This window comes from Nansenia antarctica (assembly GCF_963989245.1).
Source record: "Nansenia antarctica genome assembly, chromosome: 7".
Classification (NCBI taxonomy): domain Eukaryota; kingdom Metazoa; phylum Chordata; class Actinopteri; order Argentiniformes; family Microstomatidae; genus Nansenia; species Nansenia antarctica.
The window spans coordinates 52,978,564-53,039,511 of record NC_137677.1 but is presented as its reverse complement, the minus strand read 5'-3'; the positions used below and the strand labels follow the sequence as shown (position 1 = coordinate 53,039,511).

The window sequence follows — 60,948 nt, the reverse complement described above, 5'->3', positions numbered from 1 at the left end:
AAGAAAACGATAAGAAAGGAGCCTTTCTTTTTTTGGGGTTATGAAATAAGGAAATGATGACCATCCAATCCATCTGCAATGGATTATAAATACTAACATTTCATACTGGGAGTTAAAAGTTGCTTACCACTTCACTGTCCCAGATATCCCCAGTCTTGACTCCACGATTCTCGGAAAGGTTATTAGAGATGGATACTTCATTAAGCTACATTTACAGTTTTATGTGAATTTCCTCAGTGCCCTCTCTCTGGGTTATTATGACAAAATATAGTGGACCGCACAAAGCCGAGAGAAGGCAATCAATATATCACTTTAGCTAAATGTATCACCCCCCACAGGACCCATGCTTCTGTGTCTCCAAGCATCCGTTTCTCTCTCTACACTTTCGTTTGTCTTGATTATCCTGATTCATGGGAGACCCTGGGGTGGCTTCTTTGTAAAAGTCTTGATTGAACTCTGATTTGAAGGAGAATCACATAGCCATAATGTAATTGTGCTGTAACATATTTATTCAGATGAGAAAATATGTTTTCTTGTCAGTTATGGCACTGTTGTCATCGCACTGATGGCAGTGCCTCTCTGATGTATGTGTGGTGGACAGATGGATAAATGTGTGTATGTACACATGAATAGATCTCCTATGTACATACAGTACACACATTTATCCATCATTATATGTATTATTATTATCTTTTGTATTAATTATTTAACAACAATCATGCTGTACATCCATATATTCATATTTAACAATGTTTCAACCAATATTCCAGTTTTTAATTTATTTCTATTTTTATTTTTGTTATTTTTAAAATAACTGAAATGCAGTGCACTGTCAATTCTGCACTCCTTATTAAATAATACAGCCCCTGCTGTGTCTTGTGTCTTTTTCATCATAACATTCAAGATTTCCTCATGTCTTTATATATACACAAATGGATAAATCTACAGTTCTCACACTCCAGTTTTACCAATTAATGATCAATTATCATTGCATAAATAATCCCATGTAAATGTTCACTACTGAGTTTGTTTCTCCCCACATATGATGCGAGTGTGCCACCTAGTGGAAAGACCGCTAGACAGCATGAATTGGGGATGTCTACATTTATAGATGTCGCTCATTTTTCAGACTGGTACAAAAGATATAGTTTCAGCTCTGTGGGTATTTGAAGACCATTGATTGCACTAAACCTTGCCTTCCCCAAAACTTTCCTGATGGATAGTCTGGACAACTGCTTCAGACAGGACGCTCCTGGTCAGACATCAAAGGAAAACAGGCATCATTTAAATTACAAAGACATAGTCAGTGTTACATGGTCAGTGTTACATCATATATATAATATGTCTATATAAATAGCATGCATATCATATAAAAATGTCACTGATAACTGAAACATACACACCTTAACAATTATTTCAGCAATATAATCACACAACAGTACATACAATAACCATTAGAACAGAACACCAGGTCCAGAACATACTATTCAGGCTTTAGTAGGGTTTGGAGGACTACCTCCTCTCTGGTCCAGTAGCTTCTCCACCAGACTATTGGGAGGGGCGAGGTCCAGTGCCCGTTGGCCCTGGGTGTTCCTCCTAGAGCGGTCAGCCCCATGCTCCAGGAGAACAGACACCAGCTCTGGGCTGGACAGACGCGCTGCAGTGTGCAAGGGGGACTCTCCGTCCCTACTGCTGTTCACACTGGCACCTGGCCGAACACACAACCCATAAACACCTCATTAACTCACCCAATTAACTCTGTCCACCTCATTATATCAGATACTGTACTCATTATACCCTTCATCCTCTAAATTGAGTATTCATTACTATCAATGGTCAAATGTCATACAAAAAAGAATATTGGTTGAATTAGCTCTGAACAAGTTAATGTTATGTGCAGCGGTGCATCCTCTGGTAAAAGGTATTGTAGGCCTACAGTCAATTATATGGAATCCATAAAGAACATACTGCATCTATTAACGTGTGATACATGCAATACTGGTGTTTGTCAAATCCATTGTTGATTCTACCACACATTATATCCTTACAGTGTCATAATAGCAGACTAAGGAAAATTCACACATACCGAGCTGAAGTAATTTCTTCACAGTGCTCAGTTGTTGATTGGTGCAAGCAGTGTAGAGTGGGGAGCCTGATTGGTCCGTGTGCTGATCTACATCTGCACCATGATGAACCAGAGACTCAATGCACTCTATGTGACCTAGACAAAGATACCGCATCATCAGATTAAACAACTGCTTTGAAACACTGTCCCTCTTCCCTGCTTAGGAACAATTTACAGATACATGGCATACTGTATCTAGTGGCTCCAGTAGTGGCTCCACAGAGCAGATGACCTGAGGCTGTCCTAGAGAATGTGACCTCTGACCTTTGGCTGCAGCTCTGTGGATGGGGGAGGCTGTGTGGCTGGACCCTTGAGGTGTGGCTCCGTGTTGGAGGAGCAGGTTCACACAGGCCACGTGGCCCTGGGCACTGGCCTCAGACAGGGGGGTGGAGCAGTCCAGCGTGGGGGTGTTCACCTGAACACACACACACACACAGCATGCACATATCAGCTCTAATGAGAAGATTCCATCCATCAGACACATCCTGTTCAGCCTGTTCAGCTGAAGTAATGAATAACAACAGTAGATCTGAACCATCCGACCAAGCCCTGCAGAGGTAGAGGTAGCAAGGTATACGTTACTGTTTCACATAGGGTTTCCAGAACACTCGTGTGCCATTGTCTCTACATTGTCTCTACATCCAAGATGGCGCGGCATATGGCGCCTGTGCTTTGGGCGCCTGAACTAATGCCTTATTTGTCTTAATGCTGCAATGTCAAGGAACCGAAGCCTAAGAATTTGACTTTCTTACACTTGTGTAATGTGACGTAACAATAAAACTTGAAACTTGAAACTTGAAACTCTATGGATGGCAGTTGGATGGCAGTTGCACACATGTGAGGAGAGGAAAGTGTGATTTGTTGTTGTTACTTATCGCATATATTATTCAACACAGTTGAAGAACGTGCCAGGCAATAACATTACTCAGACTCAGCTGCTATTAAACCGTGTGATTTCATTCTGTCTCAGTGTACACTTGTGGTAAAACAGTAGGGCTTTTGCGATTTATGATGTACAGTACAGTAAATTGCCTTGTGTCTATAGTTGATTTCGTGCGCACACATAAATCCCAGTGGTGGGGTGATCTGACTGTGAATAGCCTGTGTTTGAGCTGTTCTTTTGGTCTGTTTTCAAACATGCATCAACACAAACGTACTGTACTTTCAACATGCAGTTTTGTTGTTAGTTGTTATGAGTGTACAGTATGTAGAAGTGCAGATAGACACTATAATGTCCCACTTACATTTGCCCCGTTTTCAATCAGCAGCTTGGCACAGGCAGTGTGGCCCTGCAGACAAGCTCCATGAAGGGGAACCACTCTGTCCAGAGTGGCCAAGTTTACACACGTTCCCTATAAGGAAGACGGGAACATGTTAAATTATATTACATTACATCATTAAACGATCATCATTAAACGATTCATTAAACGATTCATCATCAGATTCAACTTTATGGTCATTACAGAGTACAGTACCCAGACAATGAAATGCAGTGTTGCAATGTCAATAAATTATCAACCATTAAACACGTAAGCTCAGCAGTATAAGCTGTTTATGAATAACTCCAATATGTCAGCCATTACCACCAGCCCACCATAGCTTTCTCCCAAATCTCCCCTTTCTATGATGTTTTTCTTTGAAACGTTGAAACTATTATTCTGTCCCTTGAATAATATTGTGTTTGAATGAGGAAGCATTCCATCTTCTGTTCCACAGCACAATCGATGGCGAGGCTTCAGTTACTTACTAAACTGAATAAACAAACATTAGTTCCACTGAAGCCTGAAGACATGGGTGTGCATAACAACAGTATCCTAACCGGTCAGGGTTATCATAAGCAACAGGTCTGGATGTGCCTTACCCGACTTATTAGCTTCTGCAGAGTGACGACACGTCCATTATAGGCTGCATCATGAATGGGAGACCAGTCAGATTCTACATCTTCAGGAGAATAACAACAATCATGAGATCATTCATTCATAGATAGACCACGTGGAATCAGATGCACTAAAAAACATCTTCAATGGAGATTTGACATTGAAAGTGTGATTCAGTCCAGGACTAGGCTTAACTGGCCCTAAGATTATTATTACTCAACCCACTGTAGATATTACTCACCACTCATCAGAGTGTTGGAGAAAAAAACAACAGATCCAGTTTGGCTTGCATTGTCCCTCGGGTTCTCTTGGCGGCCTGTAGGCTGTGTCATTGTTTACCAATGAAGAGTTCCAAAAATCACACAGCATTCAATGTGTCTTGCACCATTGGTTTTGTAACATCAGACACTGGACTGTGACCTCCTATTGGTGTAGAACCCACCGGAGGACGCCTAGTACTGAGCTGTTTTGGGAGTTGTTGGCATCAGGTCATGGCCCGCAGCTCTCTGATGTCATTTCCCCTCAAACTCAAGAACTGCCATGCAGGAAGCGGATTTGAATTCTCTGCTGGTCTGGTCTAGTTTTTACAAGGCACAGGGAGCTCATAGGAGCCAATGGTGGTGCAGAGAGCCTGGGAGCCTGTTGAGCAGGTCTGTAATTTGACACTGTCATCAAAGAGATCCACACCCATCCCCTCCAACTAAAGAAAGAGAGGGAGGAGGCTGGGGAACAGAGATATGGGATTGTAGGACTGAGAGGATTTGTGAGATTTCAAGTACGGTAGTATGGGGAATGGGGGGAAACAGAGTGAGGAGTTAAAGTGAGGAGAAAAAGTGTGAGACAGAAAGAGCCTGAGGGAGAGAGAGAGAGAGGGGAGGTTGCAGGTAAAGTACAGAGGAGACAGATATGTAGGGAGATTGCTCTAGTACTTCGGATATTCGTGTCAACACACATACTTTGCCTTTTACAAGGGAAAAAAGGGATATGGAAACGATAACGTTGTGGTTCAAATAGAAAAGTAGAACCTCTTTCATGCTAGGCTATCCATTGGATGTAGCCAGTGGTTCCAAAAATCCTGACATCAAGGATAGGTAAGCATTTTGCTAAGAAAAAACACCAGGGCAAGGCATACCTTATCATGCAGAAAATGTTTCTGTGGAGTTGTTTTATCCACCACCAGATGGCAGTAGCATAGAGGGCAGATAACTGCAGTCTAGTGGAGAGCAGCAAAATCATAATTCTATTCCCAATAGTGTTTATAATCCCTGGCAACGGACTGCCACTGTAAGCCTTCAATACAATTGATGTTGTCCCTTGTTGGGGAAGGTGCCAGGATTAGAGTTCCATTGTGCCAACCCTCTGTAGAGAATATTGATCGCTCCCTTGATGATTTTGTTTCACAAATCCCCTCACTGTTCACCTGCTCTCCTGACACTCACTAACATGAGTTTACACCTCCTGTGACCCCTGAGGGCAATGGCAGTGTATTTCTGTCTGGCAGGGGTTAGGCGTGCCATGGAAAACACAGTCTATGTGACAGTTATTTCAACTTTATAATAGCCGAACTACTACACCATACCATTTAACTCCAAATATGTAGGGTTAGGAACACATCCAGTGTGGCCCTATGTTAGTTTGAATACTTTCAGTTTGAGATTCTCCATTGGAAGTGTGATTTAGTCTAGGTTAGGTAGTCTAGGTCATTTATGTTCAAGAAACACACGTTTTATTCACACTCTCCAGCAAGTAGCAATGCTATCAGGGCATGGGTAATTTGTTGGGGGGGGGAAATAACTAAAGAAAGAGTGAGTTTTACACTAAATGCCACAGAAACATTCTTTTGTCAGCTCCCTACCAATGTGTTTCAGTTGAACCCTGACTGGGAGGATTAAATAGAAGCACATGATGATTCAACCCGTGATTTCACTGGGAGCTCAGGCCATGGGGACTAAATGAATGAATTTCCCCTTTCTTTCTTTTCTTCCCTGACAGCACCGTAGCCTGCTTCTCCATACATGGCATCCCCAAGGCTGGAGACGTTCTGCTGCCCAAACCGAGACGCATCGACCGATTTTGTCATAACTTTTCAACCGATCTTCTTTGGTGGCATATGCATTGGTAGCGCTGGTTTGAGTCTAATATTTTCTATATTACAAATTTTGCCCAAAAAAAGGGGTTACAGACGTCTTGGACAATACCCTCTTCCGAAGCCAGCGTCCTCGTCGAGAATATTATTCATCATAAGCATCTGTGACATATTGGGATGTGCAGGTAAGGCTTAATTCCATCCATACCATAAATTGTCCCACTTGACTTCTACGTCATGTTATATGTGTAGGCGGTACCGTCTCAAGTATTTAATTGAGTCTCTGAGTCTACAGTAGCCTAAAGTACAGTAGCCTAAAGTACGCTTCACTCTAGTATGCAAATTAAAAAGGCAAGCTACTTTCACTGGTCAGAACAAAACAATGGAATTCTGATTTCCCCAATATTCAATAATCAATTTGGTTATTAATGTCATGAACATCCCTCTACTCTACTCAATAGGATACCATGTGGCCTAGTTATGATGATTGTTGATTGAAGCATTATTGTGAATGGATGGTTGTATTCATTACACATTTCAGTATAATTAAGGGATTTTAACTACCAATTGACTAGTGGTATTGAGTAAAGATATAACATTCTGAATTTAAGAATGCCACTTAAAGGAGAATGACTTTCAGATGGTTGATAGGGTGAATTTGGGTAATATGGGACATTGTATAATGTGGGACACTTAAGCTCCAGTCCTTTTCTGTGTCATCACCCCCATGAAGTGATGTGATTTCAATCACAAGACATCCATGCTAAACCGATAGTAAGTCCTGTTGACTAGGTTTTGTTAGAACAGAAAATAAACACATTACCCGAATTCACCCTACAACCTACTACTGCTTGGTAGGTAAGGAGATTGACATGCTTGAATGGTTCAGTTGGGAAGTTATTTGGACTCAAAAGTGTGAAGCACTGTCTCATCATGCCATTGTAACCCCTCACAATCCGGACAGACCAGGCAGGCACACAGGTTCACTTTCAAGCTGTTTTATTTATAACATACCTGAATGTGCAAACAAAATGATGGTTATTATTGATGGTAGGCTCCAGCACAAAACAGCTCTCACCCCTGCATGTCAGCAAAACAAAACATTCAGAACACGCCACATTGCCGCCATATGAGCGGTGAGCTGGATGCAATCCTACTTAGAGGGGAGGGAACAGGTGGTTAGTGTGAACGGAACACTGTCCCCCCCCCTCCCAGTGACCTGCGGCGTTCCACAAGGAAGCATATTGGGACCTTTACTGTTCCTAATATATGTGAATGACATGTCATCAGCATGTGATTGCAATTTGTTCCTGTTCGCGGATGACTCAGCTCTGCTGGTCTCTGACAGGGACATATTGCAGGTGGAAAAAGCGCTAAGCACTGAACTGAGTAGAATCTGCATCTGGCTAGCTGACAATAAACTATCAATACACCTAGGTAAAACTGAAACCATCCTATACGGATCCCCATCTAAACTCAGAAAGGCTGAACACTTTAAAATAAAAGTGGGTAACATTAATATCACAAGAAAAGAGGATATTACATACCTGGGCTCCATCTTAGAGGCAAATCTTTCCGGAGATAAAATGGCAGCAAAAGTAATCAAAAAAGTGAACCATAGAACTAGATTCTTGTACAGGATATCCTCACTTGTCAGTAAAAACACACTGAGGACCCTATCAGGAGCTCTCATTCAATGTCACTTCGACTATGCCGTAACATCATGGTACTATAGAACCACAAAGGCCCATAAAACAAGACTCCAGACAGCCCAAAATAAACTGGTTAGGCTTCTGCTAGGCCTCAACCCTAGGACACATCTAACCGCTGCTCATTTTTTGAGCCTTGATTGGCTACGAGTAGTTGACAGAGTGCAGCAGCTTGCACTGGGCCTGGTCTTCAAGATACGCTACACCACAAAGACACCCAAGTACCTGTCAACATACTTCCAAAAAGTGAACAACGTCCACACATACAACACCAGAGGAAGCTCCACGAACCACGTTCAACCGCGTTGCACCACAAACAAGGGGTTAAACTCGTTTGCAAACTATGCAGTAAAAATGTGGAACGCCCTTCCTATAATCTTAAAGGAGTGCAAAACACTGCCCACCTTCAAAACCACTCTCAAAAAACATTTACAGGAGGCTGCAATCCGTAACTGGACCCTCTAAATCAAAAATCTGATTAAAAGACCCGAACTACCCACTGTACATACTTTGTGTTTTGTCCCCCGCCCCCACCTGTGGTGTATGTCCCCACCTGTCCTACCCGCTGTACATACCTAATGTTTTGATGTATTGTTCTTCCCATGATGGATGTGTGTTTATCTTGTAGATAGTAATAGTTATTTGTCTGTATTATCTTGTAGATAGTACTAGTTTTTTTGTCTGTCTTACATGTAACGATGAATTGAGAATCAAGGACCCCAATTGAAATAAGCCAGTGGCTTTCTTGTTTTTTTTATCCTTTTAGTTGACCTTGTATGTAATATGTACTTTCATGTACCTACTTCTGCAAATCTTCTAATAAAGTTTTCAATCAATCAATCAATCAATATTAGCTCACGTTAACTGGCTGGCAAAGTTAGCTCACAACTTTATCCATCCATAAAATACAAATAAACAAAACATAACTCAAAAGTAATGGCATAAAAACCAATGGTAAACATTAATCTCAAATAATACATTCGGTTTATATTAGTGACAACTCTTTATCAAAGGAACTATAAAACGGGGACCGGAGCATAAACGTTAACCTACCATCTCAGCCGCTCACACAGACGAAAGGGGCGATCTACGGTGGCCTTCGTCATCACATTAAATGCGGCCAGTCCAACCACCACTAGGGGCACTACACACCGTATGCAGCCATGGGTAAATCAATTCGAAACACTTAACCAAATGATAAAAAGCAAACGATTTTGATGAACTTCAACCTATAACTTAAATATACTTTATAACCCTATTACACTATACTGTTCACGATAATGGAATTAAATGTAAGCACATGCTTATCTGTTCTCTCTATCTTGTGATACAACTAGTTGCCTATCGGAAGTGTGGTGATGAGATACCATGAGTGCTGCTGAGCTTTCCTGTACACAATAACATTGTTGAAATTAAAGCATGATTCATTCAATGAAGTCCTATGGTCAGGGTGATGCCAAATCAACAAGTTGAATCATTTTGTCAATGATCAGAGGAGAAATGCTACACTTGTTCTTTTTTTATTTGTTTATTCTTTAACCACAAAATAATAGGTTTCCTCATTATCTTGTTGTTCTCATGCAATTAAGCTTCCTTATATGTGGCTCCTATTTCTCTCACAGCAAGGCTCTTTTTCCACTGCAAGTGAAAGTGCTCTAAAACAAGTTAAGCACACCTCTACACATTTCAGACCAAAACACACTACAGCATTAAGTACGTCACATTAAGTTCCTGAAGGTATTCAAGCTCATCCAATCCTCATTGCAGTGCAGCGGGGCAACTCTAATAATGGATGTATGAAATGGAAAGACCCTCATAAAACACTACCTGAGGCATCTAGTATTTCCATTACATGTACAAATGCAATTAAAGTGATTCCATGACAGAATCAAATTAACAAAGCGTATAATAGCATAACGTGAGCAAGAGCTTTGTTATTTTGTTTCCAGTGTTAATGGTACCCAGTAATGATTTGAATCCCACTTATCGCCTACCCCCAGATGTGTTTGATATTATGAGGTTTCCTTGCTGTTTCCTGGTAGTTGTATTCGGTGTGTATTCTTAGAGGTTGGTCTTTTCCAGGTATCGTAGTGAGGTCGTCCATCTGGCTGGGCCTGCCCAACCTCATCACGCAGATCTCTGTAGCCAACAACAGCGACGTGTGGCCTGAGGTGTTCTGCGTCGGCAGTGCAGTATGTATTTGATGTTCGCCTACCTCTCCACTGCAAAGGGCAACAAAACAAACATGAGTGCATCAGTTTGTACAGCACTGGAAATAGCAGCTCCTATGATTCTACATTAGATGTGGTCACTCGCATGACAAAAGGATGGTTAAAGGAGTTGTTGTCGTCTAGGACCATACCAAATACAATCCTCTCAATCTCACACCAATCAATGTTTTGAGGATAGTCAGGCATGTTGAAACACCTAAAGTATATTTAGAACATGTGCAATTCCGTGAATAAGTAAATTAACTCAGTAGGGAGCATTTTATGGCAGAGATTCAGTTATTAGTCTTGAACACACTGACTGAAACATGTGTAGCATGTCTCCCGTCTACACTCTGATTGTAAGTGTATAGAGTATTTCTGATACAATTTCTTATTAATTCAACTAAAAAGGTAATCTAGATGCTGTACTTATCAAGGAGATCATCTAAACTCATTATGATATCTGTCTGTATTATCCATGTTGGAGTATGGTCTATAATACAATTTGATGTTTAAACCCTTGGAGGTTGAGCCTGTTTTGTATTCCACAGATGTGGATCCAGCTCTTCTTCAGTGCTTCCTTCTGGTGGACCTTCTGTTACGCTGTGGACGTCTTCCTGGTGGTCAAAAGATCTGCCGGAATAAGGTACACCCCCATACATCTGCTACCACTAGTTACATATTCATAATCACAACTATCTCTCCAGTATGCCAAAAGCATATTAAGCACTGCACCCTCTGATGTGACCAAAACCAAATATTGTGATGAATTATTGATACTTGGTTAATGAAATTCCACTTAGTATGTGAAAGTATGTTTGTCAGTCTGTATACTACTGTACTCCCCTTTGGCATTACTGTGGATCTCACATATAATCCTTGAGCTAGTTAGAGTATGTGTGCTGAAAGCTCAGTCTCATGACCATGTGACTTGTGGCTCCCTCCATCAGCACCATCATCCTCTATCACATGATCACATGGGGTCTGGCTTTGTTGCTGTGTGTTGAAGGTGTGGCCATGCTCTACTACCCATCTATCTCAAGGTAAGGTAACACCTCTCAACTGGGGTGTTGAGATGCAGTGAAAACGAGACATTATTTGTCACCATACTGCAGTGATGTGTGAAATCATTCTCTTATACAGTCCAAGTCGAGCAATAAGAGGGTCAGGGCCATGACATTACAGTAATGTTCTCTTGTTCTTGCTTGTCCGGTCCTGTTAATGTGTGGAATGTGTGTCCAGATCTGTTCTTTGTTGCTAGTCAATAGCCATCTTGTGGACTAATGGGGATTGTGGTGTGGTGTGAACCCTTAGTAGCCTCACTGGCCCTTCTGTACTCCTTCCACTATGCCCAGCGGGTAAAGACATGGCCGTGTGACCTGAAGGGCTGTTTCAAGTGTTCTGTCTCTCCTGCTGTTACAGTTGTGAGAATGGCCTGCAGCATGCTATCCCTCACTATATCACCACCTACGCCCCAATGCTGCTGGTCCTCGTGGTCAACCCTGTGCTGTTCTCCCGGACTGTGACTGCAGGTCAGTGTACACACTCCTCCTGCCACAATGACATACTCTCATTTGGACAGGCAGCATTGTAATGCTTATATTGCAACAAACCTCTACAGAGGCAAATGCCAACAGATGTACTGCCACGGTATAGGGTTAGTGGTACATCATGTTTGACGAACATTCACTCAGTACTAAACCTTTCACTTCTTTGCTAGCTGTTCCATTTCAAAAGAAAATGCCTATGTAAGGGATGGTGCAAAAAGTGAATATTTCTCTTTTTCTATTCAGTTACATCATTACTGAAGGGACGGCAAGGGATCTACACAGAGAACGAGAGACGCCTGGGTACCGAGATAAAAATACGCTTCTTCAAAATCATGCTGGTCTTCTTTATTTGGTATGTAACTTATCTTCATCTAAGAGAGAAACCAGACTATTGCATTTTCATTGTTCCATATAGAGTTTGCAGTCTATTATTAGCTGAGCAGCATACAAATCGGTATGTAGGGTATGCGCTCATGGTCAGCGGAAATGGTAATGGATGCTATTACAGTCCCTGGCCTAAATGTGATTACAGATCAACCCGTTTTTGTTGTACAGTATTAGGTTAAAGGTAGACACAGGGATATGACATCAAATCAAAATGAGCAGGGCGATGCTGCCAGAGAGAAACAACAGAGATAGAGAATAGAGAGTGTTGTGACAGAGGCGAACAAATCCAAATCCAAACCAAAGACATTTCAGAGAAGGAAGGAAAATATGACACTGTAGAGTTGAATGTGATTGGCATGGCGGAGGACAGTGAAACTAGTGGACACTTGTTCGCTCTTGTTCACTACAATATCTTTGATGAAAGTTATAATATAGCGTCATATGCTGTCATATCCCAGAGTCTACCTTTAAGCCAGCTTTCCTTTCTGGCAGTGCTTGTGAGTGGTTGTGTGTCCTTTCATAAAGTCCAAGGCCACTGAGAGGTCATTCTAATAAATCATCAACTACTATTTTTCAAAAGCACTGTTACTACATTAAAGGCTCTTTTAGTCTAAGATCCAAATTTCCCAAAAGGAATATCTGGCTCTTCAACTGAAACTTTTACTACATGTTTTATCAATTAGTCCAAGAGACTGGATTTGGCATACTGACAGATCTATGATGCTGGAGTCCCTTGGTGAATTTGTCATGTCAGCAAAGGAAAAAAAAAACATTTGCATAATGAAAAACAAGGCTCACTGAACTAAAAATATATGGTTCTCCAATGTTATACTTCTCATGAGGTATCAAGCCCATACCGATCCTTCGACCTGCAGTTCTGTTTACAAATCCCATTGAAAAGTAATTGAGATATTTGATCTTGATGTTATTGTAACACCTTGTGTTATTATTCCCAATGTTTAGCTGGATGCCTAACATCATCAATGAGTGTCTACTGTTTTACCTGGAGATGCAGGCAGACATCAAGGAAAGCAGTCTGAAGAATATTAGAAACGCTGCCCTCATCACCTGGTTTATCATGGTGGGTTACATTTACATTAACATTGTTGGCATTGAGCAGACGCCTTTATCCAAACAAATACATTTGACTAAGTAAGTGAATCATCTATCCATCAGTCATAGCAGGAAAAAGTAATCTATGCTTGGCATTGGCAAGTCATAATGCTTTTTTTTTTTTTTTTTTTTGAGAACAGTAAAGAAACTATACAAGGGGGTAGAGGCATAGTAGTTGTCTCAAGAGGAACAGTTAAGGTGTAGCCTGAAGAGATTCTCTTATTCTCTTAGGGTTCAAACACACTGCATAGTATATGATATTCACCAGACACTTTTGCTAGTGCCAGCTGTTGGTGCAACACTAAATGGAGATAGACATGATATTATACTGAAAGCTGAGGTTTGTTTATATCTATGGTTCTCTGTATATTTTTCCTTCCAGGGGATCCTAAACCCCATGCAGGCTTTCCTCAACACGTTGGCCTTCCATGGCTGGACGGGCTTCGATGTGGACGTCAGCCTACAGCAAAGGAGGGAGCTGGCCTGGGACTCTGCCTCCATGTCTGTGCCCAACACACCAGGCTACAATCCCATCGTGGGCACCACCCTGCACTACCAAGGCCACGTCCAGGAGGCCAAGAAGAACATGACAGGGAACGGGCAGCCGCCCTCTGACGGCATCAGCGTCCTCTCAGAAGGTAATGGGGCTTGGCTGGGTAGTACCAATGAACATGCCCCAGTGTATCAGGGCTGGTGAGGGCCAACCCTCACATACTGCTCATCAACATCTATGGTAGCATGTTGCTTCCAAAGCTGCTATTGGACTCCCTCATTATAGTGTGTGTGGTCTTGCACCCTATATTTAAGGTTGATTGAACTTTGTACCATTAAGTGTGTGTTTTATTTTTAATGTGCCCTACATAAATGTGACTCCAGTTCAACCCCCAAAGTAATATGTTTCACTCATAAGGCCAAGGTTTTCTTGGTAAAGTGAGATTTGATAATACAATTGGCTACTGAACTTTTGTTTCAATATCTTTTAAAGAACACCAGGTGTCATGATTTTTTTGAGGATATGGTCTAAGCCAGGAGAAGAGACCAGGGATTGGAAGGGTTTAGCATGTGCTTCTGTATTACCATGTCAAAATGTCAAATATGTATGCTCTTACTTGGCTTGTACAATGCAATCGATGGCAAAAATATGAAATGTATTTTGGGTGAATGTATGTTTTTGTCAGTAGGTTTTCGACAATTTCTAGTATTTGAAGGGATAGTTAACTTTTCTTACACCTTATAGTTAGATGGTTCCTTACCCTGAAAGTAAACCATGGGTCAGGAGAAACTGTAATCCAAAGTTGCAAGTTGTTTAAATAGCCACTGCTAACTTAAAGATAACTTTAGCAACGGCTAACAAAAAGCTATGGGACTGATGGGGGCTCTACTGTTCCATGGACAATTCAGGGTAAGAAACAAGGTGTACAAAAAATAACTATCCCAGTAAGCAGATTTAGTGCCATGGTCATGTGCACCATTTGAAGATAATGTACTAAAATATTCAATGTTTTGGTTGATATTCAGGATCCCTGACAATGACCTTGCCTTTTTTAATGCAAAACCCTCATTAAATAAAGTACAACTTTGAAGGATTTAATGTTTCTGGTTTATGAATATGGCCCTGAATCTGACTTTCACAGAGTGAGTCTGCTACAGTATCTGTAGTCCTCAATGATAATGATATCCTATCGTACAGAAGTTTCAACATAAATCAGTGGTCCCATAACAATACTACAAATACAATTGTCCACACTTGTAAGCATACATTGCCTATAAGACATCGACACCCTTTTTCAAAATGTTCACCTTTTGCTGCTGCAGAGCCTAGAATCGTAGTCCACTAAATAAAATTTCAAAGTGAATGAACATTTCTAAACATTTTCAATAATAATAATTATAATAATTATTAAATATAATAATAATAATTACATTTTAAAAATGTAAAATGGAGAAGACCTGTTTGCAAATCCAGCAAATGCATCATCTTGTCTGCACCATCCCTTGTGTGAAGAATAATGATAACTGCATCATGATATAGGTATACGCTGTCAGGGACTGTGGAGATTGTCAGGAACAAGAGTAAATTGGTGTAAAACAGCCTAATAATGTGTGTAATTGATTTAATTTCAAATAAGGGGCTGACAAAATCAACTACATTAATACACTTATAACAATTTTTCTTGCACCTTAAGACATTTTAGCTCATTTTAGGAGAGCCACAGCAATGTTTATGTTTCTTTCACTTTGAAATGGTCCAGTATGCTGTGTAGATCAATGGGAAATAACATTATAAAAATATATATATATAAAAAAAAAATAAAAAAAAGCAGGCTGGAGCAACAAAAGGTGACATTTTTAAAGGCGATGTATACTTTATACTTTACGATGCAATACAAGCATTTTGAGATGGTAAGATGAGAAGATAAATGAAGTCAGTGTCGTGGATTTAGAGAGGAGCAACAGAGAATGTTGGGAGTTTTGATTTGAAGTGTAAGAAAAGGGAATCAAATATCCGCCTTAACTCAAACATCTCCCCTATTTTGTCTTGCTAGGTTCAGAGTCTAGTACAATTGAAATCCACATTTCCAGTGAGCTGCGAGACTATGAGGATATAGATGCAGATGGAGAATCGTTGGAGAACACTGCAAGGCACTAGCTGGGGCCAAACGCTGCATCAACTACACGTCTCCACTCTCTTCACTCTGTCTGTGACTATGCTTATCCCCGTTAAGTTAACTCCACCCAATTTGTGTCCCTGCCCTCTTGTCTATTACTGGCAATCATACAAACATAAAAATAGAATTGTCTCTCTAGTAACATCAGTAGACTTCAAATGATCTTTAGTTGTTCAGTTACTTCTCTGTTTAGGGTTTGCCATTTGTATCACTAGCATAGTCAAAAGTATGATCTAATGACAGAGAAACAGGATATATTTAGGTGCCTCTTATCTCATGTGACAATACGTGATAGAGTGAAGAGTTTGTGTAAATGGATTGCTAATTAATTTGTCACAGCACCAAGATACACAGCCCTCTTAATCAGTAAAAAAGACAGCATGGAATTACATTATCAAACTATATCAATGTTAGTCATTGGATAGTCCCAAGGCTATCTCACTGCATCTCATGTTCAAGTCAGATAGTCAATAGTACAAACCTGACATTTCTTATTGATGAAGAACCAGGAGGTTGACCTTTAAATGGGCCATAATTACTTGAAAACATGTAATCAATTCAACATATCACCAGACCAACAGTATGCCTTAATTTCTGTCTCATTACATCTCAATGCATCTGAGAATAAGAATACCATATCTCTTCAAACGAGGTTGTTTAGAAGAAAAACAATTGTAATTTAGGTTTTTGAATATGCTATGTCTTCTATCTTTTTATTTTTACTTTTCAGTTCTATTTTATACATTATTAAACATTAAGAGCAATTATTGAGGTTTTGTGATGGGTGTCTTGGATCTTGAGGGCTTGAGTGGATGTCAAGATACCTTTGAAGTTCAGCTATACACAATAAAATGATTGTGCTATTTATTCAACTGGCAATAAGGGAAACAACAATACACAAATACAGGACACAGACACAGTGTTTTCTAATATCAAAATAGAGTGATTTATTTGAGACATTGAGAGTGACTTCATTGTTTTGTCTTGGAAACAGGTGACATACCATAGACTAGGGTGAGAGAGATGGTTGTCACAGCACGTTTTCCACACTGGGCTCCTCAGCATGTCAAGATGGCCACCAACCGCAGCCCGATTCTCAGTCTGACACAGACAATAATGGCTCTTAGCAAAAAAGGAAGTCAGACAACAGTGAACCATCCATCAACGCCCGATTATGACGTAAAAAAAAAAAAGACAACAAAATAAAATGCTGGCCTTCCTCATTCCACAAAATCCAAACAAAAGCTGACCCTACCTTCTGAAAAAGTGCACTTCACATTGCTCTAAAAATTAGCTTTACTGAAAGAGGAAGATGGACCAGAAAAAGGCATATCAAAGTCGTGGCTTGTTAGTTTGAAGATACTGTTCTCACATTAGACCCCAGTAAGCAGATGCAGACATACTGTACACAATTAAAGCTAAGCCCATAATACAGGCATTTCAAATGTTGAAGTCAAATCTGACCTATTAGATCAGGCGGTGGTAACATCGGGACCACAACTCAACTCAACCAATCACAGCTTTGAAGCGACAGCAGGACTTTCACTTGACCAATCAGTCAAAGTGTAAGCTGGATTTCCGCCAGACCGATCGTGGCGAGCAGGGGAAGATGTCAAAGAGAGGAATATTGTTAGAAAAAAGCTCAGTAGATGAACAGTCATGACACATTGCTACTAAAGCAGCATTGAGACAGAATAAAACTCTCCTTTTCCTGGTTTATCCACGTGTTCTGGTTCTGTTCAGCCTCTTGTGTGTTCCGCATCAAGTTCATTAGTAGTCACAAAGACTGGATACAGATGAACTTGACTGGCATATATGGTGTGATAGGAGTCATGATGTCCTGTTACGCATCCAAAAGCGACATCTAAGACCTGAGCAAGGGGACCAACACAACGCAGGGACTATCCCATATTTTGCTTGTTCACCTATGCTTCACTGATTCACGGTAAAGTTGAGGCACAGATCTCCATGGCTTTAAGTGTTTTAGCTGTCAGTGAAATTACCTCAGCTCTTGCTCGATGCCACCTATGACCAGATACACCAACCTGATATAGACATCATTGGCTGAATAAAAGAACATACACTGTGAGAAAAGAAATCGGTCTGACATGCAATGAAGTTCTTGAAAGTGAGCATCAGCAAAGATGCGACAGCTCTAGCCAGTATTGAGCCTCTAGAGGTTGACATTAAAGTGTACTGTATATAAACATATATACACAGTATATAAGTCTGTGTATTCATCTAATTTACATACATACATCTTTACATTCATTAAATTTACATCCAGAAGGGGGAATATATATTTATAAACCACGCTTTTCACATCTTGTAGAGATGTCCACAAAAAAAATAACTTTTTTTTTTCCTCAAATGAATTAAACGTTATTACAAGTTTATCTTGGCAGTTTAGATTTTTTGTTGACCTTGATGTTATTAAATGTGAGCAAAGAACTACCTCATTGCGGCATATTTTTGGGGACTTTCAGTCCGTTTGTGAAAAATCAACAAGAAGTACTCTTGAAACAAACTATTCTCCGCTGAGGAGCAATTGAACATCACATCATTTGAGGATGCCAGTGCAGCACTAATCATGTTACACTCAATGCCCCTATAGCGTTTCTCAGGACGCACGAGTTAACATGTGCTTAGAGAAGTTCTAAAAACACAACCTTTCTCTTACCACTTTTCGCCAAACATACCCAAACACTGGTCTGTCTCTTCTCACAACTCTCCCCTAAAGGAAACCCTCAAGTTCAGCGTGATTCAGACCTCAGCCAGATAGCAGCAGTACCGCTGGCCAGGAGGCAGCTCAGTATGTCATTTCCTCTTTAGGCACCTTTTAAAACATGGCTGAACCAAGTGGGTTGGATTAAGTCCAGTCCTGTGGATGATTCTCCCAACAGATATTCCTTGTTGTCTCAAACAGGAGAATGTGTTCAAACACACATCCACAAACTCGGAAGCTGCTGTTCAGTAGGTTGTTGTTTCAAAGTTTTTTTTTGCTGTCCTCCAGTATCCACTCTCTAAGGGTTTCCTCCACGATGTCTGTCAGGCGTGTTTGAGCAATGAAAGTGTGTTTGCTGATGTCAGAAGAAGGCATTTTGCTGCACATTCCACGGTCCGTCTTCAAAGTCACTGCCAGGAGGATGCTATTTTCGGAGATCGAGAACGCATACCTGCAGGGCAAATATAACACGGTAAATAATACATATGCGTTTTAAGATTTTTGTTCCTCTCCTTGCATTCCTGAATGTTTTCGTGACTTGAGACTACAGCAATATGTGTTAGGAGGTAATGGTAAAATTCATCACAGATTTTCTATGTGACTGAAATATGACTCACCGATCCATCTGAAGCACTAGCTCCAACTTTGTCTCCGGTGCTGTTCCAGCACACCTCGAAAATGCCTCCCGTCCCCCTGTAGCTGTGCACCAAGGCTCCACTCTGCAACCACAACATAACCAGTTCACATCCAACCTCTGATGAAGACTGCTAGAGTACCTTGAAGTTACCTTGCAACATCCTCTACACGTCTGGCTGTGTCCTGCTAAGCAGAGCACTTACCATGGTGTTCCAGATGTGGACACACTTGTCGAAGGAGCCGCTGGCCAGGTGTTGGCCATCCGGGCTGAAGGCCACGCTGTAGACAGGCTCCTGGTGCTTGGTCAGTGTGTGGATACACACACCTCGCTCCACATCCCACAGCCGCACCGTTGAGTCAAAGGAGGCACTGTGGGGAGAACAAAGCATAATGGTTATTTTTTTCTATTATGAATCCCAAACCCTTGTTCCACAACATTTAGTTTTAACATGCCATCATCATAGTAACATAACCGTTTTTTCAAGCCTCAAGTTGTTGTTGCCAATAGTACACTGAAAGATGGATATGAAACCACCATGAGACATTTAAGTAAGTTGGTTTGATAGGAGTTGGGCTGAACTCAAACTTGTCATGTGAAATGCTGATCTACCATCAGCCAAACTGAGGAGTGTGATGTTGTTGGCTAGGTTGTGATGCTGTGAACATCTGTCACCACAAAGCAAGAGACACTGTTGAAAGCAAGTGTTAATGAAAAGAAGGGCTGACATTCATTAACACTTCTTCATCAAAATGGTATTATTAGGTAAGCCACATCTTCTGGTTTGACTCTACAATGACTTGTAGAGATGTTGTAAAATATGTTGATATTATAAACCAAATTTAAAAAGAGAGGTTCAGATAGGACCATAGGATCATGCGAGTGCCATGCTTTGCCTACAATAGAGGCATTCTAGGTATTTAGATCATTATCAAGTTCCACATGACGATAGTGGCAGTTTTACATGGAAAGTGAAATATATGCACATCCCCTGGGAAATGAGTAGAGGTCGTAAATGCCTGTGGTATTTGAACTATAACATTTACACACACATGTCTGGGTCAGGACTTTATGTCTCTGGGCCACTGACAGTTACTAGCCCTTGGAGTCTGTCTGGGGCACGGTCTCCTCTCAATGTCAGGCCTTGACAAGGGACTCCTTCACTGGCGCACACACATGCACACACAAGAATTAAGAACAGGCCTAGGTGCTGTGTAGGGTGCTGTGTGGTGCCCCAATCCTACCTAGCGAGCATGATGTTTGAGTTGGGGTTGCCTGTGCCTGGGCCGGTGGGACTCCATTTGATGGTGTATATCTCTTTACTGTGGGCCTGGAGATCATGGACACACAAGTCCTGCTTCATACTCCAGATCTGGGGAGAAGACATCAGACATAATTAAAACACACTTTGACTAATCATTATGTTCTTATGACATTAAATCCAGTATATAGTTGTATTCTATGGTTTCAATCAAGAAATTAAACAAAAATATCAAGCACAATAAGACTGCACTCTCTGCCTGAGAATCTGTCAAAAGCACTGGCTTGTTAATTATAAAATTCACCTTGAGTCCAGGAGAGAAAACAGGCTAGAAGGTGGAATTCACTCGGAGCCTAGAATGTTTCCTAGTGTTGATATTTCAATTAAAGTATGTATCTTACCTTCAAGGTCATGTCATCAGAGCAGGAGGCTAGAAGCATCCCTGATGGGTCCCACTTTATAGCATTGACTTCATTCTGAAACACACAGCAGACATTAGTCAAAGGACTCTCCGGATAGCATTCAAACACCAGATAGAAGACATCCGGAATGTCTTTTCACGGTACAAATTCATTACTTTCCTATTCATTTACCCCATTATAACCAGCTCACCCCAACTTTGAGACTCATAACACATGATAGAAATGCTGTTTACCGTGTGTCCCTGAAAGGTCTTGAGGGGTCGGTCACTCCCTAGCCGACACACATGGATGCACATGTCTGTGCTGCACGAAGCAAAGGTAGTATTGTTCTGCCAGTCTACATCAAGCGCTGGGGCTGGGGAAGACACACACAGGCGGGGGTTATCAAAAGGTTAACTCATAGACCTTCCAAGTGTAATCGAGTTAGAGTGGCACAATTCCACCCACGCTATCGAATTTCTAGCTTTTGTGGTGGCGTGGCTGGGTAACATTGGGGTGTTTCAGAGGGCGGTCACATGTGTTGGCACCACAGAGGAAGCAAGCTCCAGTCTCATGTGAGCTTGTGAGCAAAGGAAGCAGGACAGTTTCACGTAACGCCTGTTACAATGGTGCCGTGACCTGGATCTGCAGTTGCAGCTCAACAGCTGTGGAGTGAGTTAAGAGGGGTGAGTGTAACCAAGTTGAGATACCACCACCCGTGCCGTTGAATTTCTAGCTTCTCAGTGGCGTAGCTGGTTAACATCTGGTGTTTCAGAGGGCGGTCACGTGTGTTGGCAATACAGAGGACGCAAGAGCGAGACTCTTGAGAGCTTGTTAGCGAGAAAGCAAAACCGTTTCACGGCAGCTCCAACTCCACTTCTGAGAGTTCATGGCTATGATTGCAGCCTGTGTGTCACATATTGAAATACCTCTTACTTACATCATTGCCTTCATATTCTAGTATTGTGATGGCCCACAGTACACAGGTGGTCTTAACACTATGGCTTACCTGAGTGGAAGGGGAACTGCTGCTTGGCCTCTCCAGTGTGTGCATCCCAAATGATTGTCGTCTAGAAAATTACATTGATTACATATTCTATATCAGTTATAATATAACAAGACAATACCCTATATTCTTAAAAGATGGGTTTAATAATAAAGACTATACAAATAAAAAGAAAACAGCAGAGATTGATTTGATGCACTGTATGTATAAATACCTTATCTACACCAGCACTGAGAATAGAGTTCCCCTTCTTGTTCCACTTCAATGCAAATATGGGCCCTTTGTGCTGCCCCAAAGTGCTCGCCAGATTACCTGTGTAGGATAACAGACAATACACTCATCAGAAAAAGATAGATGTATCCAATAGCAAAGGAAACATGATTCTGAATTACAAAAATACAAAAACAGTGAGACATGCCAATAGTGCAAGACTACAGGACACATACCGTCTTTAGTCCATATCCTTGCAAATCCATCATACGATCCTGTTGCTAAGAGTGTTCCATCACTCTGTTGGAAAAAAATAAAGAGTTACTTCACTCAAGTCAAGTCAAACGTATTATCCCACATGGGGAAATGTTGTTGCAACCAGGTATTAAAAACACATTCAACCCATCATAAATACAACATACCAGCCAGGACACAGAGACAACAATACAATACAGTACAGTACAATATCAGTCATTGAAGATGCTTTTTAGTCTAGGATTAGGCTTAAGCCGTGTCTGTGAAACCAGCCCATTCTACCTGAAGGTAGAAGCTCAAACTCCCTCTGCAGGGGGTGGTCAGTACGGTCCAATACAGCATGTGCCTTCCTTACGACCTGCTGATCGTTAAGGTCAGAGAGCTGTGCGTGGTTCACCCCAATACATTTAGTGGCCACTCTGACAAGCCGACCAAGCCTATTGTTATTGGCCAGATTCAGGTTCCCAAACCACACTACAATACAAAAAGACAGCACAGACTCAATAAAAGTGCTGTAGAGAGTCATCATTTTGGTTCACACATTAAAATAAATATTTTTTCTCAAGACGCATTTATCTATTATCAAACACAGTATCCAAATATGTGTAGTTCTCCACCAAATCAACCTCAGTTCTCTCAATAACTGTACGTTCGGGGAAGGGTGCTGACTTCCTACTTCATGCTAAAATCTAAATCATGTCCTTGGTTTTAGACACATTCAGTTCAAGGAAACACTCCTTACACCATGACGCAAAGTCATAAACGACCAGTCCCCCCCACCCTTCCGCAGGCTAACTATAAAGTTTGCAGATGAGTTAGTCATAATGTGTCTATTTTCAAACCTGCTCCGACAGCTATTCAAGAAGGGGAGAGAGTACACATCCTTGGGGTGAACCAGTGGATGAGTGGATCTTGTATGAGAGGACACCATTAACTCTCACACTGTGATCTGTCTTGTCAGAAAGTCTAAAATCCAATGATATTAATATCAAGATTAAAATCATAGAGGAGTTTCTCTACAAGCAAATGTGTCTGCATGGTGTTAAAAGCAGAAGAAAAGTTTATGAACAGAAGTCTAGCATCAGTCAGGGGCCCTTCAAGGTGACGATACTGGCAGTTGAGCATCACCAGGGCAGCGTCCTCTCCACCTCTGCCACCTCTATAAGCAAACTGCAGAGGATCTAAAGGACCCTGCACAGCCTGCTTTATCACATTCTCAAAAACCTTAATCAATAAAGATGTACATGGCTACAGGTGTAAAATCATTCATGGTCTTTGGGTTTAAACACTTGGCGACAGGGACAATAGTTGAGTGTTTCCAGATTACTGGTATCTTTTGTAGCTCAAGAGATTCTATAAAAAAAAAATCATATAAATAATATTGCAGAGCTGCTCAGTACAGGGCTTCAGCACCTTGCCACAGATCTCATCAGGGCCCGGGCTCTTTCTGCTATGAGTGTGCTTTAACAACTTTGCAACAGTGTCAACATATCATCTCAACATGGTAATTTTTCAACTTAGTCCTGCTCCTCAACTCATCTGTCTGCTCTGTAAAATATTGTTCATCAAGCCTCATGCAGAACTCAAACAGAATTAAAACTGTCAGCTAGTTGTGTATCAGAGTAAAAAACCATCAAGGCTAACTGTACACTGGGTACAGAGGCTGAGGCTGTGAGGTTCCCCCCCCGCCCCCCTCATCATATCAGAGGTAACAGACAGATCTGGGAGGATGGTTGAGAACCTACATTCCAGTCCAGTGAGGTGACGTCTTTGTTGCTGGGGACGTCCTGGCCTCCTTCCCTGATGCAGTGACGCAGCACCAGCTGGGTGGAGCTGGAGTTACTGTTCTCAATCAGATTCCAGATTCTGGCAGTCGAATCCCCCGAGCTGAAAACAGGAGGAATATAGGAGCACAAGTCAGTAGACCGCTAGTAAGAGTAATGAGGAGTCTGTTCATGTACAGTATGTGGGTGTGTGTTCAAGTAAGCCTGAAAGTACAGAAGTCTGAGCAATTTAAGTGATCAATCAAAAGATCTAAGGCAGCACACTTCCACACTCTCGTCTCCCACCTTCAGAGAAGCCAACCCCCCCCCCCCCCGACAGCCCTCAAGGAGACTCACCCTGAGGCCAGCAGGTCACTGACGGGGTTCCAGGCACAGATGAACACCTCAGACTCATGTCCTCTGAGGACCGTGGCCTTATTGGCTGGGATCTCCACGTCCACATCCATCTCCATGGGTTCAATGTGGTTATCTGTTCACACATACATACACACACAATCAATACTGCTCGGGATTTCAAATACGGCAAATACGTTTCTGTTTCCTTCTCAGCCCAAATCTATATGCAGCTTCTTACCTGCAGTAAATGTACTTTTCTTTTTACTTTTTATCATCAGGTAACTGTTTAACCTTTCCCCCTTTTTAATCATTGCTGTCTATGACCATGGAGAATTCCAATTACCTTCAAAATATTACAGGCAAAAGCAAAGACCATTTCTTAGTTTTAAATAACAGCGTTATCTAAAGGGCTCTGCACACAGCGTGCGATTTCTGTTGCGCGTCAACGTTCCATTTTGAAGTTTGAATGGAAGTCTATGAGAACATCGCATTTACCCACACACGGCCCCGATTTTAATCGCACGGCGAACATTCGATTCCATTCATTTTGAATGGGACAAAGCACACGGCGTGCGAGTTTTGTCGCACTGTCAAATGAATGGAATCGAATGTTCGCCGTGCGATTAAAATCGGGGCCGTGTGTTGGTAAATGCGATGTTCTCATAGACTTCCATTCAAACTTCAAAATGGAACGTTGACGCGCAACAGAAATCGCACTCTGTGTGCAGAGCCCTTAAGATTCACAATTATAGCCTCAAAAGTATGTGATCTTGGCCCAATTGAAGCTGACGGAGCAATCTCTGTCTGTCAGATCAAAGTAACTACTGAGAGAAGGGCTAGTTTAGCCATTTTAGATAAAAACATTTTCAAAAAAAAAAAATTCTTTGTAAGGAGATGCATCCCTGCCTCCTCAGATACTCAATCATTACTTACACTGAGCAAGCTCTTCCTCATGCCACACACACACTTTACACTTTAAGTCCGCAGGGATCTTCTGACACAAACATCCGCTATCGGTTTCCCTCCAGTCTAGAGCTTCACCTGATACACACCTCTCCTCTTTCACTGACTGAACTTTAGAACCAGCCAAACAGTTAGGCAGGAACAATGAAGGTGAATGCAGGAGGGTTCAAATTCACCCACACTGAATGTAATGTTACTAATGACCTCACATTGGGTGAAAACCACACCACTTTAGAGTATCACGCCCTTCCCTCGCTCTCTTAAAGCTGTACAGACAGAGAGAGAGAGAGAGAGAGAGAGAGAGAGAGAGAGAGAGTTTGGTTGTTTTAGAAGAGGAGTGTGTTCTTACTCATGTTGTACGTGCCGTTCTCCTCCCCATTCACCGGCGTCTCCCCGTTCTTTGGTGCGTTCGGTTGGTTGCTAGCGGCGACGGCTGCCATGGCGCAGGCAGCCTGTTGCTGGGCTAGCTTGTCGCGGAAGGCCTGCTGCCGCGTCTGCACCACGTCCGGCATCACCGCATCGATGAGTGACAGGGACTCGATTGGCCGCCCGTCAAACACTGTGCCATCCTGTTAGAACAACATAAGACATGGCAGCTGAACAGTGACACATTCAGTGCAATAACGGACTATTCATTCCAAACATTTTTGCATACATAATAATGTATTGATTTAATATCAACACCACCATTGCTGTCATAAAGGATTTATCATTTCCATAAATCTGGCTTTACATAGAGAGTCCTGAGCTATAAATTGATCACAGCAACTGTGTAAGTGGGGGCAGCAATTCCTGTGTGTAGATAACACCATTGATTTCAATGTAGTAGATCTGTGTGGTGTGTCTTTTGACAGCAGCAACCTTTTTATAGCATAAAGCTCCACTAGACAGCTCTACTGCCAGAGGGCCTGGAGACCCTAGGCTCACCTCATTAATGCTGATCTCTGCCTCCACATACTGGAGGCCTTTCTGCAGGATGGATATAAGGGCAGCAGGGGGCACTAGTGTTCCATTGATGTTGGACTGGCTGATGTGACTCTCAATGCCAAAGGTGAACGCTGAGTGGGAGAAACCTGGACACAGACACACAATAATACATGAGCTATAAACACTGTTCCCCAGCAACACCTCTTGCATAAACATATTATCGAACGTCTGCCACGTCTTACGTAGCATCTCTTAAATATTCTATTTCAATGTGAGCAAAAATCTAAACAATTAAAAAAGATGTGATATCAATCAACCGTGCCAAGTCTACTTTTTTAAAAGGAGAGAAATGTTGAAATGCCAGAGCGATCATTGTTTTCTCAAAACGACTGGCTTCAAAAGAAGGCTCCAACAAAGGAGTAATAAAATACTAGCAGCTAGGATCTCAATAATTCATTCACACCCTGAAAAATAGGTTAGCGTGAATGGCATGTTGACACCTATACATATGAAGGGAAAGCGATATTCTGAATGTCCACCAGACAGGCATAATGGGAGAACCTGATGGCCTGATTTCCACAAGCCACATAATTCTAGAACCGCTAGCACCTGCATTCTCCCCTTGGAAAATGTTTGCTTTTACAATCAACGTTAACGTTGATTACAAAACCATTTTATTCAAATTGTCGATTCTCATATACAAATAAATAAATACAGCAATTGGTTAGGTAAAATAGCAATTTGAGCAGACAGAAGAGAGGGGACAGCCATACCTGATTCCTGGAGATATCTGTAGACCAAGAAGTTCACTTCGTCACTGGTTATACTCATTTTAGACCACCTCAATGGATGAGGTATGTAGGAAGGATGGGGGCCCACTCTGGAAAATAAAACAGAGAGAGATATTTAGAGATATAGATTCATTAAACACTATATCATTTCACAAGATGACAATCTTCCCCTGAAGGTGGAAGAACTATGTCTAGGTACGTTTCCAATCATCCTGAGCAGATGACATATACCATGTCCCTGTGTTAAAAGATAAAGCTGCACCATAAATCTGTCTCTATTTCTGTGGTTAGCAGTGCAGTCGTGCATTCACACAGGCACCTGGGATGTCCCAACTTCCTGATTCCATTAGTATGGGGCTGGGCTCCCCCTTGCCCATCGCTGCACCCTTCCACCCGCTGAGAGTGTCAATGACTAGGTCACTTAACCAGCCAATCCATCTGCACGGCTCAGGCTAAGTATTCCCCATCACTTTACTCTGACCTGACAACAGTGTCCATGTCCATTTGGCTTCCAGGGTAAAGTGCTTGGCATTCACCATTAGTGACCTGGCCAGTGATCTAGATGGAGGGAGGCCTAAAAGAGCAGTGAGGGCATTCGATTCTGGACTCCTATTGCTATCTAGTAAAATACAAAAGGCAGCATAAGGCTAATTTCCTTACCAAGTTAGGAGCCTGACTTCCACATCATTATCGTTTTCTCCAAGAAAAAAAAAACGGTTTACCGGCGCCCACGTTAACATTTCAACTGGGAATCTTACAACACTAAAGGGAGCTGAAAAGAAACATCATAAAAAAGAAGCCCTTTTGATTCATAGCATTGCATTTTTATTGTTCCCACTGATAAGACCTTGCCTACAGGCTAATGAGCACTTTACAAAAATTTATGATTCATCATTCTCCAACAATATGAACTAATAGCAGTACAGTAGCAGTACACCGTGTATAATGGAATAAGAAAGAAGCAGGTGCAAATTTAATACTACTTTTAATAGGGCAATTTACCTCAAAACCACTGAATTTAAACCTGAAGACTCAACTAGGTACTGAAGGCTCAATCATGTGAAATGCAAAGCAAATTAATGATGCATATATTCACTTATCAAAGTGCCATGTCTGAAGCTGAACCCTAACAGACAAACCAAACTACTAACAACATGAATTTGTACTAGTTGTGACCTGCTGTAAAATAGTTCCATAGCTCTTAGCATCTCCAATCATAAATCCAAACCAGCCATTAAAAGAACATAAAATAGAGTCAAAACATAAAAATAAATATATACCTGTAAAAAAACACAGGCAGCGTGGAACCTTGAACACTCCCACGGGAGGTCAAAATAACCTTAGAGATAGAAAACATATTGAACTAGACCTACTACTAGCCTACACTTCAACAGGGGCATCGTGGACAGCTGTGTGATATGCTTTCAGCCTTATCTGTAGGAGATAAATGAACAAGCAAGACAATCCTAGTGAGAGACAGTCAGGGATCAGGAATGCACGTCTCTCTAACCTCCATACCACACACTTCTAGGACTCAAGTTCCCCTCGGGTAGCATAGCAACAAGCAGGAACCAGCACAAAATAGACAGAGAATTGTGCTGTCCCAATTACCACTGGGCATTCTGCCAGCTGGGTTGAACATATTACTCAACATGAATAATTCACCCCTTCACCTTGGGATATATTCTTTCAGTTGGACTCCAGCTTTACTGCACCACAGCAGACATGGGCCTTGAATGAAATAACCCTGGTATCGGCTGAGAGTGTGACGCCTGGTCTTATGAATTTTCCAACAGCTAGAGCTTGCACTATGATTTTGAAGCAGGTATGACAATCTGTCTCCCACTGAGACAGATTTTCCTTGTATTGGCATGAATATATCAAATCACCAGGGAAACACGACCAAGTGAATGAAATCAGATAATCACATACAAAGCTTAATGCAGTAATTTCAGTAACCAAAAATCATGTATTTATGAAAGAAATATGATACAGTAAAGAAACACCATTTACTAAAAGGCAATCCTCCCCTGGCTAGCTAAGACTTTCTGCCTTAGCACGGGTGGCCTCCAGAGCTCAGTGCCACACTACTGCTCTCTATGGTTAATTAGATAACAAGAGGGGCCTGGAAGGGTGATCTGCATCAAGGCTGGGGGGCCATTGCTCCCATGCCCGCCATCACTCCACACCAAACAACTGGAAACATAATTAGCAGGCAGCCTGGAGGGGGCATGTGTCCCAGTGGGGGGAGGCAGCAGCACTAATCCATGTATCAGATGGGCATATGACGCCATCATCCATTACACTGCTCCCTGGGCATTCAGGCTTCCCTTGACAAAACACTGCCTCTTCCAGGGAAGCTGACAGAAATGCTTACCTATGCATTAGCTTTGTGTTGCGGAGGGCTTAGCCACTCTGGAGTGATAAGTGCAGTCCAAGTTTGAAGTTGTGATCCGTTCAAATGGAAAACATACAGCAAACAAATTGACATGGGGGCGGAGAACACTGGCATTGACACCGGATTACCACATCAAACACATACTCTGCTATGAATATTATCAATGTGGTATCATAATGCCATGTCATCTAACTTGGATCGGAACATCACTTGAAATAATTGTTGTTCCACTGTAATCTTACAGTAAACATATTTCTACATATAATTTGGCGCATTACTGAAAATACCACATAGAAGTGTACAATTCTTATACACATCACATAATATAGACCTCCACCTTCAACCCAAAAGCCAAGATGTCTCTCCTGTGTCTCTCTCCCGGGTAATTAGGTAAGGGATGGGATGAGACATTATTCCCTGGCGGTGAATCTCTGGACAGAGGGCAATCAACAGGGAGGTAGAAAACTGTATGTGGATTTGAGTGTCCAGTTATAGACAGATGAATCACTCACATAATAATGGTTAATGAGGGTAGATCAAAATGTAGTGCCCTCACCACACATTACAGATCAATTCCTGCACATTGATTTAGTGTTCAGCAACAAGAAACGATTAACAGCCTACCTGACACTCTTCATCAAATAGGACTTTTTACACACCTTCATTTAGCTAATGAAATAAATTGGGTGTGTAATAGGCTACTGATACAGTAAAGTAATCTCATGATAAATACAATTGTATTATAGTAAACTGTTTAAGTGCAAGGCCAGGGCAGTTTACCAATCCCATTTCAAATACTACTACTTTCACTAGCTCCAAATATTTTGGTTTGGTGCATGCATTCCTGACAGCCAGCATTAAGCCAGCATTAAGCAGTTGACTGTACTTGAGTGACATTAGACTGGAGGGACAAATGGACATCCCACTGGGCAATGATGAGCTCCCCAGCAGTGGCCTCAGACTCATTAGGGTCATCACTAGCATGTTTACTACACAGTGATTACTTTACAGTGTAAAACCACACCAACAACCTCCAAGCCATTCACTAGGGCTAAGGCACTTAGGATGCAATTGAGTGCCATGCTTGAGGCTGTGGTGGATATACGACACAATTTTACTGAAAACTGACTTATAGTAGTTGTAGTTACCAGTAGTTGCTATGAACAAAATGGTACCAAAACTACTACTTGAGCCATTACAACCTCATTAGACAATACAGTCACATAATGCTAACAGCATGTTTGTTGTTCAAAACAGCAACAGCAACAACAACAACAACAACAACAACAACATAGAGTATGTTGTTGTTGTTGTTGTTGTTGCTGTTGTTGCTGTTTTGAACAACACAGGAGAGTCTAGGCTATTCGTAAATCTAACACGACCAGCCTGGCCAATATTTACCAAAATATGGAAAAGCACCTTCGTACAACAAAACAATTATCAATTGGAATAAAGGGTTAAAACTAATGATGCCATGTGAGGAAGAAAGCATGCATACAGTAGGAGATAAGATATCAAGGCAGTATTTCCTATGCTACAGCCAGGCATTTATGTGTAGATTTTGAAAGTGATTTATGTAGCAAAACATAAAAAAATAAATAAATAAGTTTAAAAAAAGAAAGGAAGGCAAAGACACATTCTACCCTAACATGCTGAGGACCCCATTTTCTCCTGGAGAGTCACCTCCTGACAGATGTGCAAACAAGACCTGGAAACCAGCAGCCATTTTCTCTTGAACTGCTCTGCGGAGTAAAACCCGCCTTTGAAGCTTTTGGTTGGGTTGCAGTCTTTAGTGTTGGGGGAAGGGAGAGTGCGATGGAGTGGGGGGAGGAGGAGAGTGGTGGTGGTGGTGGAGGGGAGGATAGATAATGATACCACTAACAGGTAGCCACAGCAACTATTTGAGCATTATTCTTTGCCATACTCAATGACTCACTTAACAGCCAATGTAGGTCGGGAAAACTGTGGGGGATGTGATCACTGTGGGGGAACCACTGCTCCCACGCCTCGCTAGAGGTGGAAACACTTTTAAGATTACTATTTCTTTCAATGGTTTTCGATATTGCAGAGCTAAGGGTCATATGGGTTAGAAATGTAAGACCTACAAAACACTGGTGCTGAGTGTTCACCTAAATTATACTTATACATGTAAGTAATTAGGTTAGTAGTAAGTTAAGCCTTTTGCAATAGATATAATATCAATATATTATAATATATGAAATATCAAAGCATCATTGCAGTTGGCAGCCTTTCATTCACTGATACTTTAACTAACTTTGGGCCAGATCCTCTGAAAGGTGATTACAAATGACCAGGTCTTAAAGGCCCACACCAGACAGTATTGCTTCCTGGCTTTTCTTGAGAAAAAAAATACACGGAAGCACTGACTAGTGACGTTAGTCATTCACAGAGATATTTGTGAAAGTAGCACCATATATAGCTAGAAGACCTTTTTTTTTTAATACGTTGAAAAGGTTGTTTGACTGTCGCCAAAAAGCCGGCGAAGGGAGTTCATCAGTGAAGGAGGGTCATATTTGACTCTGGGTACTAACTTTACAAACAGACTAGCCACATCACACATTGGAGCCTTCTGACCTAAATGGCAATTTTCGGACTTGAATCATTGTGCAATAACGTTGTGCAGGACCAGTGTACAGGACCGTATCAGGACATCACACATTGTATTGTGTGTGAAAGTTCAAATGATAAAACATTTTGGCTTTACCCTGGCCAGTACAAATATTTTACAAATGATAACACTGAGGCCACGTGTCTCTTGTCTATAACCTCGTCTCTCCAGGCGTTGATCTGCAAGCTCCTCAAAGCATGGTCAGACCCAAGTCTGTGATGTTTAGCAAAGCGGATTGGGCGAAAAGAGTCCCAACAGAAGAAATGGGTGGGTTATCATGAAGAGAAGAAATGGTCACAATCACATTTCAATGATCAAATGCACCCAAATCACAGCTCCCACAGTGACATTCACGTCTGTGGACAGTTGGCATTTCGAAGACCAAGGACGGCTGGGTGCAGAATGCTTCTCAAGTCCTGACAAGAGCACTACCACGGCAATTACAGCATCTGGTAATCCTTGTAATTTTAATCCATCATTTTATGTATGGGTTGTGTAAATACCCTGTCCCTGCGGAAGGGACTGTGGGGCCGAGAAATGAGAAGAGACGTATTTCTCAATCAGAGAGCAGTGATGCTCATTGCAACACAGTAATTACCCAACTCTTTTCTTTTTTTTAATATATAATAATATATATACTGTATATATATTGGAACCCCATATTTCTATGTCTTTGAAAAAACACAGCCTATGGGATGCATCTCTTACTTTAACTTGTTCCACCATGCAAAATAGCTTTGAATACACAGCCATGGAGGACAGTCAATAACTAAATCTAGCTACATTGTTTCCCCCAAACGTCACTGTTAAATTGTACAGTTTTGCCATACCCTTCAGCTCTACATATTTCACATTGAGTAAATCCATGCATGCAGATATGAACAAACTAGACATTCCTGACTGCAGAGTTTATGATTAGCCTTTCACTTCAACATGAGCTGACATGTGTCAATATTCTAACGATACTACTCAATCAATTATTATGAGAACCTAGATCCATCTGTATTGATTGGCTATGTGGAGCCAGCAGCCTTGCTTTGATGAACTTTCTCTACAAAACAAAAAGCAACACCTTCAAAGCTATGAAATTCATGTGGCCTGGAGTGGTCCAGTGGACTAGCACTTTGGATTATAGTGCACATGTATGCCCATGTCGGCATGCGTTCGAATCCAGCCCATGCCCTGCTGATATGCCCTCTCCTTTTTACTTTACTGTCTCAATCAAAAAAACTAAACAAACAAAATATCACGGTAGTCACGCAAGTACCTCCATTTGTGCATTTTATCCAGTATTCATTTTATTTCAACCATGAGACAATCTACAATTCCATTGAGTCCTATAAGTGCCAAAACATACAATTCCATGCCTCATTAACAGCAGCAACTGCTATCCTTATGACCTTATTTGTCAAGGTAAGAGGCAGTCATTTTCATCAGAAGGTTCACTGCGTATTTCATAAATAATCAGTAAACACAGTGATCAACCAGTGTAGGCAATAAAAGTGTTGCTATGGTGACTTGAGAATCCTGCTTCTTTGTCAACAGACGCTCGTGCCATGCAACCCCCCACCCTCACCCCCTCCCACCTTCCTTCCATCTAACATAAGGGTCAGGCATGCAAGAAGGACGAGTCCATTGAAATCTCCATTCTAACCCCATCGCTGACTCCTGTTTTGTAAGGCACGGGCACAGTAACATAAAGTGAGTGGCATTGCTACTGCTCATACTTCTAAACCCCTCGATAACGAGATTATTAAAAAGATATGCTTTAGAGACACTTCTCAATAGCACCTATGAGGCTAAATGAAATTGAGCAACATACTCTTTACTTACTTCACCCTCCCAACTTGGACTTACCTATATAATCTCAATTGTGGGGAGAATGTCTTGGGGTGTTACTCTTAAATCACTCCCTTAAACCCAAGCTTTTGAGGTAAAACCTATGGATACCAAAACAGCCATGCCTTATGAATGCGATGTAATAGTCAATTTCTGAGGCCACACACACAATGGCTAAGATGTACTATTCCCTACAGATATCTTCTTCTTAAATGACTTTCTTTGATGACAATGAAGGTTGCTGTCTGTCTGGTGAGATTGGCAGCCGATTAATGAAGAAGCTGGAAGAAAATAAACAGGGACTTTGGATGGATGCACCTAAGTGTGACTACTATCCTTTTGTCTCACTTAATCATTAACCAACTCTTCCTGTAATGATTTACAACTATCTATGCAAACGCAGAGCTATTTATACAGACCTCCACTGTCAGCTTATGGTGTGGGTGCATGCACTACTAAGGTAGAGGAACCATTGGCGTTTGCTTATAATTACTTTACAGCTCACTTTATCAGAAGCCCTGGGACTGGTCTGAAACATTTCAAGACGTGAATGCTATATCAGACATCTGTTGTACAGATATTGGTGTTTCTTATGATGTTATAATTGCGTGAAAATCCCAGTCTTTGTTGCTTGTCACAGAGTACAGTGCAGGTGCGTAGGTATAGTACCGTAGTCAACCTAACAGAAACACCAAGCCTGTGGTACTACTATGAGTGTTTGTGTTCCAGACTACAAACAGCAGGAAACTACTATCTTAAAAGCTAATCAATGCAGACTTGAAACTTTCTCTGCCATCTACAGGCAGTTCTTTGGTATGTGGAGCAGCGTTCTCAGAGTTAGTATCCAGGGTTATCCTCAAAACAAGATAACCACAATAGAGGCTGCCCATGGCCAAGGTTGCAGATAGCTGACCTACATGGACATACTGAGGAAAGCAAAAAGGTTTAAAGCTCCACCATTAATAATTCACAGGAGAATTATTTTTATTTAACTACATGTCCCATTTCTAGCATAGAAACAAGATCCTACTTTAGCTAATTATAATGCAATCAAATCTCTGATGAACCAATTCATAGTACACAACAAGAAATTACTGAACTTTTATGTTAGAGTTGCAGTACCTAATTATTTACCCTCAGTAGACATGATATGACGGCATAAGAGAGATTATTCACAACAAGCCAAATGTTACGAGAAAAAATACAGGAATGTCACACCAAAAAAGAAGGGCCATAATCACACAACATTGGAAATTCCTCACTTGGGGTTCATACAGTTAATGTATCCAGCAATCTATATACCGGTAATAGTTTTCTCAATTTCAAGTCAGACAACCATACCCAGTTGGCATGTATGAGAGCACATGTATTCCCCTGCCCTTTCCTTCAATAGTCACTTTCCTTTTCATAACGGCATATAATGTATATTACACCACTATCTCCAGAGTTACACAATTTGAATCGCTGATTAGATATGCCTGGATGGCTTTTGTGCTTTATCAGGAGGAGAATGGGAATAGTCTGGTTGCTACACTCCTCAAAAAAGGGCACTGAGTCATAATCATCGCAGTTTAGGTCCGAGAATAGAAATTGATTCTCTGATGCTGCAGCAAGAGAGCAGTTGCCGTAACAACATGTATACTCAGGTTTCTCACAGTTCCAATGTGTCTCAATATATGGCCTAAAGACAATGATACAGTTAGGGTACAGCCAGACACAACAACCATGTAACCAACCCAGATCCTAAATAAGTCAAAATAAACAGATTTCTGAGTGTCGGTCTTGCCTTGTAGCCCATGTGAACTGCAATCCTCCTTGCATAGAGGGGCATTCCTCCATCTATATAAACAAATATTGCTTTGGAATTATTTAAGGTGCAGAGGTTGTTGTCACATGGGCTTACGCTCCCTATCTGGGGATCAGGTACTTTCGGTAAAGCTGGTCTAAAGAGGAATGAATGTTCTCCTTTGAATGCATGGAGCTTGAAATGAAGGTCTTCCTTCATTTCTAACATTGGTTATCCATCTCCTAAGGCAATTGCACAAGGGTTACCTTGAACAGCTAGGATATCAAAATGCATTGATTTAGACAAAAAATTCAACAACAGACTACAACTTGACTGAGGGCAAAATAGTCCATATGAAACACAGCATTGTCCTCAATCTCATTCCTAACCTGAACACACTCACCACTGAAACCAAAGGCGGGAAGTGTCGTCTCAAATCAGATCACTGAACCATAGATAGACATGTAAAACCCCACACAGCCAACAATATTATGCATCTATGCCCGCGAGGAAACTGAGAAATGCAACCGTCTCCCATCTTTTGAAACTCATCTAATCAGAAAAAAACAATATAATCTCTCAGAACAGAATGTTGAAGAGTTAAACCAATTCATAGTTACCACTCACTGGCATCATTCTCAAACATTGGGGCAGCGTACACAGGTCACAGTAAAAGGCACACTAATGGCTTTTAACATTGATACTAACAGCTTTTAGAACTCCATACATGGAAAAGGGTAGAATCATCCAGGACAAGCAATTGAACTATAATAAAAACCCATTGTTCCTTTAACAGATGCCACTAAACCAGTTATTTGCTTTGGCTACAACCAAACCATTGAAATCAGTCAAGAGGTCAAACTTTCTTGTTATTATTTTTCTCTTTATTTATTTAAAATGTTGTAGAAATGGATAATCAACATACATACTAGTGTACAATTCAATTATCTGTGTACTGTTGTATAAAAACCATACTTTCAAAAGGCCTGTTAGTGTGTGTTATCAAACGATATGACTGCCCATTAGCCCATAAACCTAAGTGGGGGCTGGGTAAAAAGAGCAAATGATAATAATGATAATAGCTTAAACGTTCCTCGTTTTTAAAGTCTCCCACTGTCTACTACAACACAGATTCATATGAATGACCTCCATTGACTCAAGCAAAGGCCATGATGGGTAAATAAAGATCCATAACAGCCACCAGATCAACAGGTGACAGAGCTGATGCCTTTGTGGCCCACATCCCATGTCATGCCAAGAAAATGTCATGCTTTTTTAGTGTTCTTGCAACAGGTAGGCTAAACTATACCATTGACTCACTATGTGGACAGTGCAGGCTGAATCATACTTGTCTATTCAATGTTCCATGTCAAAATTGACACATACAATGTGATTTAACGCCTCATGGTGTCCTTTCATTCGTTCAGTAAGCAGAGGTGTAACTACTGCTTATGGTAAAAACAATACATTCATAACAATAACTAAGGACATAGGAAGCTACTGATGAGACCCATGTCTGGTGGTGCAGTTGAATGTATTTCCCCCTCCCCCACTCATGCGTTTCCGAACTATCTGCATGGGCAATACCCTTTAAATGCACATCATTCCGGGCTAATACATGAATATAGAAGACAACACATACATTAAACTACAAAGGTTATTCAAACTTTAAAAAAATACATTAATTGGTGGGGAGAACTGGGGAGAAAAACGCAACAACGTGACACAAAGTTGCTGTGTTATATAGTATACTACTAGTTCAAACCCCATGATATGTGTCCAAATGTTGAATATAAAAGAAATGACTTCATAAGCCAAGGGAAACATTTAGGGTACTGATAATGAATAAATAATAATAAATAATGTTCCTTTAAGAAGGGATTTCAACACACATTTAATTAAGTGACTGTAATGTTACCCGGAATACCACAATAAAACACAATATTTACTCACATATTTACTGACTTGTGAGTATAATGATTACATTTAACAATAATAAAAAATAAATAAAAAATGTAATTCATAAAACTTGGGCGAAAGTTCTGACTCACCTTTCTCAGAGAGTGAGCTCGTGGTGTTGCCGCCACCTCTTCCACTTCCACAAGGAGCTCGAGCCTCCAACTTCAGTGAGCGAGCGACGACTTTCCTCCCATTTTGCTGATCATAATTCAAGTTCTGACCACCGGTATTATTATCTCTGACTACGTTCCGTGGTTAACTCAAATATATTTTCTCCACGAATGCATGTGTTAGACGTAACGTTTATGGAAGCAAAAGGTCTGAACCTTGGAGATGTATGGATATGGAGTTTTCAGCGTTTCTGAGAATGGAACGTACACGTACAGAGAGAGCGAGCGAGCGAGGGAAGGGAGACAGAGAGAGAGAGAGAGCGAGCGAGAGAGGGAAGGGAGACAGAGAGAGAGAGAGAGAGCGAGCGAGAGAGAGAGAGAGCGAGCGAGAGAGAGAGAGAGAGAGAGAGAGAGAGAGAGAGAGATGGGGGAGAGAGAGAGAGAGAGAGAGCGAGAAAGAGACTGTTGTGACCTACAATGAAAAAAACAGCACCTGACCTTAAACCTGCTTATTCAAAACATGCAATTCCTTCTAGTAGAATGTAACCAAGTAATCATGAGGTTATGTTGCCAATGCGCCGTTTTCTTTCAGATTTTAATAGTCATTCATTCAAATGTATGAGGGAGGCTTTGTTTCGCCCCTCTTCCATGCGTTCCTGTAATATGGCCGTTTTGAGGACGTCATGTTTGTTTATTATCCGTAATATTTTAAAATGTGGGCTAAATGTACATTCTTACAGCAAACACATAGTTGAAGGCACATGGTCAAAAACGTCCAAGAGCTTAGTATAGAAGACAGCTCGATACATTTCACTATGTACACACTGTACATTATGTATAGTACAGTATGTACATTGAGTAGTGTACTACACATTGAGGTGTGTGTGTGTGTGTGTGTGTGTGTGTGTGTGTGTGTGTGTGTGTGTGTGTGTGTGTGTGTGAGTGTGTGCGTGCGTGTGTGTGTGTGTGTGTATGTAATAATAATTAATTGCTCTTAACAATTGTTTCATGTGATCAAAACTGCTATGAAACCCTGTGTTATTTTCATGGTAATGTTTCCCTTTAAATGTATAATCAAATTATTATTTTATTTTTTATTTTTTTTTTAAATAAAATGATAAATTAATTGCACACTTATAGTAGCCAGATATACATTTTGGGGGGGAATTAAAATATTGTTTGTGAAATATAATGACCAAGACACTGAGCTGGATCTACTAAAAGAAACGGCTACAGTAGCTGAAAGTCTTCGCATGATGCAACCCTCCCATGTATCTGGCCTCTGAGCCGATTCCCCTCCCCCACAGTTCCGTATTTTTCGCCTGCCGGGTCACATAGTGGTTGATTAATTCTCCTTTCGCCTTGCTCAGTCATTCAGATTTGGAAAGTAAATAACAAGTTGACATCATTACGGCTCTACATTGGTGTGACACATTCCTTTGGTTACCGTAAGGGCATGAATATTTGCGCACAAAAGACTCACACATTATGCAATGTATTCTTCATACAGTAGGCTAGCTCACAATACAAAGCCCACGTTTAATTATTTTATTTTTTGCCTATTTCTCAAAAATAATACTTACATTATATCATTATGCAATGGCTAAATATATACATATATTACCACTGTTAAGGCTTATTAAAGGCCCTCATAAAGGCCCATGCACAGATTGGCATAACTCTTTTGCCACCCTTTAGAATAACTTCGTCTTATGAACTGTTTTTGAAACATGTACATTTTATACGGGTTTATGGAAGGTTAATCAACCTTTAAAATGGTGATTCATTTAGAGTAGTTATTCTATATTTGTATCTTTAGACATTTCCTGGGATGTCTTTTTATGAACAGGCAGAAGTGAGCAACTTGCAAACATCAACTTGCATTATTATGCCCATACACTTTCCCTTACTGATTTGCTGCTTTGATGGCACTGTGTCAGTAAAAATCACAACACAGTGTTCAAAGTTGACATTGGACTATTCACATTGTCTTGATGCACGTTTTCCTCTCCTTCTGGAGAGAGTGAAGTTGCTGACATCTTGCATCACTACTGGCTACAATGTAATTATTTCTGGAGAGACATTTTCTATTCACCTTCTCCTTCACTCTTCATTTGACTCTACTCAAGCAATGTCTCAACCACTCTGATGTCTAATTACTTCTGCTTAGTTTTCTGATTACCGATACTGGTTGTGTCATAAACTACATAATGATTCAAGGGAAGAATGATTCTTCTGGAAACTAATGTGCAACTGCAGGACATTGCTTCATTATTACTACTTACACACCCGAGATGAAAAGTCAGCCTCTGCATATGGCCTTATTCCATAATCATCCCTTTTTCATGAGTCGAAGTGACATGAATTATAGCCTTTTTTTTTTTTTTTCATTTCAGCTGTTGATGCCACATTGATCAGGCCTCCAAGGTTGTGAGACCCACAGCTGATGAAAAAGGCAAAGGGAGGCTATAGGACTGGTAAATGAATGCTCTCTTGTTTTCTTCTGTGCTGCACTGCTCTTTGAGCTTTTTTTGGCTACACTTTCTTTTTTTTTGGCTTACACTACAGTGTTTCTGTAGTGCACAGCTATTACGGGGTGTGCGGTAAGAGCTCTTCCTGCCATGGAGCTGGGGCTGACCTCCTAACAAAGAACAGGTTCAATCTGCTTCCCCTCCCCCCACCCGGGAGACTGATGAGGGTCACGTGACCTTTCTAGACAGCAGCACAGAGAGAGCGGGGATGGTAACATGGAGCTGTGGGGGAAGGGTGCCGCGAGGAGTCACACGCCTCTCGTTGGGCTGTTATTAGGCCTGGGAAGCGCGGGCAGAGCTCAGCCTCTAACAGCCTGGGTGTATCCAGCTGGGTCTGTTTCTCTGTGTGTGTGTGCTGCAGTGCTCATCCACATCGGATTTAGTTCCCAGATCCCTACTGCTTTATTCATACCATAAAGAGATTAATTCAGGGCTGCCAAGTCTCACGCAATCACCGTGAGACACACACATTTCACATGAGCACAGTGTGTGTGAATCAGTCTGGCATGGCAAAGACAATCCACCCAACACAGATATCTAAGTGTGTGTGTGTGTGTGTGTGTGTGTGTGTGTGTGTGTCTGTCTGTCTGTCTGTGTGTGTGTGTGTGTGTGTGTGTGTGTGTGTGTGCGTGCGTGCGTGCGTGCGTGCGTGCGTATGTGTGTGTGTGTGCGTGCGCGCGTGCACGTCTACATCTGTGTGTGTGTGCGTGCATGTGTGCTTGTTCCACGCCCGTCTGTGTGCATCTGAGGGTGAGGCAAGGCTTTGTGTACTCAGTCACACTGTACCACCCCTCCCCCACTCCTTGCCTCCCATCCCCCCACTGCAGCCAACTGCACAGACGGGAGACGCATGGGGTTTCTATGGTGCTGTTATGTCACACAGACCCATTTTCCAGACACAGCAAATAGAGAAAACAAGAAACACAAAGTTATTTTCAGCCATAGAACCTGGGAATGTTTACCTTCAATGTAAAATAACATTGAGACAGAGAGAATTTACTTAGATTTGCTGCAAATGTAGATACAGTGTATGACCTTATTTTAAGTGGGTCTTTCTCTAGGGAGAAATGCATTATGTAGGAAGTCTTCTCGGAGGGTTTCTCCAGTGCATTCTCTCCTCAGCCTAAGTCACATTCCTCACAGACCAAGAGGGCGTGAGGAAAGGCGGGAAAAGCAGACAGATGTCAGAGATTCAAGGGCTGAGGTCAGGGGTCAAGGATTGATGACCTGTGTGGATCCTGCAGCCTCTCCCCCTACCTCCCCTCCTCCTCAGCTCAAGCAGTAAAGTGCTACAGAATCAATGGCATTATGTCTTTGTCTTTTATGTCTCTCAAAGACTTGTAATGTCAACATACAATTTAAAAGCAGATACGGTAGTTATCAACGAATGGCAACTTAATTCCCTTGATGTAGGTGAGCAGTTTGCTCTAGAAAATACATCTGGCCTATATCTGTAAAACGGTCAATGAATATGCACACTGCTGTGTAATTTAAACAGTATTATTGTGACTATCAAGAAATTGACCAAGAAAAAAAGGCCCCAATGATGACATTTTTTTTCATAAAAGGAAATGTATAAAGTGCCCAATGAACACATAACCTACGGCTCATCGTTCATAAAGGTGAATAGTCAAAATATATTTCAAAATCTTTTGCCAGTCATTGTGTTATTGTCCTCCACAGTGATTTTCTTCAAATCTCTACTCTTAGGTCACAAGAACTGGAATAGTCTGAAAAGTGTATTCACGTCATAGAACAATTTGTTTGGTACAAGGAAGTGTGCTCCAACCGGTACAATGCAGATTACTTTAATGGTACTGCTAGTTGAAATGTCAGCAATTACAGGTTTCCATGGAGATACTGGCAGGACTGAACAAGGGGGTGTTATATTTACACCCTTCACACTCAGTTGCTAAATAGAAATGGCAATTTACAGTACTGCTTCTATCATCTCCACTGTAGTGAGAAACGTGTTATATATCTGTTATTAAAGAATTTAGATAATGAAACACAACTCTGCATGATATTGATTATTCTGATAATAGTTTTGGTCATTTTCCAGACAACCATTAAAAGGTCCAGGGTATAGTTAACATTTACTTAACTGGCTGGAAAACGTGCAATTAACTTAATTTATTATTGCTTAAGTGAGTGTGTAACATCTATTTGTTCTACTTCACTAGCATGAAACATTTCAAACAATATATCATTCATACAAAGGGAAATCTCACTGGTAGGCTACTGTGATCTGACAGTGGCAATATACTGTTAGCTTGAGGGATGGGGGATGGGCATGTCTGCTGCAGTTATTGCTCCGGGGTGGATCAGTGGATTCAGTTGTGTGCTTTGTCATATCAGCATATTGCTGTGTAATGGGGCCATCCACTCAACCGGTGACAATAGTAATACAGCAGATTGAACTGTCGCCCCACACTATCATATGCCTCACTCACAGGCCTGGGTACATGCACTGCATCTGCCTACTCAGTGTGTCTGTCAGACAGATGTCAATGACAGTGTGTAGATGAGAGTGTTTGCCATGACACAGGAAGATTTGCATGTGACAGTGGAGAGATGTTGTGTAAGGCAGAGGAACAGGGAATGAGGCATAGAGAGGGGGGCCCCTAAAAAACATATATTTTACAATCATATCTCTCATTCTGGTAATCGTGTGCCTCAGATGAGAGAACAAAATCCCCCTAGTGAATTCTCAATTGTTGGGCATTAATGCTGGATCATCTCATGGAAAAAAGATGGCCAAATACAAAGCTTTGGCTGAGGACATGTACTCAAAAGATGAGTGTGGCAACATTGACATCTGGTGGTCATTAATGGTACTCCAAATGTACTGCATCCTCCCACTCAAGCCTAAAATGTGTCATGTTCATACAGTACTTCACAAAAAAATGTTTTTCCCTTCGCCGAAAACACATTTCTTGGCATGCTACTTTATCCCCTCGGTGTCCACAAAGATTTGACAATGTGACCTGTCAAAACTTCAGTTCGATTGAATGGAGGAATCTGTGGCTTCAAGTTGTGAGGAGTGCTAATGGGCAGCGTTGGAAACGAAAGGGCAGCCCACCCAGCAAGAGAATAAACAGTCTACCTGACAAACTGCCACCAAGGGACTGTCATGCATCCATCAAGTACATTTAACTTAATGGTTCATAAATATAGGTGGAAAAATCTTAACTGTGAAGTAACAACATAGAACTGTCCTTGGGAAGATGGAAGATGAGAATAACAGCTTCATGATGTCATTGCCCACACCACTGCACAATGCTGTATTGTTTGTGGAGGTGGTGAAAGGAAGACCTTATTCCAAGGGCATCTATGTTTAGAACCTCTCTACCCGGGGAGGTTTTTCCAACCTCATATAGAGGATAAACATGTTCACAGCAGGGCATGTAGGAAACTTTTGTGAATGCATCGACTATGTACAGTGAGCCATAATATTAATCTATATGACACTAACCATGAATAAACAAAGGCTAGTGTATGATGCTGGGAGTGGCATGACTGAGGCAATTCACTAAAACATGAAAAATAACACAGGATCTGAGCATTAATTCAAGAATTGTATCACTGTCTCAATACAGTCCCTTCACATAGTCCCTTCATATGATTCCTACACCTGAAATGTGTTATCTGATCCCACCTAGTGGTAGGCAACAGTACCGCCGTGGCGAGTTTGTGAGAAAAATGTATTGGCTTGGTCATAGATATAACCAATTACAGATTTTAATTTACTGCTGTGTCAGTGTTTTTGATGGCAAGTTTTCAGTCGTACTTGTCTCCTCTTGGTAAACTGATATCTATTGCAATGATGTCATCCCAGGTGTTAGCACTCAGTGAAGACGCTTCATAACTTTTGTTGTTATTTTTGGCTTTTGTGCAACTTGAAACAATATCTCAATATCATCTTTGAAACTTCATCATTGTGCTTAGATAAGGATTGGATAATCTGTGTCAATAGAAGCACAGGGCTTGTATGTTTCTGTCTTTCACTGAGGTCCCTTTCTTTTGTTAATAGGTTGCTTTCTATATAATAGTAAAATAATAACATCAAGGCCATAGTAGAAGAACATGATGGGTAAACACACACAAGAGGAAGTGTCGGATTGCATGGAGGTCTTAGGACAGATTACTAAAACATTCCATGTACACATTTTACCAGTTTTCCTTGATGGTTGTGGTAGAGGACATTCTGGTTCAAAGCTACTCATCTGTAATAACATACTTGTGTACTGACCTGACAAAGTCTATATTGAATTGACCTAGGTTTCCCAGGAATGCTGCCAGATGGTGAAATAAAGAGATGCTTATGAATGCTAAAATCTCCATACACATTTTAATTAATCTTAATCTGTTGAGCCCAGGGCAATTATAGGAAATGTTATTCTTTTCCGGATAAAGAACAACAGCAATGATCAAAGTCGTTACTGTTATCAGTGCCACAGCCTTAGCTAAATGCCATTTTTTCATCAACCTCATTGGTATTGTCTAAACACATACAGACAGGCAACTTTGAAGTTGTGTATTTGCTCTCATACAGTGTATTGCCTACAGTTCCCTTGAATGGAAGGAACTGGTTGAGTTTGCGTACTTTGCCTGCACATACCCCACTAAAATAATACAACTATCACATGTTTGATCATCAATCGGAAGCCATTGTCCTTCTGATCTGAATGCCTTGCAGGTGTTCATCATAATGGCAATGCCAGGCCTACACCTGCAGCTTCTGAGATCAAGAACATACAGCAAATACAGGGTGAAAACTGATGCTGGTGTGTTATCAATTCAAATACTTTTTCTCCATATCATGTGACAAAAGCCCATATTTTCCTAAACTGGGGACCGTAGCAGACACGGCAAAAGGGAAGATATCAGTCTACAAGATCATAGGAGTTGTGCTTAAGGGAAATAGTTTAAGAGATTTTACAGCAACAAAGAGCTCTGCCATGCACTAGCCCCAACTTACTGACTCACGTAATATACTGTAACTGCTTCCTATGTTGTTAAGGGAATGATATGTCGATATAACAAACTAGTATGTCACACTGAATCAACTCCAAGATGCTACAAAAAGTGTCTAAGATCAATTCTACTGTGGGTGTTTGTGTTGAGGAAACCATTCCGCGTACATCATTAGGGGTGAAGGTCCGGCGGTGAGGGTGAGGTCAGAGTGTCACATGGAGAGTGGTTGGGTTGGTAACGTGAGGGTGAGGTCAGAGTGTCACATGGAGAGTGGTTGGGTTGGTAAGGTGAGGGTGAGGTCAGAGAGTCACATGGAGAGTGGTTGGGTTGGTAAGGTGAGGGTGCTCAAAGGGGATTACGGTAAATGGAGGTTTGGGGTTAAAATGATTTAGTCCTGAAAGACACAAATTTGCAGCACAATGCAGTTTAAGAAGAGAATGCATGATCAAAAGCAGCTGAGAGGGTACTCCTACAAATCATCCTTTGTATCTATTAATAGAAAACAGTTTATTTACACTGACTAGCACACACAGGTTTATTTACACATCTAAACATATGTTGCTAGTGGAGACCCACAGTAATTAATGGTCTGAATTAAAGCTGTGACGTGGGTAGCTGAAATCAAGTCCCACCTCCGCCCCAGACAAACACCTTCAGTCCAGCATCTACTTTATGGCCTGAGTTCACTATTGGCAGAGGCTTTTCCCAGTCAATGAAACTGTGGAGTCGAAGGGATGCGTGTCCCACAGGCTGCAGGAGACATTAGGACCGCACACAGGCAGTGCGTTTCCTTCACCACACACCATAAAACCCCTACCACACATGGCTGTAATAAGCCAACAAATTAAGCCATTACACAGTTTTTAAGGTACACAGACATCCGCGTTTAAATATTTTAAGAGTGGCGAGGGATCTCTCACCACAAGTTACATTGTGTGTCTCAGACCACCAGGGAAATGAACACCCATTCAGGTAACTGTTATGCCACCATGGGATGAGTTCCATTCAAATGCAAGAGTTTAAGAGATGTGCCTATATCTAAATCACATAAAGTTCTTTGGCAATAAAATCCATGCAGAGGTAGAGGTATTACCATCAGGAGGGTACAGGATATGTACCGTAACTGACCAAACCCTTCTTGCTTGTGGGAACAGAAACTAGCATTTTGGGGGTGATCCCCATCCTTGGCACCAGTAGCTCATGCTTTCCAGGATGTGCTTGTATGGGCGTATCAACAGATTCATTTCATTAGAGAGGTAAGAGCTGAAATATTTGGCACAGAGAGCCACTGGCCCAAGGCAAGCAGGCTACCTGAGCCAAATCTAATGGTTGTGTAAGTCTCCGTTTCTGTCCCATTCTGCATACTGTTTAAGAGCAACACCTATAAAAACTCATTACACTGCTGCTGTAATAGTGTACAGGAAAGTACTCCACAAGCTGAGAAAAGCATAGCAAGAGTGTCTTGTAAACCCCCTAGGGAACTTTCTTATTAAATACAGACTCTTTTTTCTTCAATAAATGGCAGGGATTTCAACCTTTTCCTACATGTCATATTTTCTCCATTCCTTGGGCTATGAAACAATGCCAAATGTTGGGAGACCATGTTGAGGAATTTGCTTTAGGATGGTTTTAATTGTTTTCCAGGTAGAATCGTTTTTCCAAGCTACTGTTAAACGGTGAGGCACACACTGGAGTAAAGGGGTTCCCTGGGATGTTGGCAAGGTTTCCAGGGACCATATGTGGGGTTTGGTTTAGACAACCTGTCTATTCTGCATTTTGTCCATGTTGTGTCATCAGTAGATGGCAGTAAGTCGAACACTACAACCATCCACTGCACACATAATGATATGTGGGGCTTATTATGTAAGGTGTATGTATGATGTATGTCTTGGGGAGTTGTGTAATAATGTAGTAAGCTATATTTGGTCCACTGTGAGTATCAACCAAAGTCTTTAGGTTTAATCAATTCAATTGATATTCTTAATCTATAGCCAACATCATTTCGTGAGCTTAGAATTATAAGGTTCTATCTCCGTTTAGGGTAGTTCAGAGATATTGAGCGTCAAAGTTTTGACATTCCATTATGTTTTGTGAGATGGAACCTTTGTATTTGATGAATTACTAACTCAAAAATGTCAACATTTAAAAAAATAACACCACACAGGCATTAATAGACACATGTAAAAAAAAACTCAATTTTGACAAAAATGGAGATAGAACCTTATAATTCTAACGTCACGATTTGGTAACATTCCACTTAATTAACACAACAGGTGTGGTCATGTTACTCTCTACACACAGTCATTATAAACATACATTCTTCACATTTGCTTACTTACTGATTACAGTATTATTCATACATACAATACTATTTCTAAATATTTCATAGTGAGTCTATCATAAGCTACCTGCTACTAGGCACCCGCCGTATTCGCCAATCACCTCGGGATCGTCCAATAGCAGGGCGCAGCGCTCCTGACTCCTCCCCCACGTGGATAATTGAAGTTTCTTTAGTTTCTCCAGCGGAGTCAACGCGCAGTGGAGCCCGGTCTGTGATCTGTGGAGGGATAAATAAAAAGCACCAGCCAGTCGGACCATGTTTCCCAGGAGCGTAAATGCGTGTGTGACCCTGTGTCTGTGGATTACAGTGCTCTCGACCCAGGCCAATGTCGCTGCGAGGAAGCAGGAGGAGTCCTTCTTTACTTCCAGTATTTACCGCGCGAGATGCGCCTCGAGATGTCTCAGCCTGCACATCACTCGCATCTCTGCCTTCTTCAAGCACTCTCAGGTAGGCGCGTGTTGCGCACTCACTCCAACTTTTACTAAATGAAATAAAACTCTTCTGTCTTTTCCTCCTAAAGAAATGAAATAAAACGGGCTTTTCCTCCTAAAGAAATGAAATAAAACTGTATTTTCCTCCTAAAGAAATGAAATAAAACTGTCTTTTCCTCCTAAAGAAATGAAATAGTCTTCTCTCATTCTGTTTGAATGTTCAACAAATGACTGCGTTTGTTATTGTACACAATATTTTTGTTAGTCAACAATAGTTCATCAAATATATATGCAAGAGTAGCCTGAGTGGTGCTGACATGTTTATTTAGTGTTAACAGTGTGACTCTCTGGCATAATTCTGACATTATACTCATATTCAAGGGTCCAATTGAAAAGTGTCAACGGCACCGTGTCAGGTGATGACCACATTAATTCATGTATTTGTATAATTTTCCGTTGCTGTAATTGATTGGCTTGTGAACATGGCACTTTCACTATACTCCAGTAGCCTACTGTAATAGTTATAAAGAAATGCAATATATTAGGAAATGGGGATGTAGGAATAGCTACATTTTACAATGTTCCCCAATTAGTTGCTGTGGAAGTCCTATTTTTTTCTTAGCAATTATTAAGTTATTAATTAATTTCCCATTGCACAAACATGACTGATGTTCTTGATTATGAGATTTCAAGCAAGTTGTGCTTGTGCCAAATTGCCCATTCTTATTTCTCATCACATATCTAATTCACGCACTTCCAAATTGTTGTGGCACAAAAAACCCTGTCAATATTTCACAATGAGGTTCACTGAGTGAGCATGTTGTGGTGCTGTGTAGCTGTTTATTTTTTGAAGTACATTATTTGCTGAGGAATTAGCCTTGTCCTCTGGGTGATTTGGTATGTGGTGTCAGAAGTTGTTTTTCACCCTCCACTGGACACACTGTTCTCTCCTAGGTCCTCAGTGAAAGGACTGGCCCCTGAGCCTTCCTCCCTCCGCTCTCCTCTCTTTCACCAGCTATCTGCGTCTTTACTTCATACATTTGCATTTGCAAAGATGAAGTTGAGCCTTTCATTCTATGCTATTTCTATTATACTTTACTCCTAATTGCTATGTGTTTAGGAATCAACAGGGTAAAACTATTAAACTCTTATTAACTATCATGGATCAATTAACTACTTTGTCTCCATCTCTTGTCTTGTCTTCAGTGGTGGGGTTTACATTATGGAAACATTTCTGAGTGCTTTTTCAGAAGCGTAATCGTTGTCCGAAATGGTCTTGAAGAAAATATTAACAACTTCTCTCCACTATCCGTGCTTGCTATGTGGATTTAAAATCAGCTGAAAGGCTCCAGCTGAAAGACCAGGAAAATGTAGGCGATATTAATGAAGTCAGACCCGTAATGAGGAGATAATTGTTTAGATAATCGACAACAGAGCTTCTGTAGTTGTAGGTGACCTCAGGTGCATTGAGAGGGGAGTAAACCAGGAGGAAGTGTTGTTTATAAAGAGAGGTGCATTTTTCTGTGAGTGATAAGGGGTCTGGTTGAGCAAGCTTGCGTGGCCAAGAATAGAAGACAATTGTTGTTGATACTCTGAAAGGACTGTCGAATGCACTGTGTGTTCTTAACAGGCCTTTCATGTGGAAATGGGGGGTCTGGTCAGCTGCAAAAACACATGCCTCTCCTCCCCCCATGCCCCAGCCCCAGGCCCTGTCCATGGCCATGCCACAAAATGCCAGCATCACACCTTCTTAGAGGATACAACACTGCCCCACTGATGCTGTCCCTCTGAGGTCACCTTCCTGCTAAATGCGGAGGTCCCACTTTAGCTAAATGTGATAAGCTCTAATGGTACTGTTGCCACAACACTGGAGCATGCTCAGTCAGCGCGACCTACAGGTGGATATGCTTCCTCGGCAAGATCTTATTACAGCAGCAGACCAGCCGCTCGCCTCCGCTAAAACGATTGAGACTGCAGACCTCTTAATTCACCTCGGAAAGCCTTCATGCTTAGGGGTCATTTAATACTGTGTTAGGAAACCAAGACACACAACGTTTCCAGTTTCATGGAAATTAAACCTTTCACCAATCTGTCTACAGGGGGAAATTTACTGTTAGTGATTTTTCAAATTTCTCATTAGAACAAACATATAAAGTAGCCTATAAGGACAAATCCGTATTGTGATTATTGTACAACAGCCAATTTGCTCTATAATGTTTCGAGCAGCTGGAAATAATTAACACATCTGTGTTTTATATTGCTTTTATATAATAGTTGTTAGAGAGTTATAATTCTTTGCATCTTAAAATGAAACACAAAACAAGTTTAGCACTTGCAGCTGTTAACTCCCATGGTCCTCCGCTGAACTTGGCTGAATCAGGATCTACAGTATGTGGTGTTTTATTAATTGTCTCTGATAATGAATTACTGGGCAGTGGGAACTGGGAACAAACTGATACAGACTTGGAAGAAATATGGCTTTTAGTTTTGGGATTCATCATCCAACTACTAAAATGTTAAAGCATTTCCAAATACAGATGTATTTATTGACATTTTACTTCACATATGGGGGACTTGTCACCGTGGTACAATAGACAGAGGGGAACACCCAGTCATAAATATGGCCGGCCGCTGGACACTTTAAAATATTAAGAGTGAACTAGGGGCTCTGTTCTCTAATGCATTCTGAAAGCATCAGCCTTGTATTGGATTATTTATGTGAGGACCGTAAAGCCAAAAAACAAGGTGTGTCCATGAGGTCTTGTTATTACATTCAAAGTCATAAAAGTGTAACATTTTAAATTCAGCCTTTCATTCCCAATGTGCAGGGTGCTGAAGTTAAAGTATTGCACTTGTGAGACTCTGTTTCTAGCATAGGAAAGGAAAACATTGGAAAGTAGTTTTTCCGTGTCCCCTTGTTTTTGCCTTTGATATGAAATAACTTGGGATAGAATCAAACCACAGCCACTGCTCGTCTCATGTGTAGTGTTTTTCATTAGTGAAAAGACAGCGGATGAATAGGGGTCTATGTAGCTTGGCCTCACCTCTCTGTAAAAGCTTTTAAACCATGACAGTCCTGTCTGTAAATCTCAGTTCTGCTACACCCTCAAGTGCCTCCTCTGACAAACAGGCCACATTCCTAACTGGATGCAGTCTCACCTCAAGACCTTCATCATTTGTATAACATGGACTTTCATATTAACCATGGTCATGAATAGGGCTCTTAGTAAGCCAATTGTCACAATTGCCAATTGTCTGCCTAATAGTTATTTTTGTCAGACCCCACACGCATGCTATTCAATAAAAATACCTTTTATTCCAACAGTCAATGTGACATGACCTAAAAGGTTAGTTATTTAGGTCCAGAGAGCTTCTGTGTTGTTGATGGACATATAGGGAGGCTGCTCTTTGGCCTGTCTCCGGGGTTGGTCTTGGATGTTCAGTCTAATTTCTGCATAGAGGTGCTCAAAACGGATATGGACAATCTTCAACATTGCATGGCATACCGCTACTATACATACTTATTTTTGTTGAAAATGCACAGAGATAGGTTTACAGAAAATCAAAGAGACCAATAGGAAACAAAAGATTGCAGAGTTCAAAAGAAGGACTGCTGCCCTCAAAGGCGAAGCTGGTTTTGTCCATGTTCCTCTCAGATGTCTAGACAATACAACATGCCCCTGGCCACCTGCTCTGACTTCTCAGCTGACAAAAGCCATAATACATCTCTGGGATGAATCCTGTGTTTACATAACTCCACCAGTGACACTCGAAAAGCCTCTGAGTTCACCTCAGCCTCCACACTCCCAATACCGTCTGTGCTTTTCTCTATGTGCAACCCAAGTCGTTTTATGAAAGGTCTGGACAGCGTTCATTGATGTGAGTCTTTGACAGTCGTCAGCACTGCACAATGTTCCAAACTGCTGTGGAATGTCCTGGTGACTCAAAGGGATGAAGTCCTGACCTATAATTATTCCCCGTTGGTCCCTGACATGGCCGGGTCAGGCCTGGACAGCTGGGGCAACAACCCACTGAGCCCCGGTGCTACAGGGATGCTGTCACTGAGCAGAATTAGCCCCTCTGTGGATCTCTCTCTGTCGATGGATGGGTTAGGAGAGGTGTCAAAAACAGGACTGGTGATTTAAGGACGTGGTCTAGAGTTGTGACAATCTGAATACATTACTTTGACGGATTGTCTGCCAGAGTAAATGTCAAGGTTTTCTCTACAGAGTGACGCTGATAGATCGTTTTAGCTTTTTTAACTTTTTTGATTGACATTTTTGTTCACAAGTACCGTTAGATTTCTAAAACACATTATGACAATCATAATTGTTTGATTCTTTGTTACGGTATTATCAATGATGACTGTAGAACAGTATTTCATTATTTCAGTCAGCCATATATCAAAAAACTCATAATTCATGGTCAAACTTATACCATACATTCAGTAAGATTTCCTGTCCGAGAAGTTTACCTAAATGACTACTCAAAAATCTACTCAACGTATCCAGTGCAGTAAATGTATTTAGGACTTGTTAGTCTTACACACACAATCAGTTCTTCTAATTAGCTGGATTTATTTTGGAGGTTTTGATTGCAATTACGGTAGTAGCAGGGAAACTGAAGGTATGTAGGTTACCTTAAGGGTAGTAGTGTAGTGTCTGTTAGAGTCTTTACCCCTAGATCATGAAAGTCTTTGAAGCATGCTGACCGTTATCCTTGACACCAGAAGCACAACACTCACTGGTACTGGATGGCAAATTAAAGCCTTTAATGATAAGTTCTCTCCCGAGGTCTCACTGGGAATTTCCACTGGATTACATTGTTGGAGAAGCCTTTGAACTTGACATTGAACTTGAGCAGACTTTTTTTCTTACAGTCCTTTACAGTTTGGCTATATCCTGCTGCAGTGTCTTATTGTAAGGAAGCATGATTCATAGCTTATATCTATACCTACCTATACGTTATTACCTTTCATTTGTAACATACAATTTCTATTGGAAATGTTGACTCATTGCCTTTATTGAAAAGGTTTCCTGTTCATTCAGATTTTTCCAGCTATTCATCCTGTCAGAAAAACATCTGTGGAAATTTGACTCTATCAATACATCAATAAGTCACAAAACACAAAAGCACGTGGGCTTACCTACCTACCCACAATTTGTCCCTCCAGTGCGTTAATTATGTCTAGTGATCATTTATCTTATTGAATGTCCAAGTGAAACTATAATTGGAGTGAATAGCCTTGTGGTTCATTGCTGTGTATTGAAGCCCAGGAAATGGCCACTTGCACGAGCCATTTACCCCCTTGGTCCTTGTCTAAATGACAGGGAAACACTCCATCTTCAGCCAACACAATTAGGACCAAATGTTTGGGCTCATGGAACCCATAATGTGGCACTTCTAGAGCAATTAGAGGGAATTGGAGGTGTCTGCAGTCTACACAGGAGTGCTGACATCAGTTCCTGTCTGAGTGACCTCAGGGGTGTCTGTTGGGGAGATCAAACACAGGCTGATAAGAGCTGAGCTCACAGTACTCAGCTGAACGACACTGAAACAGACCAGAGACCTGCCCCCACCGCTCCGACCTTGCTTCCTTATGTTACACATTGTGTACATTACTCACTCAAAGGAACTCAGCTGAGTTGTGTATGTTTTTCCAATCATAATAGGCTTCTGAAATAATGAGGTATACTTATGCGTTTTGAGGAAAGAGAGTAAGAACATGATCATTATGAACGTTATGAATGGATAACTATGACTTGAATGTCATGTATTATGTTTTACATGGCTTTCATCATTCCTTTATTGCATTTCACACAGTAACCCTCTGTCCTTTCCTTTATCCTTACAGAATAATGGATCCTTGGTGTGGTGTCAGAATCACAAACAGTGCTCAAAGGTAATGTATCAAAAACACCCTTTCAACAGGTTATGATTATGGTTATGATGTGTAGATACTCTCTAAATTTGGATTCCTAGATTAGATGTTTGATATTTGATGTTAACACATGCTATTGAATGATATGGCAAATACAAAGGGACAATACAAAAATCCCTCTTGATAGAGGGACCTACAACAAATATGAAATGTTTCCTTTCCACTCTCACCAATGTGTCTCTGCACTTGTTAATAGCTATAGGTAAACATTTAAGAAACAGAGCTAGGTGCTCTGAAAGTTATCTGCCTTTTCATCAATCATAATTTGAGATGATACCACCTTCTTTATAACAAAACTAAGCACCATTACTTCACTCATTTGTTAATTAGAGATATGGTAGGATATACTGTATCAAGCCCTTCCCCAAGGTCCTGTTTAGGTTTTGTGCCCTCTCCTGAAGACGGTTGATACAATGCTGGTGTTGACAGCTCCTTTGAAAAGATGGTGCTGACACGTCCTCTCAGCTTGTCTCTGGGCTGTTGACAAGGCCCTTGCACTCGTGCTGAGCAGACAGTGGACAGGGCATGCACAACAACTACGAGCGATGACTCTACAGATGTAGCTCAAACACATGGTTGATAGCGGAAAGCTAAATGATGCGCCCTGTTCATACCTGTCAAGGCTTCTCTTCTCTCCTCACATAAACCATGAAACCAGCCCACGGATTTGTTGTGATAGGTCAGACCACCTCTGAGGACTGAATTTAGGCCAGGAAGGAAGTAAACAACAGTCTAGCCAGTGTGTTCATGTTCACACTTATGCAGTTGTTTACAGTTTTCTCTGTCATGAGAGTGTGTCTCTGTTTGCTTTTCATCTCTCCTGTGTTTTCCTTTCTGAATAGCTTGTGTCTGAATAGCTTGTGGGAAGCGTGTTATTGCTGAGGTGATGACAAATTGGATCTCATCCTTGTCTGTATTTACTGTACTTACTTGTATGGCTTGTTCATTTGGCATGGTGCACAGCTAGAACAACAAATACTCTCTTGAGTCAATGTTTGCCTTTCTCACACTGCTTTATTGAAGGGTGTATTATACATGTTATACCTTGAAATGTCCAAGGACACCAGTTTATTTGTAAGTGCATGCATGCTGAACATGTTGGACCAATAAGGATATTGTAAATTATAATTTGGAGGTCCTTTTATAAATGACTAGATGAATAATAGGAAACACAGTGAAATGTCAGGCTGACACATTCCTTTTGCTGACTTAACAGTCTTTTGCATTTGGTGTAGATTAATCATTTTGGCATTTCCACTCTCCACTCTCATTTCCACAATCAATGTCTTGTTTTCATGCCCACACACAAAATGCTCCCTTATGTTAAATATCAAAATATATCTATATTCTTTGGAAATTCTAATTCATTTCATGGTGATTGCAATTAATTGGAAATGTGTGGGGAACATCAGTTATTCTTCTATACAGTTTCTTACATTCATGAAATATGCTCTATAAAGCACTGTATTTTAGTATTGTCCACTACATTATTCAGTAGGTACTCTTTTAAGGAGAATTCTAGAATAACATTCATGAACTTCACAGTGTCTAATAATGCTGTGAGCCTTGTGGGCAAAGCCCAATTGTAAGTCGCTCTGGATAAGAGATTCTGCTAAATGACTAAAATGTAAATGTGAAATTAATTGCTCTCTTTTAAAAGAGATGATGAGGTATTTTAAGGTCATTCCTTAATGAACTTGTGTTTTTAAAGGAGAGATATGGCTTCTTTAGAGGAGCGCCTCCATTGTTTTCACTATAATGCAGTGAAACTTGTTTCTCTCCTTTCCATCATGATGGCCAACATTGGTTCTTGGCACCAGTCATTCCCCAATCATTCATCAGGAGTTTTATGTTTGAAAAGGCTTTTGCTGGCTGCAAGTCCAAGCACAGCATACTGTTTTCATAATCACTCTGCTACAGTACATTGCTGAAACTCAAAAAATGCCAGAGATTCTTTAATGGACATCTTGTTCTCTCCACACTAACAAGCATGTCAGTTTGCACTTGTTTACCCTGTACTTCAAGATCGGCAACTATTGGATGCAGTATAGCATCTTTGAAAGTAATATTGCAAAATTCAATTTTGGTCATGATATACTTGTATTCCTCACAATTCTTTATACATTTATTATCTATGTTTTTTTAAATAGTCAAATAGAACTTGAAGTGAAAGTATTTAAGATCTATGCTCGTAACTAACTACTTAGATACCTATATTTAGTTTTGGTGCAACCACTTTGTTAGTTTGAGGAGCATACATAAACACACTTCACATCCACATCATTGACTGGAGTGTGTACTAAGGCTCTCTGTGCATCTCCACAGCACAAAGCTATTGTGTGTGTCAGCTCAAACAATCGCTCCAAATGGGCCCATGCTGTACAGTGGCTCAGAGTGAATAGCTCTACAGGCTGTGATTAGCCTCCCCACTTCATGAACAGCACACACAGTCAAACAGAGGGACAAAAGCAGTGGCCAAAGTCACCCCCCCCCCCCTCCCAGGGACTGCTGTGGGCTCTGCTGTCTGTCCACTCAGGGCCCACAGTAGGTGTGGAAAGACTGGTTAATTATTTAGACAAAGATGCTGTGACCCCATCCATCTGTCGGCCCTTTACAAAATCAAAGCCTCCCGTTTTAATTTGAGACGGGAAAGTCATCTTGGCCATCTCATGTGCAGTGTCCAGAGTGTGCCCCACTCCCAGTGTCCCCCATTGTCATGGTAATTAACCCCTCTGCCCTCTCGCCGGGGCAGAGAGAGGTGGCGCTTTTGGAGCGCCGGGGAGTCATTAGCATGCCATAACAGTGGCCTGCCAGCCCAGCCCTATTCAGCTGGGGGACGCCAAAAGGACAGGCTGCACTGGCATTTGTATGAGCGGCTATTGTCGTTTTGTCTCTCCGCTTTGATAGTGTCCCACTTGAGAATTTTGGGTGTACTCAGCTAAAACTACAGGGCGTTCTCTCTTTCTGCTGGTGTGTGTTGTGTGTTGTGTATGTTGTGTGTGTGTGTGTGTGTGTGTGTGTGCGTGTGTGCGTGCTCGTGCATCTGTGTCTGTGTCTGTGTACACATGCATGTGCATGCGGAGGCAGCCAAAAAGCTTTCCACATTCAGAGCATGGCTGACATTAACAGGGTTGCTTTCCCCAGGGTGTGATCCAGGCTCCAAATCAAATGCTAGGATTGACTGGAGGGAGCTCAACGCCAGTCTGCAAATAAGCAATGCACTTCATTACCCCAGCGTCTCTCAGGGTAGGAGAAGAAAAGGACACATGTATCACGCCCAGATGAGCTGACCTTTAGAGGCTCTGGAATATACCCAGAAACATTTTCAATGCCTGAAAAAGTGAATTTTGATGAGGAGGGGGAAAAAGCATGTTCAGTATATTTGCTTTAGGACACAGTTGTACTGCAGATTCCGCGCACACACTTTGAGCAGTGAGATGATTTTCGCAGTTGACTAGAAACAACCCATCACTAAACTGAAGGGAATTTAATCCATTAAGCTGTAGTATAACATCCCCGAGCAGAGCCCTGATGACTTACTGTAGCCTTCGCTTTTCTCTGTTTCCCTGCCACATCACCAACCAAGGTTTTCAGAGCTTGCCAAGAGGAAAGCTTTAGAAAGCAGTATTGTCTGCGAAATGGCTATTTAATGCCAATGAGTCGTGCATGTCCTTCATGGATCTGAAATGTCCCAGGTGTCTCCTTTGAGTCGCCTCTTTTCTTTCTTACCAGTCATATACACATAGAGCTACACATCCTGTATAAGAACAAACAGTGTCTGTTTCTTCTATCGGTTTACACGTGTCTCAACCTCTCTTTTTTGGAGTAAAGCTATGGTGCAGTTTGCTTGAATGACAACAATCATTTGGAAAGCTACGTCTTTCATTCAAGAGTGTCTTTCAGAGCCTGCCGTCAACCCCCCCTCCCAACCCCCTCATTTTCTCACGCCCCAAAAAATGGTCTGACTTCCCCGACTTCCCCAACAGTAGTGTTTTTCTAGGTCAATCAGTCCAATAAAATTAAATTGGTAGCACTGGCTCTGTCATGAATCTGCATTAATCTTCATTAAAAAATAAAAGCATGTGCTTTGGGAAAATATCACATTCCTCATTGGCTACAAATGAAGAGTGTGTCACGGCAATTTAGTAAGTTATTTGTGTGGTCATCTTTTCTTTGGCCGTGGGTAGTATATTTTGAGTTGCAGTGAATAGAACTGATAGAGTAGGTGCTGTGTGGAGGGTTTATGGTCGGGCATGGCTGGGATTTTTTTGTCTGCTTGGAAAGACTTCAAAGCACCTTTTGGTCATGCTGAAGCCAGACGCTCAGTCTCGACACCTCTGCCTCTGTCCTCATCAGCCTCATCACCATTATGGACAAATCTGGCCACTGCACAGTGAAAATCACTGTCAAGTGTGCACTGTCAGTATCTAATGTTAGATAAATGCAAAACCAGACACACATCTATATGTGAAGAGTCAGACATTGGATACAATATTTATTTTTCAAAGCGGTGTACTGTCTCTTCATACTGATTACTTTCAGTATGTGGTATTTGTAAGATAAAATGAGTCTATTCCATATTTCAAGGCTAGCCCTGGAGTGTGTGTGTGTGTGTGTGTGTGTGTGCGTGTGTGTGTGCGTGTGTGTGATTGTGTGTGTGTGATTGTGTGTGTGTGTGTGTGTGTGTGTGTGTGTGATTGTGTGTGTGTGTGTGTGTGTGTGTGTGTTTGTGTGTGTGTGTGTGTGTGTGTGTGTGTGTGTGGTGGTGGAGTGTGAAGCAGGGCTGGTCAGTCCCAGCAGGAAGGACCTGATCTGGACATGGCTGTTAAGTTTCATTGGCTGAGGGGGGTTGCTCCATTGGCCGCTATCTGTGGAGCTCATTATTCACATGGTGGGTGGCAGGGACTGAAAACCCCCACAGCAAGACGAGGGACAGAGGAGAGCAGTGAACTATCCTGCCTGGAGTTAGCTCAGACTTCCTCGGGCGGTGGTCTTTCACCCCTGAATGATGCTGCCGAAAAGAAAAGAGGCTGAAGCATGAAGCTGAAATTTAGTTAAAATCATTTCTTTTGTTGGAAATAATGTAACGGATACAGACATTTTAGTTTTATGTCATTTTAAGGAGATATTTGAGATACTTATCGTGGATCATCTGGTGTTTGTGCAAAAGTTTCCACAGCTATGGCGATTTGACGCCCCTACTTGTCAAATGTCAGAGGGGTTTTTCATGTTCCAGTGTTCTCTGGAAGGATTATTGTAATCAGAAGTGCTTGTAAAATCCTCTTTAAGCAGTAATGACCTGTCACGCCAAGACAATCTGCTCTCATCCAAGTGTTTACTCTCATTCTGAGGATGGGAGACTCTGGCTTATCATCATGGCTTATCATCATGCACAAGCTCAGCCCATAGCTTAGTCCTTTCCTGATGTTGTTCTGTCTACTCTCTCAGCTCTCACATGGCCCAGCCAAAATAGAGAGATCACACACAGAACGGACGGAATAACTTATCATTTACCAGTTATAGAATGGATAGTTCTTTTTTATACATTGACCTTACACATAGCCCTACTCCTCTTCGACATAGAGATGAGTAGATTTAGTGTGAATGTGGATTGTTGTGTTTGTTAATCAATACAGCTTCATTAAAAATGACTGATTCCTTATGTTAAATCCCATGGCTTTGCTGTGACATTATTGAAGGGATTGCAGGAGTGGTGTCAGTGTCTCTCTCCTCCTATAATCAAGGGGTCAGTATGTCAGAGCAGTGATTTACTCAGCTAGGCTTTCCAAAGACTCCTAATTTAGTTGTAATCAAAAAAATCATTAATTCAGTCTTAAGCTCTGCCTTGATCCCTACAAACACACAGCAGTGCAATTCCAAAGACCTTAACCCTCGCCTTGCCCTATGGCCTTCTGGGTAAAGCCTCCCGTGTGAGTATTGAAATAAACAAATGAGGGCCTCGGCATCATGATTACGTAGAGGAATGTGTTTTTAGTCTTTGTGTTCCTCGTCTTAAGCAGGAGATGATACAGTTCCAATTTACTCCAGGGGCGGAGGACCACCGTGTGTTACTGTTAGTAGAAGCTAGTGGGGGCTGCTTGAGTAGGATTAGTGGATTTGAAGTGTTTCTCAACCTCAAATAAACAGAGGGAGATACTGGTGGAATGTAACTGCTGCAGGTGGTTAGGTCACCCAGCCAGACTAGTCATGATGATGATGATGATGTCGTTGACCCAGATTGACTGAATCCCAAAGGCTCCAAATCATCCCAATTCCATTTGTGTCTGGGACCCAGATGCTGAAGCACATTCTAGCATGGGCAGGCGCAGCGGGAGCATGTTAGCGAAGCCTAAATGCATTTAATTGCCTTCTATCTCCTCCATTCACCATGCCATAACAGCAATGCTGCTGTGTTCTACTGTGGAAAATCGGATCTGATTATCACAACTTCAAATCTCTCGATGTGTATGGAGTCTAAATAAATTACTCTTGTGCTGGGAAAGTGCATAGGCTTAGGATCCCACTTGAAAAACGGGGCTTTCATGTGTCCATCATCATGATACTGTGGTGGAACTGTCATCAGTCTTATGGGGGAACCCATGGGGGAGTGAGTAGTGTAAATCAGATGGGATGTTAGGCAGAGTGGCGTGGGACAGGGGGGGACAGCATAGAGAGTCTATATTTCCTCGGCCACCACACATTGAAAGGACCACTACCCTCTTTATCACCGATCTGACCCTGGCTGTCTGATGGATACATCCTGTTGAGTCTAATTTTCTGGAGAAGTAAACCCGAGCCATGAGAAAGGTGATAACTCGGGATCATGTTACAGCCACTGTAAATTCACCGCCATTGTCGCACATAATGTAACGACATCAAATGGTGGGAACCTGAAAGAGTTGGATCTCTTGCGGCTTTGATTGTTGCAACGGTGTCTTTCAAGATGATGTACTGGTCTTGGGAGTAGGTGACGGCGGAGGGTAGGTG

At 41.4% G+C, this 60,948-nt stretch overlaps 4 protein-coding genes across 6 annotated transcripts in view; 2 read left to right on the top strand and 2 right to left on the bottom strand.

The window, feature by feature from the left end:
• Positions 1-574: 574 nt before the first annotated feature.
• LOC308162260 (ankyrin repeat and SOCS box protein 9-like) lies at positions 575-4,381 on the bottom strand. 3 transcript variants are annotated; one of them, XM_080536401.1, is made up of 7 exons: positions 4,244-4,381; positions 3,987-4,066; positions 3,370-3,477; positions 2,390-2,540; positions 2,087-2,221; positions 1,517-1,708; positions 575-1,252 (listed from the first exon to the last, which is right to left on the bottom strand). In XM_080536401.1, the coding sequence occupies exons 1-7, from the start codon at positions 4,332-4,334 to the stop codon at positions 1,119-1,121; spliced, it is 891 nt and encodes a 296-aa protein (XP_080392527.1). In that variant the 5' UTR covers positions 4,335-4,381; the 3' UTR covers positions 575-1,118. The 3 variants fall into 3 exon arrangements, with proteins under 3 accessions (XP_080392527.1, XP_080392528.1, XP_080392529.1); XM_080536402.1 differs by having other exon boundaries at positions 3,987-4,060; positions 4,244-4,296; XM_080536403.1 differs by having other exon boundaries at positions 1,116-1,252; positions 1,485-1,708.
• A 1,636-nt stretch (positions 4,382-6,017) lies between these two features.
• On the top strand, positions 6,018-15,831 carry gpr143 (G protein-coupled receptor 143; the record flags this gene model as incomplete). Its single annotated transcript, XM_080535883.1, has 9 exons — positions 6,018-6,273; positions 9,880-9,989; positions 10,559-10,653; positions 10,958-11,050; positions 11,430-11,539; positions 11,801-11,909; positions 12,908-13,025; positions 13,440-13,695; positions 15,604-15,831. 9 exons carry the CDS (start codon positions 6,018-6,020, stop codon positions 15,705-15,707), a joined length of 1,251 nt encoding a protein of 416 aa, XP_080392009.1. The 3' UTR covers positions 15,708-15,831.
• Positions 15,832-16,674: 843 nt separating this feature from the next.
• tbl1x (transducin beta like 1 X-linked) lies at positions 16,675-37,988 on the bottom strand. The gene is made up of 15 exons (XM_080536465.1): positions 37,723-37,988; positions 27,002-27,108; positions 26,229-26,374; positions 25,651-25,870; positions 24,339-24,471; positions 23,964-24,105; positions 22,200-22,263; positions 21,968-22,065; positions 21,757-21,817; positions 21,002-21,123; positions 20,748-20,822; positions 20,330-20,457; positions 19,291-19,456; positions 19,069-19,170; positions 16,675-18,902 (listed from the first exon to the last, which is right to left on the bottom strand). The coding sequence occupies exons 2-15, from the start codon at positions 27,057-27,059 to the stop codon at positions 18,876-18,878; spliced, it is 1,542 nt and encodes a 513-aa protein (XP_080392591.1). The 5' UTR covers positions 27,060-27,108; positions 37,723-37,988; the 3' UTR covers positions 16,675-18,875.
• Positions 37,989-47,844: 9,856 nt separating this feature from the next.
• Positions 47,845-60,948, top strand: part of anos1 (anosmin 1) — a gene marked incomplete at both ends in the record, with an annotated part of 34,862 nt that continues 21,758 nt past the window's right edge. Inside the window, 2 exons of the mRNA XM_080536262.1 lie at positions 47,845-48,036; positions 53,875-53,922. Coding sequence (XP_080392388.1) covers positions 47,845-48,036; positions 53,875-53,922 — 240 coding nt within the window. The remainder of the gene's footprint in view (positions 48,037-53,874; positions 53,923-60,948) is intronic.

What these genes read in the sequence shown, in the direction of transcription:
- tbl1x (XM_080536465.1), bottom strand. Translation starts at nt 27,059, where the DNA reads ATGAGTATAACCAGTGACGAAGTGAACTTCTTGGTCTACAGATATCTC. An exon ending in TCAGTGCTGGTGTAGATAAG is followed by an intron (nt 21,818 to 21,967) that starts GTATTTATACAT and finishes GTAATTTTCTAG; the next exon opens with ACGACAATCATTTGGGATGC. An exon ending in TCAAACATCATGCTCGCTAG is followed by an intron (nt 19,457 to 20,329) that starts GTAGGATTGGGG and finishes TTCTCCCCACAG; the next exon opens with TGCCTCCTTTGACTCAACGG.
- LOC308162260 (XM_080536401.1), bottom strand. Translation starts at nt 4,334, where the DNA reads ATGACACAGCCTACAGGCCGCCAAGAGAACCCGAGGGACAATGCAAGC. An exon ending in CCACAGAGCTGCAGCCAAAG is followed by an intron (nt 2,222 to 2,389) that starts GTCAGAGGTCAC and finishes ATCTTTGTCTAG; the next exon opens with GTCACATAGAGTGCATTGAG. An exon ending in GCTACTGGACCAGAGAGGAG is followed by an intron (nt 1,253 to 1,516) that starts GTAGTCCTCCAA and finishes ATGTCTGACCAG; the next exon opens with GAGCGTCCTGTCTGAAGCAG.